Below are 72,089 nucleotides of genomic sequence, written 5' to 3'. Positions count from 1 at the left end.
AGCTCCGCCTCCGGGTGCATGACGCTGCATGCGTCATGCGTCCCCTATCTTTATCACTGAGGACGCAGGCCGTGCGCAGTATGCATTTGGCGGCGCATGTGTCTTTTTGACGGTGCGTCGAGCGCAACCAAATTGCAACAGGTTGCGTTTGGCGCTGGTCGGCACACCGTCAAAAGGACGCAGGCGCCGCCAAAACGCATACTACGCATGGCCTGCGTCCTCAGTGATAAAGATAGGGGACGCATGCAGCGTCATGCGCCCGGAGGCGGAGCTACCGGCGGAGGTGCGGCAGGGGGCGGGGCTTAGCGGCGGCCGTGCGCAGGCCAACAATGCGGCCTTTAACGCAAATGTGAAACCGACCTTAGACCGCTAAACAAATTCATTATAATCCACAAACGCCATGTTGGTTACACCCCTCCCCTGGCTGGAGTAACATTAATCATGGAGGTGCGCTTCAGCTATAAGATGCACTAAATTCATTAGGAGACATTCATGACGAATCGCATACAAGGTGTCAGTCGTAATGAAACGGGACCATAGACTTTAAAGGGGATTTCCATGTTAAATAGTTTTTAGCACATACAGTAGGTTTCATCTGTGTGAAATAATACACACAGTATCAGGGCTCATTCAGATATTCATTTTTTGCATACAAGTACTATCTGTGTTTTTGATGGATATTACCCGTATCTATATTAGTGAATAGGGCTGTTCACATGTCTGCTATTTTTCGGGGACCAAGTGGCCCATACAAGGTCACGGACAAACGACGGACCTTGATCTGACTGGTGCGATCAAAATCAGCAATGCAAGTGTACGGGTCCATGAAAAAAAAAATCAGACTGCACTCAGATGCCATCTGAGTGCTGTCCTTTTTTGTGACAAGTGCAGTTGACCACTGGGACCACTAAGCCCGGTAAACACCTGTGCACTTAAAAAAAGGTTAAAAGGGTATTCCCATCTCCAAGATCCTATCCCAATACATAGTACTGTAGGTGCAATAATAATATTAGCAAACACCTCCAATTAGAAATGTAGTATAGTTCTTCTGATTCGTTATGTCGCTTTTCCTATGCAGGGCATTACAGTAACTTAGGTATCCATATTTACGACCACTAAAAGCTAACTGTCACTATGTAAGTGTTCGTAACCCTGGATATCTAAGCTACTACAGTGCCCTGCACATGGGGTAAGCGACAAAGCGAATCAGAAGAACTATACATTTCCAATTACAGCCATTTGTTGATATTATTGCACCTACTACTTATTGGGATAGGATCTTGGAGATGGGAATGCCCCTTTAACTGTGAAAAAAATAATTCAAAGAAACAGAAAGCTGAAACATTTTTGGCAAAACAAAAATCCCATGAATAAATACCACAAAAAAACGTTGTTTGTTCATGATGACCATGAACACTGAGGATGAGACTATGTGACAATTTGGATTGTGACACATCGCATGTCCAAGTATCAGCTTATGTTGCAGCCTCATAATGCAAGTCAAGAAAGTCACTTTGTGACCCACAGGTTACAAGAAATGCAATTTTTTACACCTGTATCTGTTACAAGGGTTGTCTGTGAGCATGTAAAAGGAGTGGCAGAGGAGTGGAAGGATGACTCTGGGTTTGGTAAGTGTGGCCTACCAGTAATATGCCCAGTCAGGCAGATGGCCAGTCCACAGCTAAGTGTTTTAGAAGAGGTAAAGCTGCCTCATAGAATTGGGAGAGCGAAAAGGCTGGTCTAAGCCATCAATAAATAAGGAGACCCCTCCACCAATCAAGAAGTCTTTAGGTTTTGGAGCAGTGCACTCTTTAAAGGCAATCCGTCAGCAGGTTTTTGTTAATGTGAGAACAGCATAATATAACAAAAAGGAGCCGGATTCCAATGATGTGTCATTTACTAGACTGTGTAGTGTAGTTTCATTACAATCAGAGGTTTATCAGCAGGAAATTATCACTACAGAACTTGGTGTCATGTGCAGGTCAGTCAGTCTAATTTGTGTAACCCCACCCCCACCATTGTTTGGCAGCTTGCTGACAATGCACAGTGTACACAGGAAGTTGCCAATCAGTGGTGTGAGCAGTGTTATTTTCATGGGAATGACAGAGAGGGGCCAGAAGATTGCGGCATATGGTTACACGAACTCCTGCACTTATTAGAACTGCTTCACCAGTCTATAAAACAGTGCAGGTTTCCTTGCTGTCATGGCAAGGGTTAATCAGTTCAGTTGATCTCCTGGAGCTCTCCATACTGAAATGTCTCAGCTGTTCTGTGTTGGCTACTCCCCTCTGGTATATATGCTGGTTACTGGCACTTGGGAGTTGCGTTTTTCTACTTCCTGGTTTAGTGCTGAAGGAGAAGTTCAGTGTTTGTAGTAGGCAGTTGGAGAGCTTTTCAGGAGATTCCTGGGTGAAGTTGGTTTGCGTGTTAATCCTTATCCTATGAATTTGATTTCCCTTTCTGATACCTCCTGTTTCCCACTCTGTTTTGTTAGTGTATTTGCATGATTGTAGTTTTTTTATCCGTTTGTCTGGTTAGTGTTTTCCTACACACTTCGGCCCTTCACCTTCATTGGTGGGGTAGGGATCAAATGGGGGTTAAGTTAGGAGCATAGGTAAGTATGAGATCCAGATGTCTCCATCAATCAGGGTAATATGGAGGACAGGAATAGACTAAGGTGCCAGGTAGGTGCCCATAGTCCCCTGTCTGTACGTGACAGTTATGTGGGGCTTAGCAGTGTACAGGTACTGCAGTGCTCACCAGTGATACGATATATAGGAGCTCTGTATATAGTGTGCAGGTAATACAGTGATCACCAGTGACATTATACACAGGAGCTCTATAGATAGTATATAGTGTACAGGTAATACAGTGATCAGCGGTGACATTATACACAGGAGCTCTGTATATAGTGTACAGTGTACAGGTAATACAGTGATCACCAGTGACATTATACACAGGAGCTCTATAGATAGTATATAGTGTACAGGTAATACAGTGATCAGCGGTGACATTATACACAGGAGCTCTGTATATAGTGTACAGTGTACAGGTAATACAGTGATCACCAGTGACATTATACACAGGAGCTTTGTATAAAGTGTACAGGTGATACAGTGATCACCAGTGACATTATACACAGGAGCTGTGTAGATAGTATATAGAATGGGGAAAAAAAGTATTTAGCCAGCCACCAATTGTGCAAGTTCTCCCACTTAAAAAAATGAGAGAGGTGTGTAACTGACATCATAGGAAGACCACAACTATGAGAGTCAAAATGAGAAAACAAATCCAGATTTAATTTGCAAATTATGGTGGAAAATAAGTGGTCATTAACAAAAGTTAATCTCAATAATTTATTATCTATCCTTTGTTGGCAATGTCAGAGGTCAAATGTTTTCTGTAAGTCTTCACAAGGTTGGCACACACTGTTGGTGGTATGTTGGCCCATTCCTTTCCTCTAGAGCATGATGTCGCTTGGCAACATGGATTTTCAAATCCCTTCAAAGGATTTTTGTGGGGTCGAGATCTGGAGACTGGCTATGCCACTCCAGGACCTTCATATGCTTCTTACGAAGCCACTCCTTCATTGCTCTGGCTGTGTGCTTGGGATCATTATCATGCTGAAAAGACCCATCCACATTTCATCTTCAATGCCCCTGCTGATGGAAGGAGGTTTGCACGCAAAATCTCATGATACATGGCCTCATTCATTCTTTCATGTACAGTACACGGATCAGTCGTCCTGGTCCCTTTGCAAAGAAACAGCCCCAAAGCATGTTGTTGCCACCCCCATGCTTTACAGTAGGTATGGTGTTCTTTGGATGCAACTCAGCATTCTGTCTCCTCCAAACAAAATGAGTTTTGTTTCTACCGAACAGTTCTACTTTGGTTTCATTTGACCATATGACATTCTCCCAATACTGTTCTGGATAATCCAAATGCTCTCTAGCAAACTTCAGACGGGCCTGGACATGTACTGGATTTAGCAGGGGGACACGTCTGGCACGGCAGGATCTGAGTCCCTGGCGGCGTAGTGTATTACTGATGGTAGCCTTTGCTATGGTTGTCCCAGTTCTATGTAGGTCATTCACTAGGTCCCCCTGTGTGGTTCTGGGATATTTGCTTATCGTTCTTGTGATCATTTTGACCCCACAGGGTGAGATCTCGCATGGAGCCCCAGATGGAGGGAGATTATCAGTGGTCTTGTATGTCTTCCATTTTCTTTTTATTGCTCCCACAGTTGATTTCATCACACCAAGCTGCTTGCCTATTGCAGATTCAGTCTTGCCAGCCTGGTGCAGGGCTACAATTTTTTTTCCAGTGTCCTTCGACAGCTCTTTGGTCTTCACCATAGTGGAGTTTGGAGTGTGACTGTTTGAGGTTGTGGACAGGTGCCGTTTATATTTATAACAAGTTCAAACAGGTGCCATTACTACAGATGTGTCCACGTTATATGGTGTGTCCATGTTAATGGTAGCAATAAAGGCTCTGGAAAGTGATATTTTTACCCCCCAAAAGAATTCCAGTGAAATCTGTGTGCTCAAATCCAAGTGCCACCCTCCATCTTACCCCAGAGAGGAGTATAATTTCCATTATAGGCTCACTTGAGGTGCATTTCTTTTGTTCTGCCACTTGGGGGCTCTGGCAATGGAGCCTATAAACTCTTCTAGGAAAATCTGCACTCCAAAAGTCAAGCATTTCTCCGTCCCTCCTGAGCCCAATTGTGCGGCCACACAGTATTGCACAGCCACAAATGGGGTACTGCTACGATCAGCTGAAATTGTGTAACAAATTATGGGGCCATTTTTACGTACGTACCGTAATGGAAATGTAAAATCTTGGGCTAAACAACATTTTCATGGTAAAAATGTAATTGTGATCAGAATGCCCTCTGCACCCCTAGAGTATCTCATTGAGGGTTGGTTTGTAAAATGGGGTCACTTATGGGGAGTTTAGCTGTTCTGGCACCTCAGGGCTCTGCCTATGTAACATGGCACCCGCAAACCATTCCAGCAAAATCTCTTCTTCAATATGAAAGGACCAAAATCCCAAACCTGGCGCCTACAGGATAAGGCCTCTCTGCACAGCCAAGAAACTGAAATTGGGCACAGAGGTTAAATTCTCGTAAAAAGTGATCGTGCCGCCATTTCCAGAAACGGATTCCTTTTCCGGCGGGTGGAGCTGGGCGACGGCTTGTTTTGGGCGAACCTCAGAGAAGTCGCATTTTCCCGTCGTTTGTAACCGGCGACCTATAATCCAACTGATCTGTAGCATAAGAAATCAATGGGCGTCCAGACAAATCTGCAGTGTGGCCTCATCCATCCAGCAGGAACCATTTTTTAGGATTTTGGTACCCTATTTGGGCCCCTCCTAGGATCCTCACCAAGGGCGACATTAATCTTGTGCATCACAGGAAATGTGAAGGAATTAGTGGAAAGTCTCATGCTGGAAGGACGCAAGTGGCCAGACAGGAAGGGGTTAATCCTCTAGTGCGAGGAGACCCCGCATTGGCGGATCCCGCCTGATGCAATCCTCCGGCCGCTTGCTCTATGCTCTGCCAGGAACTGAAACAGATCGAGGCAGTTGCATCATTCTCACTACAGCGGCAGAAGGGCGGAGCTTGCGGAGAAAAAAAAAAACAGAACTATGACCAATCAGGTGACAGAAGATAAGAACGATAGGTGTGGTTTCTGTGACAGCGCATGACTATTGGTCGGAAATGCAGTCGAGCCCTCTGAGTGGGAGGAGCTGGGCTCCGGTGTGCGTATATATAGCCTGTGCGGCTTGCATCAGCACCACTTGTCAGTCCGATCTCCCCCAAAATGCCTGATCAGCCCATCACTGCCACGGGGGAGCCTCCCTCCCACGAGAAATCCCTCTGGATCTTCGGCTATGGCTCCCTGGTCTGGAGGCCGGACTTCACATTCACTTCCAGTAAAGTTGGATTTATCCCCGGATACAGCCGCAAGTTCTGGCAGGGAGACACTTTCCACAGAGGCAGCCCTGAAATGGTGAGCAGTGTGTGTCTAGTGTCATTACCTGATCCCTCTACATCGCATTTCTCTGGGATCTCACCATCACTTCTTTCTATTTCCAGCCTGGGCGAGTGGTGACTCTACAGGAAGATTATCAGGTGAGAAAGTCTCCATTGTATTGCCAAAAAGTGTACTTGTGCGGTGCTGATGCTAAAAGTATCCTAACAGCATGCTGGGAGTTGTAGTTTCCCAACACCTAGGGTGCCGCAGGTCCCGGCGCCTAAGTGCTGTAGGGCACACGTCCCGGCACCAAAGTGCTGCAGGGCGCAGATCTCAGCGATAAAGTGCTGCAGGGTGCATGTCCCGGCGCCTAAGTGCTGCAGGGTGCAGATCTCAGCGATAGAGTGCTGCAGGGCGCATGTCCCGGTGATAAAGTGCTGCAGGGCGCAGATCTCAGCGATAGAGTGCTGCAGGGCGCATGTCCCGGCGCCTAAGTGCTGCAGGGTGCACGTCCCGGTGATAAAGTGCTGCAGGGCGCAGATCTCAGCGATAGAGTGTTGCAGGGTGCACGTCCCGGTGATAAAGTGCTGCAGGGCGCAGATCTCAGCGATAGAGTGCTGCAGGGTGCACGTCCCGGTGATAAAGTGCTGCAGGGCGCAGATCTCAGCGATAGAGTGCTGCAGGGTGCACGTCCCGGTGATAAAGTGCTGCAGGGCGCAGATCTCAGCGATAGAGTGCTGCAGGGCGCATGTCCTGGCGATAAAGTGCTGCAGGGTGCATGTCCCGGTGCCTAAGTGCTGCAGGGTGCAGATCTCAGCGATAGAGTGCTGCAGGGTGCACGTCCCGGTGATAAAGTGCTGCAGGGCGCAGATCTCAGCGATAGAGTGCTGCAGGGCGCATGTCCCGGCGCCTAAGTGCTGCAGGGTGCACGTCCCGGTGATAAAGTGCTGCAGGGCGCAGATCTCAGCGATAGAGTGCTGTAGGGCGCATGTCCCGGCGCCTAAGTGCTGCAGGGTGCACGTCCCAGTGATAAAGTGCTGCAGGGCGCAGATCTCAGCGATAGAGTGCTGCAGGGTGCACGTCCCGGTGATAAAGTGCTGCAGGGCGCAGATCTCAGCGATAGAGTGCTGCAGGGTGCACGTCCCGGTGATAAAGTGCTGCAGGGCGCAGATCTCAGCGATAGAGTGCTGCAGGGTGCACGTCCCGGTGATAAAGTGCTGCAGGGCGCAGATCTCAGCGATAGAGTGCTGCAGGGCGCATGTCCTGGCGATAAAGTGCTGCATCAATGGTGTAGCAACCATTTGGGAAGGACGTGGGGTGGGGACTTCTGCCTAAGACTGATGCTGTTGATGTTTATCACAACTATATTGGGCAGTAATGTTTTTTGGGGAATTTATGGCCATTTTTACACTTAGTCGCCCCTGCTCTGCATACCCATATATTCAAAAGGGGCGCTATGGCAATGGTTTAAAGGGATTTTCCATTTTTGAAAAAAACGCACCAGGGCTGCAGTTTGCTTAAAAGAAACACTTTTTTTTTTTTTTTTTTACTCATCCTCCCTGGGTCCAGCACTGCAGACAATCACAGACCATACCAGTGGAGACTCAGTACTGGACCAGGGGAGGGTTAGCAAAGCATAGTTTGTTTGTTCTTGAATGCAGCCCCCTTAATTTTTTGCCCCTGATGTAGAAAATTCCGTAATATACTAACCCTAATGTGGCCGACAATCCTTCATCTATTTGTGAAGTAGGTGGAGTTCTAACTCTACGTCTCCCCTCTTCTTCCAGGAATGCACTTGGGGTGTTGCCTATGAAGTGCGAGGCGATCAGATTGAATCATCACTTCAGTATCTGAACATCCGGGAGTCTGTCCTCGGGGGCTACGTAACAAAGCTGGTCAAGTTTTACCCCCAAGATGAAGGAGAAGAGGGGGCATTGCTGGCCCTAGTGTATATTGCCACATCGCAGAATCCTGGCTACCTTGGGCCGGCCCCCGAAGAAGAGATCGCCGCCCAGATTGTAGTCTGCAGTGGTCGGGCCGGCCACAATATCGAGTATCTGCTGCGCCTGGCCAGCTTTATGCACACGCATTGCCCTGAGGCTGAGGACAAGCATCTGTTCTCCATAGAGGAGGCGCTGGTAGCCATCCTGCCCTGCTTCTACACTACAGACGACCCTGTGGCCGTGTCCTAACTGTGCCACAGGTAACGCTCCTTGTCACCAGAACATTTCTCCTTCATAGGTCATGGACCCCTCCGCCAGCCTAGTAGCCACTCTCCTTCACCGCTATCCGACGTTCTCCATCAGGTCTATGAATGTGAAGTGGATGCAGGACTAAGTGTTCACCACAAAGAATCATTGCACTAAGCGAGATCCTGGATCATCCACCGCACCGGCCTCGACAAACGAGTCAACTACCTCTCCATTAATTTAACCATTGCAAGTTGCACATCAGTTTGGGGTTCACATTCCTTCTTCTCTGTCAAATGACAATTTTTATATCTTTTAGATTATCAGCCCCATTTATTAATACATTTGCGCCTTGTTTTTTGTGGAGTTTTTTTTTTGCCTATTTTTGATTTGTGCCTTCTTTTAATTTGCGTCTTTTTTAAATTTTCCTTTTTTTTTTTAGCGCTTGCCTTTGGGGGCAGAGTTTGGGATTTCCAGAAGCCTTTGGCTGACTCAGAAATTATTATTTTTTTTTTTTTTTTTTATATTTTTAAAGTACCAAATGTTGACACCAATGTCCTTTAGTGCCGCCACCCTGGACTAATTTTTATAGATGCCTGGAATTTTTGCGACATACAGAATGTACTGTTTTAAAAGTTTAAAGTGAACGATCTTTCAATTTTTATTTCATAGATCAATAGCACATGTGAAAAAAAAAAACTTTGTCATGTAGCTTAAAAAAATGTGCTTCTTTCTCATCCTGGACTGATTTTTTACTCACAGTTCAGGTGTAAAATGTGTTTTCAGTGAAGATAGATCTTCACATTACTGAGATAGGAGGTGACAGTTGGTGCTTTTAAATTTCTACGGAGAAGGGAGGAGCTTGAGACAGTTCTCCATAGAACATTATAAGCACCAACTGTCATTTCTGATCTGGTTTTACAGTTACAGAGAAGACAGATTTTACCCTTTAATTGAGAATTCAATCACGAGGAGTTAAAAGAAACAGATTTCTCTAAGATATATTACAAAGTTTCTTTTTGATTTATGAAAAAAATGATGATTATTCTTTAAAGACAACAGAAAAAAAATCATTGACTGCACAAGATTCAAAATTAGAAAAATTTGGCCCCAAAACAGTCACGAAACGAAAAAAAAAATCCCACACATTATGAATTGTGGCCTAGCTATTGGAACATCTAGATATAAAACTGTAAACCTATATCAGGGGTAGGATCCCACCTCTCAGTTGGCACATAAAAAAACTAATTTCCACTATTTATTGTCACTAACAATCCATTTGGTGCTGATGCTGCTTTGTGGCTACATGGGGCACTCCCCCTGTATATACTAGTGGCATTGAAAGCTGGTATATTACTGTACTATTGACTTTCAGGGAATATCTGTTGTGTGATGGTACTGTATCTGGCATCATAGTACTGTACATTATCAATGAAGAAGACAAAGCATATTGTTACTAATCCTCATCTCCTGGTACATACCCCTGGGAGGGCTGCAATCTGCCGCACTGATCACATAAGATGGGAACTTCCGGGGTAAAGTTAACAGAAGAACTTTTTGCTGCTAAATGTCTTTCCTACTGAAATGAGTAGATGGACTTTAATGTATGTAATGGCCTGATCAGCCACTTTGCATTGTGTATGTATTTGCCAACATATTTAAAAACAACTTTTTATTACATTTATTTTTGCTATAAATTTTGGTTGTTGTGTCATCGCTGTCGCACGTCCACTCACCACTTTTCCATATGTTAAGTGTCGGCTTACATGTTAATAATTTGATTAAATTTATATTAAAGGAAGACCTGTCAGATCATAGGTGGCCAGTTTTTGTTCTTATTTTATTCCCGCTGTTTCCCTAAATATTCAGTTTTTTTATATTTAAAAATCCAACATATGGTTCCGTAGACATGGACTTTTCTCATCAGTGCTAATTTTGATGGTCTTTACCAAGGAGGAGGTGCTCACAATGTAAAGACACACCACTGTGGAAGCTGCGAGCCACGTCCCTTGAAAGAAGACTATAAATACAGCACCAAAAAAGGCCCTTATCGCTGGAACTATATGGTAGATTTAAAAAAAAATAAATAAATAATAAAAAAAACAGAATAATCATGGGTGGAGTAGGAATGTAAAAAAGAACAAATAATTGCTACTTTTTATCCTCTAAATATTAAGAGCAAATATTCTGGATCTTAAAAAGGTGTTTTATGTATGAGAGATTTAAATAGCAAAGAACCAATCCTAGTATATAATTGATGCATAAACTGTGAGGCTAGAGACAATATATATACCGTATGTATGCCTATACATGCAGTCTATGTTTATACATAGGTGTAGTGTAAATTAATCTTTGAAAATATAGCATAACAATAAATGTCAGCATGATGGCAACTCCTTCCCTTATGTCAGTGTTCCCCAATATTAGCCTTTGAGGACCGAACTGAAGACAATATGTATTAGGGTATTTAAACCATCCTTACAAGAGCATAAAATGCATTATAGATGTATGTTCTGGGTATTACGTATGACTGACACACTACTGCAATAAAATTAGTATATTATGACATAGCACTGCCGTTTATACCGTCAATAGGGTTATGTGCTTGACATTCTCCATCAGACTCCTAGACAAGAAAGAAAAATGCTGAAGAGTACACCCCTGGTCTTAAAAGATCACTGTAGGTAGCGCAATATGTTTTTTAGTGGGGATGAATGCTGTAGATCTAGGATACAGACCGTGGTATTCATATATACAACCAAGGAAACCATAATTGGTAAATGGATTTATTATTTTCAAACCTAACAATACATTTCAACCACAAACTGTAACTAACCTTCATCAGGTTTATAAAATCATCTATAAAAATGATTTTATAAAACAACCCTTACACAGGAAATGAATCAAACTAAAAGATCAATAACCAATAAATATGTGCATGAAGGGATAAAGACCTCACGTACATAATGAATCATCCCCCAGGATACCATCCTCTACAAACATGTACTCCCCTATTGTGAGAACACATGACAGCCTAGTGGTACTTCCAGATGTAAAAAATTGGGCTGCATTGGCTGCGTGTTTGTTTTGGCAATCTGACAGCCAGCAGGTCACATTAATCACTTCACGACAACCGTGACCATCCAGTACACACCACTCATGCCCACCACGAAAGAGAGCACCCTGATGTGGCGCACAATAAAGTGAATGAAAAATATGTATACATATTCACCAATTCACATGCGGCTATTTTGCTAAATCAGTATGCATGCCTAAAACCCCCCACAAAACCGGAAAAAAGGGAGTAAAGTTTATACTCACCCACAGTATCTTTGTTTATCAAGGCAGGATTCATCAACAGATGAGGGGGACAGCGATGGGGTCTCGGGTCACCCCTATTTTATGAGTAGATTTGAAACCCAATACTTCTCAGTCCACGCCTCTTAAGTAACATATTGTGCACTCCAAACATTGCTTTGATGACTTGTTCATCACCAAGAGATGGCTTTCAAATTCGTAGAATACAGTAACAATTGACAGGGCCATAATTGTCACTTGACACCAGAAGTCTGGTGCTACGGTGACTAATTACGGGAGAAGCACCAGTCTCCTCCCCATGCTTTGCAAAAAAAATAAATTAAATGGTGATCAAAGACTTGCATGCTTTCCAAATGGTACCAATAAAAACTACAGCTTGTTATGAAACAAACAGGCCCCCATCTAGCTCTATAAACAAAGGTATAGCTTACAGAACCTGATAAACAATAAAAAAAGTTGCAAATTGATTTTCTGCCGCAAAAGTGGTATAATATATATATATATATATATATATATATATATATATATATATATATAAACTGGTTGTCATTGTAATCGTATATAACAGCAGAATAAAGGTAACATGTTAATTATATTACAGAGTGAAAGCTGTAAACAATATAAATTGCTTTTCCAGATTTATTGTTTTTTTATTCATACTTGGAACAGAAAAAGGAATAAAAGGTGGTGAATAAGTTGTACACGAAAATAGTAACACTGGAAACTACAGTTTGTCCTGCAGAAAAAACAAATCCTAAAACAACTCCTCTACAGAAAAATTTAAAAAGTTATGGGTCTAAGAATATTGCAACCAGCAAAAAAAAAAAATTGTAAGATTTTTTAAAGTATTTTTTGTTGCAAAATAAGAAAAACATAAAAAATACATAATTTTAATGACCCGCAGAATAAAGATTATAGAATAGTGGACAGGGTATAAAAGAAATGCATACACCCTAATTTTTTGAACAGCAAGATGCACTTTTTAGCAAGAAAAAAATTGCCAAAAAAGTGCCTTCGTATTATATTCCAGAGGCACCATCATCAGCTGTGCCAGACCTTTCAGCTACTTTCTCAGTGATCTGGGAGGAGTGGTAAAGAATATTGCTCCTCCCCTGATCAGACATCTGAGTATAGCCATACATACAAGGCTGCACAATGCTTTCTCTCCCTGCTGCTGACTTTTCTGATCACATCTGACACTTAGCTCTGGAGCGGAGCTAATAAATACATATACTGTGCCCACATGCCCCTTCGTTATCCTCTCCTCATCCCCCTATGTCAGGGAAGCTCCAATGTCAGTGGAGCTGAAAGGCAAAGTTCACTGCAAAAGCAAAATGGAAGGGCTGCTACATACTGTAGACAGGGACACAGCTTGTGAGCTGTGCTAAATGAAACTGCCATTTAGGTGTTTACTTACATATATGTCGTTGGTCTGCTTTGTGTCAAAAGATGTAAATAGCATGGGCAAGCTTGGACTGGCCCACTAGGGAGCAGGTAAATTCTCTGGTGGGCCCCTTTGCTGGAGTAAGCCAACATGATCAATAATTGGCCCTATATATTTGATTCTTTATGTACAGACAAAATCAGCATCTCATCATGCAACTACCTAACAAATTATTATATATTGCATATTCCTGGCATGGGTATTATGGAGTCGATGGGCCCTGAAAGTTATTCTGGATGGCAAAGGATGTCCTGCGGCTGTGATCAACATGTTGGAAGTGACACTGCCATACTAGCAACACAAGGTTATGGCTAATCCCGGATGTGGAACAAACACCATTGATCTCTCCTATTTTTTTGACTCTCACCTGTTTCATTGGACATTTGTGTTATTGTTAATTATGAGGGGAGGGAGGGATTGGGAAGAAAGATTTGTTTCAGTAGGATTGGGGAATTGGTATCCTCTTTTTTCCTTTAGCATATTGTTATCCCGTTTAAGCAATTATTGGTTGTGTATATATATGTTGAATAACCGTTATCATTATACACGGGGATTAGTTGCACGTACAGTTGTGGCCAAAAGTATTGACACCCCTGCAATTCTGTCGGATAATACTCAGTTTCTTCCTGAAAATGATTGCAAACACAAATTCTTTGGTATTATTATCTTCATTTAATTTGTCTTAAATGAAAAAACACAAAAGAGAATGAAGCAAAAAGCAAAACATTGATCATTTCACACAACTTCAAAATTGGGCCAGACAAAAGTATTGGCACCCTCAGCCTAATACTTGGTTGCACAACCTTTAGCCAAAATAACTGCGACCAACAGCTTCCAGTAAACATTAATGAGTCTCTTACAATGCTCTGCTGGAATTTTAGACCATTCTTCTTTGGCAAACTGCTCCAGGTCCCTGATATTTGAAGGGTGCCTTCTCCAAACTGCCATTTTTAGATCTCTCCACAGGTGTTCTGTGGGATTCAGGTCTGGACTCATTGCTGGCCACCTTAGAAGTCTCCAGTGCTTTCTCTCAAACCATTTTCTAGTGCTTTTTGAAGTGTGTTTTGGGTCATTGTCCTGCTGGAAGACCCATGACCTCTGAGGGAGACCCAGTTTTCTCACACTGGGCCCTACATTATGCTGCAAAATTTGTTGGTAGTCTTCAGACTTCATAATGCCATGCACACGGTCAAGCAGTCCAGTGCCAGAGGCAGCAAAGCAACCCCAAAACATCAGGGAACCTCCGCCATATTTGATTGTAGGGACCGTGTTCTTTTCTTTGAATGCCTCTTTTTTTCTCTTGTAAACTCTATGTTGATGCCTTTGCCCAAAAAGCTCTACTTTTGTCTCATCTGACCAGGGAACATTCTTCCAAAACGTTTTAGGCTTTTTCAGGTAAGTTTTGGCAAACTCCAGCCTGGCTTTTTTTATGTCTCGGGGTAAGAAGTGGGGTCTTCCTGGGTGTCCTACCATACAGTCCCTTTTCATTCAGACGCCGGCGGATAGTACGGATTGACACTGTTGTACCCTCGGACTGCAGGGCAGCTTGAACTTGTTTGGATGTTAGTCGAGGTTCTTTATCCAACATCCGCACAATCTTGCATTGAAATCTCTTGTCAATTTTTCTTTTCCGTCCACATCTAGGGAGGTTAGCCACAGTGCCATGGGCTTTAAACTTCTTGATGACAATGTGCACGGTAGACACAGGAACATTCAGGTCTTTGGAGATGGACTTGTAGCCCTGAGATTGCTCATGCTTCCTCACAATTTGGTTTCTCAAGTCCTCAGACAGTTCTTTGGTCTTCTTTCTTTTCTCCATGCTCAATGTGGTACACACAAGGACACAGGACAGAGGTTGAGTCAACTTTAATCCATGTCAACTGGCTGCAAGTGTGATTTAGTTATTGCCAACACCTGTTAGGTGCCACAGGTAAGTTACAGGTGCTGTTAATTACACAAATTAGAGAAGCATCACATGATTTTTCGAACAGTGCCAATACTTTTGTCCACCCTCTTTTTTATGTTTGGTGTGGAATTATATCCAATTTGGCTTTAGGACAATTCTTTTTGTGTTTTTTCATTTAAGACAAATTAAATGAAGATAATAATACCAAAGAATTTGTGTTTGCAATAATTTTCAGGAAGAAACTGAGTATTATCTGACAGAATTGCAGGGGTGTCAATACTTTTGGCCACAACTGTATATGGAGGGCTTGAGTAGGTTTGTGTTAACCACTAGCCTTTTGTCATGGGATATTTCAATCGATACTCGGTTTCTACAAAGGGACCTGGTGCAAGGATTTGATGTGTTCTAGCAGTAATACTATTAATCATTGTTTGTGACCCAATATATAAACACCGGGGTTATTCATTATGTAAATATGGTAGTTTGATGATTGTCTGGGTGGCATTTAGGTATCGGCATAATAGTGGTTCCAAACTTGTTACTTTTAACCTCGCAATATGCTTTAAGCGCAAACCTTTTTGCAATTTGGATATCCAGTTTACAGGTACTAGCCGCAAGTTTTGCTTTCTTGTAGTAACAAGGCTAAGGACGAACTCCCGCGAGATTTGGGAACACGGCCCCATAGCCTAGAGTGACGTAGTGCGCCTGCGCAGACTTGTGCGCGCTCGTGCATCTGGGCAATGGCATTAGTTGCTGGCTCCATGCCTCTTTACCGCGTCATTGTTGGGGGGTGTGGTTAGCTACCATGGCCATGCCCTGATGGTCGCTTTATGACAGGAGCGTGGCTCCGTTGGCACATGCGCCGTGTGCGTTCACTCAGGTGACACTCATTTCTCATTATTGTGAAACATTCTTCCCTGCGTCAGGATAAGTTGAACGTACCCTCAGTGTAGACACGCTCCCCGAGGAAGCAGGCAGGGCGAAACGTGCGCGTCGGGGCTGAGTGGCACGGGCTCCTTTTCACTGGTCTTGATGCTGCAGGGATCCAGGTAATGTGTGCAGGACGGTCCATTATGACATGTAATATCTACACCTCATTCCGGTTGGGCACATTCTCCTCTGTGTTTACTTTACCATTGGTTAATACCCAATTGTGGATTGCACGGACAGGGAAGATGTGTAGTGGTTGTTAAAGGTCTTATTTTCACTGTGATTGCCCCTAGCTTGTATATGGTGCAGGTGTTATTGGACACAGCAATAAACAGGGGGAATGGTGTTTATTATAGGCAGTCCTAAAAACCTCCATACTAGTGGTTAAATCAGATAACTTAGCGGTTGTAATGGCGCCTTGTCTCTTACCAAGCAGCAGTTATTATTGTTTGTGGTGAGCTAACTGGTGTCATGTTTGTTTGTTCCTGTATTGTACCATTGAATTATGCAAATATTTTTAATAATTGTTAATCAATAAAGAATTTTTGATACTTTTTGATACATTGGTTTAAGCTCATTTTTGTGGGGGCCTGAAAGTAGCAATCACCTGGTTCATTCATACTCTCTATTTAGGAGCTCACATATTTTGTGATTTGGCAATTTAAAGGTTGACAAATTATTATATACCAGCAAATCTTGGCGCATCTAATACGTCTTTTACAATACGTCTTACAGTCCGAAAAATATAAATCAAAAATTGTGTTAGAATAATAATCGATATGATAACCTTAAAGTTAATTTAGGACTAAAAAATTGACGAATTAAGCAGTGATCCATTTAGTATGCTGCATAAAAAACCATATAGTAAACTCCAAGTGAGGTAACAATAGAGGTAGTTCCCAGGCAGTCCTGTAATTATAATTACCACGAACAGTCAGTCACCTAAGAGCGCACAGGAATCCTGAGCACTTTACTTTTTTCCACTACGGTTCATTAAGTTTTGGCTCTAATTATGTACTGACTTTATGATATTTAGACAGTACGCAGGTACTGGTCCTCTGGAGGGAGAATTCCCTGATATATAGATTATGTCATTATAAAGGGTTGGTTCTATTGTTGTTTGCACTAAACATCTTATGATTTCTCTCATGGATCAATAAACATTATTATTATTTCTACGGTGTCCACACTAAGCTTACCACAGATTGTTATGAGTGAAATTTATATATGCAGTCATGGCTGAAAGTGCTGGTGCCCTTGAAATTGCTTTAGAAAATTAAGCTAAGTACGTTTTACAGAAAATTTTTGCAATTGCACATGTTTTGTTATACACGTTTATTTCCTTTGTGTGTACTGGAACAAAACAAAAAAAAAAAGAGAGAAAACAGGCAAATTGGACATAATTTCGCCCAAAAACCCAAAAATGGGCAGGGCGAAATTGTTGGCATCTTTCCAAAATTATGAGTAAACAACTTTGTTTCAAACATTTGATGCACGCTCAAACTCACCTTTGGTAAGTAATAATAATAATAATAATCTTTATTTATATAGCGCCAACATTTTCCGCAGCGCTTTACAGTTTAACAGTTTCAAAACACAAGTCATAAGTAACAACGTTAACAATACAATAATGAAAGCAAAATAAGTCGCCCCTGCTCGTGAGAGCTTACAATCTACAATGAGGTGGGGGAGATACAAAGTACAGGTGTGTATTTACAGTGATATATTTACAATAATGGTCCAGCCATCTTGAGGGAGTGAGGGAAGGAAGGAGATATTGAATGGGCTACTCATGCACACTTACACATAGAATGATTTTGATTAGTGAACGTGATAGGCCGCTCTGAGCAAATGTGTCTTGAGTGAGCGCCTAAAACTATGCAAATTGTGGATAGTCCTAGTTTCTTGGGGTAGAGCATTCCAGAGGATTGGCGCAGCGCGGAAGTCTTGGAGTCAGGAGTGGAGGTACGGATTAGTGCAGAGGTTAGTCGAAAGTCGTTTGCAGAGCGCAGCGGTCGGTTAGGCCGATAGACAGAAATGAGGGAGGAGATGTAGGAGAGGGTTCTGCACTGTGGAGAGCTTTGTGGGTGAGAACAAGTACTTTGAATTGGATCCTATAGTGAATGGGCAGCCAATGTAAGGACTGGCGAAGAGCAGACGCGTCCAAGTACCGATTAGCCAGATAGATGACCTTGGCTGCTGCATTAAGTATGGACTGGAGAGGGGATAGTCGAGTAAAGGGGAGGCCAATTAATAGAGCGTTGCAGTTATCCAGGCGGGAGTGGATCAGTGCTGCAGTGAGGGTTTTTGTTGTTTCCATGGTGAGAAAATGGCGGATTCTAGAGATGTTCTTTAGGTGTAAGCGGCAAGAGTGGGCAAGAGATTGTATATGGGATGTGAAGGAGAGATTGGTGTCAAACATAACACCCAGACAGCGCGCCTGATGCCGGGGTGTTATTGTGGTGCCACCCACGGAGAGGGAAATTTCAGATTTAGGGAGGATAGTAGACGGCGGGAGCAGAAGAGGTTCAGTTTTGGAGAGGTTGAGTTTCAGATAGAGAGCGAACATGATGTTGGAGACTGTGGACAGACAGTCACTGGTGTTCTGTAGTACAGCGGGGGTAAGGTCGGGGAATGACGTATATAGTTGTGGGTCATCAGCATAAAGATGGTACTGAAAGCCAAATCTGTTGATAGACTGTCCAATTGGGGCCGTGTAGAGAGAGAAGAGAAGAGGGCCAAGGACTGAGCCCTGAGGTACCCCGACAGCGAGAGGAAGAGGAGATGACATGGAGCCAGAGAACAAAACACTGAAGGAGCAGTCAGAAAGATAAGAAGAGAACCAGGAGAGTGCAGTGTCCTTAATGCCTAGTGACTGGAGCCTAGAGAGAAGGAGATGGTGGTCAACAGTGTCGAAAGCTGCAGATAGGTCAAGAAGAATGAGCAGAGAGTGGTCACCGTTTTGCTGTCAGAAGGTCATTGGTCACTTTGATGAGGGCAGCTTCAGTCGAATGTAGGGGGTGGAAGCCGGACTGTGAAGGGTCTAGGAGGGAGTGAGTGGAGAGGTAATGGGTAAGGCGGGAGTAAACTAGGCGCTCCAAAAGTTTAGAGATGAAGGGGAGATTGGAGACTGGTCTGTAGTTGTTTATGCAGGATGGGTCGAGAATGGATTTCTTTAGTAATGGAGTAACGATGGCGTGTTTGATTGAGGATGGGAAAATGCCCGAGGAGAGGGAGAGATTAAAGATTGTATTTAGGTGAGATGTGACGACTGGAGAGAGAGACTGGAGGAGATGTGAGGGAATGGGGTCAGTAGTGCATGTGGTCGGACGAGAGGAGTCTGGAGACTTCTTCTGTGATGGGATCAAATGTCGAAATTGAGCCAGGGGAGATGCAGGAAGGGATGGGAGTCACAGCACTTGGGGGTTGGGAGCAGATTTCCTGACGGATATTATCTATTTTTTCTGTAAAGTGGGAGGCCAGGTCATCAGCACAAATGTCTGTGATAGCGGCTTGTGCTTTTGGCCTGAGGAGGAAATGAAAAGTGTCAAAGTTTTTTGGGGTTGTTGGCTAGTGAGATCAGGGTGGTGAAGTAGGTCTGTTTGGCAAGGTGAAGGGCAGCGTTATAGGTTCTTAATATGAATTTGAAGTGGATGATGTCTTCTGGTGTGCGGGTTTTTCTCCATAGGCGTTCAGCACTCCTAGAGCATCGCTGGAGAAGTTGAGTTTGCGGTGTGAGCCAGTGCTGTTTTATTCTGTGCTTGAGGTTCTGAGGGTGAGGGGAGCTACTAGGTCAAGGGTGCTTCTAAGAGTGTCGTTGTAGTGATGTACAGCCAGATCAGGACAGGAAAAAGAGGAGATTGGGGACAGTGATGAGTGTAGGGAGTCTGACAGTGTCTGAGGGTTAATGGCTTGTAGATTTCTGATTGTGTGGTAGGTAGGAGTGAGCTGGGGTGGGCGAGGATTTGTGAGCATGAAGGAGAGCATGTTGTGGTCAGAGAGTGGAAGCGGTGAGTTATTTAGGTGGGAGATTGAACAGAGCCGGACAAAGACCAGATCAAGGGTGTTACCGTCCTTGTGTGTCTCAGAGGCTGAGAGCTGCAAGAGGCCTAGAGAGGTGGTTAGTGATAGAAGCTGGGATGCAGATGTGGAAGTAGGGCTGTTAATGGGGATGTTGAAGTCTCCCAGGATAAGAGTTGGTAGTTCTAAGGACATGAAGTGCGGTAGTCAGGCAGAAAAGTGGTCAAGGAAGTGGGTGGGTGAGCCTGGGGGCCGGTATATGACCGCTACTCTGAGGGAGAGGGGACGGAAGAGCATGATGGTGTGGACCTCAAAAGAAGGGAATGAGAGTGATGGAACTGGGGGATGACCTGGAAAGTGCATTGTGGGGACAGAAGTATGCCGACTCCGCCACCATGTCTGTTTGTGTGTCTCGGGGAATGAGAGAATTGTAAGCCACCATAGAAAATGGCAGCAGGAGAGACAGTGTCAGAACAGATTAAGAGAGTTGTTCAGAAAGTAGTTGTGCAGGAAAGGAAGCTTGTTACAAACAGATCGTGGATTCCAGAGGGCACAATTAAAAGATGGAGATGAGGCAGTGCAAGTAATATTAATAAGATTATTATGGTTTCGATATGAGGTGGGGTTGAGGTTGGGGGATGGTGGACCAGGGTTGGGGAGAAGTCCCCTGCAATCAGTAGGAGTAAGAAGATAAAGAGCAAATAGTTGTTGGAATTGCAAGTAGTTTTTTTCTGCGATGTGTTTGGGCAAGATGGGCTGAGGTTTCTCAGGAAGGTGAGAAGTGCATGGGAGCTGTACATGGGAGAGGGAAGTATAGAGGGGCTGATGTGTATGAGTCGTGATGGAGGGGGGATAGGGTGGTGAATGTGGATGGCAAGGCAACACAGGAGGATAGAAATAAAGCAAATGGATAAAAGGGAATGCAAAGTGTGGGTTACCTGATTCCTGCCTTGATTAACTGTCATGGATAACTGTCGTTTTCTTGATGCTTTGCTTATGGGATGCCTGTGTGCACCCCACACTGCGTGCTTCCCCTTAGGAACTACTAAATATATAGGCCACACTACAAGGTCAGGAGAAAGGGATTGTGGGAGCTGGTTGGGTATAATTTGGCAGCTGGGGCCAGCACACCAGGGGGTGGTTAGATGATCAAAGGCAGGAGACTAGGCTGCATCTATATACTATAGCACCTTCCACCTGATAAGATCTAGAGAGGTCCCAGTCACAGATATAAAACAGTAAGTATTAAATACAGTACAACAAATGAATTATACCAAAGCTTTAGCAGGCACATTAAAATATGTAGCAAAATGGTAAAGCAGCAGAAGACAGGCAGCAATCTGAAGTATGGAGTTGTACCATTTGGATATATTGCAGCAGAAATGACAGTCAGCAGAGGTGAATGAAAAATGTTACATATCGTGACAAAAAATTGTCACAATATGTAGCGTTTTTAATTCATTAAATATTAAGAAGTTTTTTGCAAAAACGCCTATTACTGTTCCTCCAACACTCGCTGGAAAAACTCTCCTTGTTTGGATATAGGGGATATTAGTGCACAATTTATCAAATTTTTTGCTTCATTTTTTTTTCTAATTTCCTCCTCTAAAATCTAGGTGTGTCTTATGGTTCGGTAATAAAAACTTGGCACTCAAGGAAATGGAGGCTTAAATGTATTTTATCTTTAGGCAGGGGTCACACTTGCAAGTGCAATGCGAGAAACTTGCGCGACTCTCGCCTCAATACCCGACACTGCCGCTGGCACTTGGGACCGGAGTGTGCAGCTGCATGTCTTTCTATGCAGCTGAATGCTCGGGTCCGAACTGCCGGCGGCAGTGTCGGGTATTGAGGCGAGAGACTGGCGCAAGTTTCTCGCATTGCACTAGCAAGTGTGACCCCGGCCTTAACCCCTTCACCCCCAAGGGTGGTTTGCACGTTCATGACCGGGCCAATTTTTACAATTCTGACCACTGTACCTTTATGAGGTCATAACTCTGGAACGCTTCCATGGATCCCGGTGATTCTGACAATGTTTTCTCGTGACATATTGTACTTCATGTTAGTGGTAAAATTTCATTCAAATAACTTGCGTTTATTTGTGAGAAAAATGGAAATTTGGCGAAAATTTTGAAAATTTCGCAATTTTCCAACTTTGAATTTTTATGCCCTTAAATCACAGAGATACGGTACACAAAAAACTTGATAACTAACATTTCCCACATGTTTACTTTACATCAGCACAATTTTGGAACCAAAATTTTTTTTGTTAGGAAGTTATAAGGGTTAAAAGTTGACCAGCGATTTCTCATTTTTACAACACCAATTTATTTTTAGGACCACATCACATTTGAAGCCACTTTGAGGGGTCTATATGATAGAAAATACCCAAAAGTGACACCATTCTAAAAACTGCACCCCTTAAGGTGCTCAAAACCACATTCAAGAAGTTTATTAACCCTTTAGGTGCGTGACAGGAATTTTTTTGAATACTTAAAAAAAATGAACATATAACTTTTTTCACAAAACAAAAAATACTTCAGGTTCAATTTTTTTTATTTTACCAAGGGTAACAGGAGAAATTGGACTGCAAAAGTTATTGTGCAATTTGTCCTGAGTACGCTGATACCTGATATGTGGGGGGGAACGACTGTTTCGGCGGATGGCAGAGCTCAGAAGGGAAGGAGCGCCGTTTGACTTTTTCAATGTAAAATTGGCTGGAATTCAGATCGGATGCCATGTCACGTTTGGAGAGTCCCTGATGTACCTAAACAGTGGAAACCCCCTACAAGTGACCCCATTTTGGAAACTAGACCCCCTAAGGAACTTATCTAGATATGTGGTGAGAACTTTGAACCCACAAGGGCTTTACAGAAGTTTATAACGTACAGCGGTACAATTAAAAAATCATATTTTTTCCACAAAAATGATCTTTTCACCCTCAATTCTTATTTTTCCAAGGGTAACAGGACCCTAAAAGTTATTGTGCAATTTGTCCTGAGTACGCTGATACCCCACATGTGGGGGTAAACCACTATTCGGGTGCATGGCAGAGCTCAGAAGGGAAGCAGCGCCATTTGACGTTTTTGGCTGGAATTGAGATCGGACACCATGTCGCGATTGGAAAACCCCTTATGTACCAAAACAGTGGAAACCCCCCACAAATGACACCATTTTGGAAACTAGACCCCCTAAGGAACTTATCTAGATGTGTGGTGAGAACTTTGAACCCCCAAGGGCTTTACAGAAGTTTATAACATACAGCCGTACAATTAAAAAATCATATTTTTTCCACAAAAATGATCTTTTCACCCTCAATTCTTATTTTTCCAAGGGTAACGGGACCCTAAAAGTTATTTTGCAATTTGTCCTGAGTACGCTGATACCCCACATGTGGGGGTAAACCACTATTTGGGCGCATGGCAGAGCTCGGAAGGGAAGCAGCGCCATTTGACGTTTTTGGCTGGAATTGAGATCGGACACCATGTCGCGATTGGAAAACCCCTGATGTACCTAAACAGTGGAAACCCCCCACAAATGACACCATTTTGTAAACTAGACCCCCCAAGGAACTTTTCTAGATGTGTGGTGAGCACTTTGAACCCCCCAGTGCTTCACAGAAGTTTATAACGCCCGGGCGTGAAAATAAAAAATTTGTATTTTTTCCACAAACATGATCTTTTAGTCACCATTTTTTTTATTTTCCCAAGGGTAACAGGAGAAATTGGACCCCAAAAGTTGTTGTCCAATTTGTACTGAGTATGCTGATACCCCATATGTGGGAGAAAACTACTGTATGGACACACGTCGGGGCTCGGAAGGGAAGTAGTGACGTTTTGGAATGCAGACTTTGATGGAATGGTCTGCGGGTGTCATGTTGCCTTTGGAGAGCCCCTAATGTACCTAAACAGTGGAAACCCCCCACAAATGACCCCATTTTGGACACTAGACCCCCCACGGAACTTATCTAGATGTGTGGTGAGCACTTTGAACCCCCAAGTGCTTCACAGAAGTTTATAACGCTCGGACGTGAAAATAAAAAAATCATTTTTTTCCACAAAAATGATATTTTTGCCCCCAATTTTTTATTTTCCTAAGGGTGACAGGAGAAATTGGACCCCAAAAATTGTTTTGCAATTTGTCCTGAGTAGGCTGATACCCTACATGTGGGGGTAAAACACTGTTTGGGCGCATGGCAGAGCTTGGAAGGGAAGGAGCACCATTTGACTTTTTCAACTCAGAATTGGCTGGAATTGAGATCAGACGCCATGCTGCATTTGGAGAGCCCCTGATGTGCCCAATCAGTGGAAACCCCCAATTCTAACTCCAACCCGAACCCCAACACACCCCTAACCCTAATCTCAGCCCTAACCCTAGCCCTAACCCTAGCCCTAACCCTAACCCTAGCCCTAACCTAACCCTAACCCTAGCCCTAACCCTAATGGAAAAATGGAAATAAATACATTTTTTTATTTTATTATTTTTCCCTAACTAAAGGGGTGATAACGGGGGGTTTGATTTACTATTTATGGTGGTTTTTATATTTGGCAGCTGTCGCACGCTAAAAGACGCTTTTTATTGTAAAAATAGTTTTTGCATCACCACATATTGAGAGCTATAATTTTTCCGTATTTTGACCCACCGAGTCATGTGAGGTCTTATTTTTTGCGGGACGAGTTGACGTTTTTATTGGTACCATTTTCGGGCACGTTACATTTTTTGATCGCTTTTTATTCCGATTTTTGGGACGCAGAATGAACAAAAACCAGCGTTTCATGAATTTCTTTTGGGGGAGTGCGTTTACACCGTTCCGCGTGCGGTAAAATTGATAAAGCGGTTTTATTCTTCGGGTCAGTATGGTTACAGCGATACCTCATTTAGGTCTTTTTTTATGTTTTGTCGGTTTTATGCAATGAAAACTATTTTATATCAAAAATAATTATTTTTGCATCGCTTTATTCTGCGAGCTATAACTTTTTTACTTTTTTGCTGATGATGCTGTGTGGTGGCTTGTTTTTTGCGGGACAAGATGACGTTTTCAGCGGTACCATGGATATTTATATGCGTCTTTTTGACCGCGCGTTATTACACTTTTTGTTTGGCGGCATGATAATAAATCATTATTTTTTGCTTCGTTTTTTATTTTTATTTTTTAAGGGGTTCGCTAAAGGGGTTAACTAATGGGACAGTTTTATAGGGCGGGTCGTTACGGACGCGGCAATACCTAATATGTGTACTTTTATTGTTTTTTTTTTTATTTCCAAAAAATGGATTTATTTGGGGGAATATTTTTTTTTTTTCTAATTTATTTGGCGATTTTTTTAAAATTATTTTAACACTTTTTTTTATTTTTTTTTAAGTTTATTAAATAGTCCCAGGTGGGACATCACTGTCCTGTGACAGATCGCTGATCTGTCACATCACAGATCACTGTGACAGATCAGCGATCTGTCACAGGCAGTGCAGAAGGCTTCCTCATGCCTGCGCTTTGCAGGCACTGAGGAAGCCAGCTTCCTGCAGGCCCCCGAAGGCCCCCGTTGCCATCTTGGATTCGGGGGCCTGCAGGAAAGGAGCCCCCCGCAGCAGCGCTGCACATTGCGCTGCCGTGGGGGGCTCAGGGAAGCACGGAGGGAGCCCCCTCCCTGCCGATGCTTCCCTTTAACCCCCGGTACACTGCGATCATGTTTGATCGCGGTGTGCAAGGGGTTAACGTGTCGGGGGCGGTCCGTGACCGCCCCTGACACATTGTGCCGGGTGTCAGCTGTGATAATAAGCTGACACCCGGCCGCGATCAGCGGCGCTCACCACGTGGGCGCCGCTGATCGCGGTAGACGTACTATCCCGTCCATGGGCATAGGGGCCCGGGTCCCATGGACTGGATAGTACGTCGGATGTCAGGAAGGGGTTAAAGTGAACCTGTCGCAGGATTGTAGTAACCTACAGACTGTGTCAGGTCGGTGCCGTTATACTGATTACAATGATACCGCCTTGTGGTTGTTGTTTAATCTTTATTTTCAGTTTTGAGTTAATAATATGCGCATGCTCTGGGGCGGCCTGTGGGGGGGGGGGAGTCTTCATGTGGTGCTCTGATTAGCTATTCATCTGTATGGCTTCTGACAGGTCACTGATCCCTCACTGACCTGCCCCCAATTTGATATACTGAATATAATATGTATTGAAAAAAAATCACTTTCAGCAGGCAGGTAGCAGCGGCGCCTGCACTGCAGCATGATCGCATCTATAATGTGCACTAAATTGTTTTATTTAGTCATTTACATTTATTCTGATTTTTTTTAAAAAGTTCTTCAAATGGCGCCGGCCACACCTGCGCAGTAGCATCTATTGGATTTTAACAGTTTGTTTACACATAAAAGAAATGCGGATTTCTCTAGACAAAGTCATGAGATCAAAGATATCAATTTTTATTTATTCAGCTTCTTATGACTTGCATGCCCATATAAACAGCTTAGGAGGGTAGAAACTACTTACAGATGGAGAGCTCTCGTTTGATCACAGCACACATGCTTTATTGTTTTTATGTATGTGTGTAAATGTAGACCTACATGTAAACATGTGGCATTCCATGTATGATATGCTTGCTTCTTTTTCATCTTGAACTTTTAGGGAATATTGTGTGTGAAGCATACAATGTTCATAGTGTCTTCCTAAAACAGTTTTTTTTGTTTGTTTTGTTTTTTTTTACAATAACCATTTGACTTGCCTACGTGCGGTTTTGTACCTGATTCCTTGTGACGCTAGTTACTTCTGATGGACAAACCGGAGTGACTTTACTATACTGTATTTTTAGTATTTTTATTCTTTATTCATTAAATAGAGTCCTTTTCGAGTTACCTTTATTTTTTTGCAGTCTTTTTTTTTTAATGATGAATGAATATGTAACTGCCGCATCTCTGCCTGCAGAGATACCAGTGTACTCACCGCCGAGGCTCCCGTCCTGCTCTTTCCGGGTCTGCTGCTGCCCAGGGTGCATGTGTAAGGAGGGTACCATGTCTCTAACCCCCTTAAAGTTGTGTATTTAGTTATGCTGCTATGTATATAGTGTTTGTTACGTGTTACTGAGTAATATATATGTATACGCTTTTCTATATAGATATGAATGATAGAGAAAGCATAGTACTCATTTACGGTCACTAACTGGGGAATTATAGAGTACATAATATAAGCTAGGAGTTCAGTATAGTTAATGGTTAAATGTAGGAGGGGTTCACTGTGGGTAAGTTGGAAACACTTCCTGAAGTGACAGGAGTAGTACGAGGGCACCCATACAGCTCTGGTGGGTTTAGAACCCAGGCTATAAAGGGACAACACAGTGACACTGTAACGTTGAAGTACTGGAGACCAGCGATCCAGAGCCAGTGAGTCAGAACAGCAGCAAAGACAGCAGTGACAGCGGTAGTGGGAATTGGAACCGCAGGAGAAGTCACAACAGTTTAGACGGGCAGGTCGCTCATCATGTGGCAGATCATCGCTTGGGCTGATGCCCTCAGATCTGGGGCAAAACGGCTGAGGGAACCACCAAGCACAGAGATTCTGAACAGGGAGGATGCTGAGGCACCATATGATATGGTCTGACCCAGAAACATGTTGTATAACCAGGAGAGAAGTACAGGGAAAGAGTGTCACATTGCCATCGGATACAGTTATTGCTGTTCCTGCTTCGGCCACTAGGAGGCACCAGACTGGCACGTCGCCGTCAGACCCGAGCTCTGCTATTCCGGTCTTGGCCTCTGTTAGGTGCCGGACTGTCATGTCACTGTCAAACTCGAGGACGGCTGTTCTTGCCTTGGCCTCTGGGAGGTGCCGTGGTCCGCCCGTGTGTACTGCTAGCAGGGAGGAGGCTCCTCCACAGGTATCTGGCGGCCGCAGGCTGCGCTCCTCTGTCGGTCATGAAGAGGTTGGTGCATCACCATCTGGCCTGGTCCTGTGGGCGGTCCTAATGACGTCATCAGACCGTGAACTTGTGAGGGATGATCTGATCCCTCAAATACCTTGGGGCTGGTCTTGCTGGCCGCCAGATATAGTTTTGGTTTCCCCAGTGTGCTAGTTTGTTATTGCTATCTTTGATTCTGACCTTTGCCTGGATTTCTGACTCTGCTCCTGCCTGACGATTTTGTACCTGTGCCGCCCTCCTGGATTACGACTCTGACCTTGGCCTGGTTTTTGACGCTGCGACTGCCTAACGATTTTGTACCTCTGCCTCCCTCTCGGTTTATGACTCTGACCTTGGCCTGGATTTGACTCTGCTGCTTTCTGCCGTTTTTGTACCTCTGCTGCCCCCCTGGTTTAGCTTTGGATTCCGGACTACGCTTTTGATCCCATTTTTTAACCCCTTTCTGGCGACCTTCCTGCTATGGTCCGCTGCTCTTATTCATACAGCTACCTCCTGGGCTCTGCTGTAAATCCAGATCCCTGTATAAGGGTAAAGGGTATCGGGGTTGCTCGGGGTGCTGTCTTAGTGCAGCCCCGACACGCAGAGGAACGTCACAAAGAGGAGGAGATGCACTATACGAAATCTGATGTTGATGCTGTGATGAATATGGATGTGCTGTGTATGAAGACCAGTAAAGTTATGCGTTTAAAAGTTGAAATGGACTGTGTCTCAAATTGTGCAAAACCGGACAGAGGGAGCCTCCAGCAACGTAGAGGAGACCCCGATGGTGCAGAAAGTGAAGCCACAGGTATGCTGAGTAATGGACACTGTTTGTATGTGACGGGAAGCCAGGGCGTGCCTAAACCGTTAATCTCTGCCACAAATACGGCCCTGGCCCTACCTCCTAGTAGGTCTCTAGGCACTGTGCTTAGGGCACGCATACACACTTCCTCTTTCTTAAAAGGGCCGTGCGCTTTCCTCTAAAGTGTCCCCAGGTAATAGCTGAAGGTCACTTACTATTTAAAGCACCTCCTCCAACATGGAGGTGCCTTTGTAATGTTGTGAGTTTGTTCCTAACACTCTTGTCAGTTTTCAGGCTCCAGTGTTTGTATCTAGTCTGCTGCACCCGCCAGTGTACACCTCAATGGCAGCTGTGCCAGTTGCACCCATCAGTACACATCTCAACAGCAGCCAAGCCAGTTGCACTCGTCATTGCTCACCTCAACGGCAGCTGAGCCAGTTGCACCCATCAGTGCTCACCTCAATGGCAGCTGAGCCAGTTGCACCCACCAGTGCTCACCTCAATGGCATCAGAGCCAGTCGCATCCGCCAGTGCTCACCTCAACAGCAGCCAAGCCAGTTGCACCAGTCATTGCTCACCTCAACGGCAGCCGAACCAGCTGCACCTACCAGTGCACACCTCAACGGCAGCTGAACCAGTTTCACCTGCCAGTGCTCATCTCTCCATCAGCCTGCTCTGTCTGCACCTGCAGTTCCTGTCATCTTCTCTGCCTGTCTGCATCTGTTGGATGTTCCCTCGGACCATCCCAGCTACCCGTTCCAAGGGCTCAGTTGCCATCCACCCAAGGTCAGTCCTGGAGTAGCACCTGGACCACCTCCCTTGTCTCTCCTTGGATCTCAATGTTGTTAGCTGCTGTGTATCTGAGGTCAGATTGGGTGAGGCTCATAATCACGCCCCTCCAGGTCTTCCTTGGGCTTTGGCTCAGTAGTTCCACCACCCAGCCCGTTACAGAATATGATTACAATTGCCGACTTTGCAATAATCGCCTATTTGTCGAATATTCGCCGAACATCATTGAAATTAATGGGAGGCAAAAACAAACAAATACACAATACCTTAAAACAGACCCAAAAGCTGCCAAAACACATCAAATTTGGGGCAGACACCAGGAAAGTGGCCTCAATTCACCCACATTACAAATTGTAGAGTGGCATGACAGCAATAAGCCATGCATGAGGTATCGTGGTCTGGGCCAGCATTTACAGCTTTGAATTGAACTTCAAATTAAAACGAGGTGGATGAGGCAGCTGGGAGCCCTGATACAACATGCAGCAGCTCAACCTGCCTTGATGCTCAGTTGTATGACTGCGATCTCCAAGGCATATTAATTTTAACACTGCCTGATTGCGGTGAACCTTGGATGCACAGTACAGAGGTGGTGGGGATTCGCTCTGCACTGTTGGAATCGTGTCTCATAAGGCAGAGGTTGAGGGCTCGTGTGGAGGATCTAGAGGAAGTGGAGGAGGCAAAAGCAGTGGAGGAAGTGGAAATACAGAGGTTTGTCCTACAAGTCTTGGGGATTCCAAGACTTGTGGAGCAGCGCCTGTCCCCAAAGCCACCAGTCAACCAGTACTCAGTCAGCAAGATGTAACACCTTTGGCCATGCTTACTTGTCGAAGTGTCTGTGGTGAAATGCACCCTGGCAGACATAGATTTAGTCAAGGAATGGATGATGTTGTCTGCGACATGCTGGTGTAGCTCAGGCACAGCTTTCTTAGAATAGTAATGGCATCTGGGCAATTGATACTAGGGACTGCAACGGCTATCAGCTTTTGGAAACCATCTGTATATACCAGGCAGAAAGGCTGAATTTCCATGGCCAACATATGATGAGATGGTGTAGTTCAACCTCTTAGCTTTGTCATGTGTAGGAATAAACAATCTTTTATGTGACCATAACTGCCGGACCGTGGGCTAGCTGCAGTTCTGAGAAAGGGCGGAGTATGGTGAACCCGACAAATAGCTGGACTGTGAGGGAGGTGCAGATGGAGATGTTACGGTAGATTGAAAAAGTTATGGTGTGCTTTTTCACTGAGATCGGAAAAAAAACGGCAGGTATGTCCGCTTCTGTTACAGGTGATGGCGGGCTCTCAGTCAGCCTGACTGAAGCGAGTAAAAGTTCTGCGGTCAGAAACCTGCGTGACAATATTTGGCATGGTAACAGAGGTGGAGGAAGAAGCAGCAGATACGATTGATGGGGCGGCTGATGGTTGCTGAGGTCCGCTGGTCCCCATTTTAGTGCAATGGGATTCCCAGAGTAATGCATGTAGATTGCGCATGTGAAGGATCATGCATGTAGTAGTCAAATTATTTCACTTTTTTCCTCTCTACTCAGTTTTTTTTGCAAAGTTGGCAGATAACGTGAGTTGGGTCATCCTTTGTGGTGTCAAATAAGGCCCAGGCTAGGCAACCCTTGCCGCCCTCCTGCGAGCTGCAGACCCGCGAACGCTGCTGGCCACAGCCCCAGTTGTATCTGAGGATACATTGTTCGTTGTGGCTGCATCACTACGTGTCTGCGCTGTTAGCCACAACATAACCTCCTCTTCTCCCTCCTCTACCTCCTCAGATGACCTACTCAGCTGCATGCTTCTGTGTTCATGCCAACTGGGATCTATCACCTCATCATCATCCTCTGTGTTATAACATTCCTAGCCCTGAGAGTCACCCTCCTCGTCTTCCTGCCCTGACAGCACAGTACAGTACACAATAACAAGGTGAATTATGGCGTGCTGAATCGCATTAGTTAGAGAAGCAAGAATAGTTTCAGTGTGGATGAGGCCTGTATGACAAAAAAGATATCCTCCAAACAATTTCAAAATGAGATCTCCCCTATTGTAGAACATTAGTAACAGAAGAATTTTTTTTTGTGTAGATGAGGCCTGGGTATATGGGCTGAAAAAATGTTAATTTGGGGGGCCGCATTCTTTGATGGACATTTTCAGTGATACAATTTTTTTTTCTATACACCTTTTGAACATTTTTGCTGTGTTTTTTTTATTTTTTAGAGCTTGGTTCATTATGGATGTGGGAGTTATCCGCAGCCGCCAGCTCCTACCTCCTGTGACCTACTGCTCCCCCACTGCCGCTCCCCCACCATAGCAGGTACCTCATTTCAATTGAATGTCACCACACCACTAAATGACAAGGTGGGATATGGCATGCTGTATCACATTTAGGAACTTAAAAAATAAGATTTAGGCTGTGTGGACACATAGCTTTTTTTTTTGCGTTTTCGCTGAGTTTTTTTGCCGCGAAAACACACAAAAAAAGCATCCCATGCAATCCTATGGGATCCGCAATGCTGTGCTAATGCTGCCGATTTTTCCACAGCGGAATCTCATCACGGAAAAATAGGCAGCATGCTCATTCTTTTTACGGAATCACGGGAATTCTGTACACATAGGAATGCATTGTTCCGCTTACTTTCCGCATGTGGCTATGCCCACCATGCGCAAAGTAAGCGAAAAATGTGCGGCTGGTACCCATGGTCTGGAGGAGAGGAGATTCTCCTCCAGGCTCTGGGTACCATATCCCTGTTAAAAAAAAGAATAAAAAAAGAAAAAATCATGATAGTCTCACCTTCCGGCATCCCACGCAGCATGGTGAGACTATCACGATTTTTTTTTTTTATTATTATTTTTAACATTATATCTTTTTACTACTGAGGCCGCATAGGCAGCCTCAATAGTAAAAAGTTGGTCACACTAGTGAAACACTATGTTTGACGAGTGTGACCAACCTGTCAATCAGTTTTCCAAGCAATGCTACAGATCGCTTGGAAAACGCTAGTATTCTGCAAGCTAATTACGCTTACAAAATGCTATTTTTTCGTGGGAAATACGCGGGAACTAAAAATGTGGATTTCTCGCGTATTTCCAGCGGCATGGAATTGCGGAATTCCCGTGGAAATGTCAGCAGGAATTCCGGACGTGTGCACATAGCCTTAGAACTGTCCACTTGTGCGTGGATCACAATAGAAGCAGTGCACAACACACTTGTATGACATATGCCCTGTTGGCTTTGTTTGTGGACCTCAGTAATGGCACAACAACAAAAAAATCTGCTGGAAGGTCAATTTCACAGCCACACATGACAGTAGCTAGCTACACTATCTGACTGATATACAACCGCCTAGCTATTTAGATAAAATCTTGCTGCTAACAGTGCCAGTGTCAGGAGCAGCCGCTCTATTACATTGTCAAAAGGGCGCTAAAACAAGATGTCCGCACTTTACATAGGGAGGGACATGTGACTTCAGCAATGACACAAGCTGTTGTGTCAGGACATTGTGGATGTTTCCTGCGCCCTGATTGGTTAGCCGCAACATGGAGACATAAAGTTGGAAAAAAAAAGTTTACACCCACACCGGTCCTCTGAGCTCTCCACACCCCCTACCCTTATCATACACCAACACTATCCTAGCCAAAGTGCTCAAAATACTTTAGTGGCAACGCAAATGTTTTCCCGCACTTTTTACCAAATGTTGCCGTTTTTATAAAAACTTGCTCGGGTTTCCGATCACGAATTCAAATGTGCCATATTCATGCCAAAATTATGTTTGGCAATCAGTTTTCAAACATATTTGCTCATTTTCCTTTTTTTTTTTGTTCAGTATTACAGTAGTGATTTTCCTTATCCAGATGTTTTTTTTAGGCTGTGTACCCACGTTGCAGATTTTATGCGTTTTTTGCCGCATTTTTCACTGCAAAAGCGCTGCGAAAATGCTGCGAAAACACATACAGAATGCACCCCATGCATTCCTATGGCATTCCGCAATGCTGTGCTAATGCTGCTTTTTTTTCCGCGGTGGAATCGCATCGTGGAAAAAAACGCAGCATGCTCATTCTTTTTGTGGAATCGCGGCAATTCCGCCGCCATAGGAATGCATTGATCCACTTACTTTCCGTATGTGGCTATGCACACCATGCGCAAAGTGAGCGGATCATGTGCGGATGGTACCCAGAGTCTGTAGGAGAGGAGACTGTCCTCCAAGCCCTGGGTACCATATCCCTGTAAAAAAAAGAATAAAAATCGGGTTATACTCACCGCTACATCATCAAAGTTCTCGCAAGGCATTACTGGGAACGGGAGCATCGCGAGGATCGGGAACGCAGTGCGGTACGTCGGAAGGTGAGAATATCGCGACTTTTTACTTTTTTTTATTATTTTTAACATTCTATATTTTACTATTGATGCTGCATAGGCAGCCTCAATAGTAAAATGTTGGTCATACTAGTCAAACACTATGTTTGACAAGTGTGCCCAACCTGTCAATCACATTCCAAGCAATGCTTCAAATCGCTTGGAATGCACTTGAATTCCGCACGTGAAAATCGCGGGAAAAGCGCTTGTTTTCTGCTGGAAAACGCATGTGAATTCGCATGCGTTTTCCCGTGGCGGGAGTTGCAGAAATGGTGGGAAAATTTCCGCAGCATCTCTGCAACGTGGGTACATAGCCTTAAGACTCACCAGGTGAGGAGGATCCTCTCAGCCTTTTGGTTCAGGTGGCCACACAGACCCCAGGCATCGATGCAGGAAGGCATGTGGGCAGGGAGGACTGTAAATGCTCACCAGGAATCTCAGGGTCAGAAGGTAGAAGAATCAGAACCCAGTAGTGATGGAAGCAAAACCCAACAGAAACCACAAACAGCACAACAGTGGAGCACACCAAGCATAGGACTAGTCGTAATCCCAAGACACAGGTGTCTGTGTCAATGGGCCTTTGATAGGTTGAGATAGATGATGTAATAGATCCACAACAGGCAACCTGCAAAACTGATGTGGAGCACAACAGAGGACAGCAGACCTGGGGAAGGGAAAGTGGACTGGGATACCCGGAACGGGAGTGTAAGGCTATGTGCCCACGTTGCTTTTTTTGAAGCAGAATATTCCTGAGCGGAAACGCACACCCTCTTCCTGGGTAAACGCATGCATTTTATGAAGCGCTTTTGTAAGCGTTTTTGACGCTTTTGTTAAGCGTTTTAGCATGCGTTTTCCTAAGCGTTTTTGCAATACAATTGTATGTATGCGGAAACGTGCGTTTCCGCAATATTAGTGAACGTGCTGCGTTTTTTTCTGCTAAGCGTTTCCGCAGCGGAAAAAAATGCACCATTAGCACATGTGCGGATTACATGGGAAACTTTTCTTAAGTGTTTCTACGGCAGAAACGCGCGTCTAAAAGCGCTGCAGAAACGCTTAAAAAAGCAACGTGGGCACACAGCCTAAAACTTTTCACATAATTTATCATTTGTGACTTTTTTAAAAATGTCGCATAATTATGGCATAATTGTACCGTAGACATGTACAAAATTTGTCTGCTGTTAGTTCTGTGCAGTTGAAGACTAGCAAGCAAGATTTTAACAGATCGTGCAAATTTGTGACCCAAAAGAGGAAAAAAAGTCAAATGCAAATAAAAGCTTCTCTTATTTTGCACAAAACTATAACCTACATGTGCCATTTTGAAGAATTTACAGCACAAAAATGACAAAGAATACCACAAGACAAAAAAATAAATGTCTCTTAAAAAATGCAAATGATGAATCGAAGCAAAAAGTTTAAAGCCCCGATTCAACAAAACCGGCATTTTTTTCTCCAGTCTTGATGAACATCGCAGTCTGGTAAGGCGCACCAAATTCATTTACAGGCGTGCGACTCTGAATGAATCTGGCATTTATTTTAGTTGCTCTGAATTCCACCACAAGAAATTTATTCCAGACAAAAAAGTTGACAGATCAGGACACGACTGGTTAAAAAAAAAAAAAACACCAAAAATCACATTTTTTTCTGTCAAACTTTTATTGAACCAGGGTTTACGGGGCTGATATATCATATATCAGGTAGTTTTTGCTAGAATTCTGGCATTTTGTATGCTTCCCTTATTGATGGGAGTACTGGAGAAAGATGTGATAAATTTATTAAGAGGAGTGCATCCATCAATCGATTTGGCACGCTTTTCAAAAGTCATGCCAGTCGCCAAAAAAAGAATGCAAGGCAACGGCTGGCATACATTTCTAACGCAATTCATTATACATTTGTGGTGTAAATTATGGTGAATTTCTTCACAAGTTCCCAACTTGAAAGAGCCGTACGTTCTTCTGAAAGCTGTTTGGCCAAAACTGCTAGATGAATCAGTTCCTAAGTGTTTTAGGGGCAAAGTTGAATTTATGCGTGTTTTGTGTTGAAAAGAAAAATCACCATAAATGTATTATCACAACATTCACTGAGATTGTTTTCTAGGAATGTGTTGTGTATATCGATCAATAGTTTGGGCTTGTAAACTCCGTACACTCAGAAAAAAACATTTTTTGCATTCTTGCAGTTTTGACAACGTGAGCAAACATGTCTCTTGTAGTTATTTTTTAACCTCTTAAGGATATGGCCTGCTCTGTGACTTCTGCTCAAGTGAGTGCTTCAATAATAGGTTGCGATACTACTAAGCCTAATTTTGCTCACCAAAGTTGCAGGCACGGGTAGCGGCAAATTTTGGCACCGCCCTTTGCCACACCCCAATCCGCGACCATTACCATTTTTTTCTCCTCTGGCAGTAGGAGTTGTCAGAGGAGCGCTGGTAGAGAGGGAAATTCAGCAGAAGCCTGAGACTGCAGGGTGTAGACCCAAATGCAGGACTGTCTATTCTGGACTGGTGGGACTAGGGATGAGCGGATAAATTCCAGGGTCTCTGGTCCAGCTTCTGGGTCATTGATACCTGGCAGCTGGATGGGAAACCATGAATCTCCAACCTTCCGGCATGGCTTTTGATCATCCGATGTCATCTTTGCGTGGATTATTTTTTGTTCCTTCATTCACAGTTGGAGCAGCCAGAACTTTCTCAACTTTATGTAGTTTCACTATACGACATCCGGCTTTTTTGTGTCTCTAAGGCCGTGCTCCAACATTGCAGAAATACTGCTTTTTTGTTTGTTTGTTTTCTACAGAATCCACACCAAACTACATAATAACAATGTTTATCTGCCTTATTTAATGCATTTTTGGTGCAAACATGAAAACGCGTTTTTAATGTATTTTTTTTATAGTACAGAAAAGCATTGATTCTGCACTTATTAAAGTATCTGCAGTTTTTTACATGCTTTTTATAGGCTCCACATAGAAGACAAGACAGAAAGAAAATAACCAAAGCCGCACAGCTCAGCAACGTCCTAGTCGGCGCCTTTTTTCTTAAAGTAGTTTTTATTAAGCCCTAGCTGAAGAGCCCGCAGTTGCCAGGCTTAGTAGCTAACTGTGGTTAGTTATAACAAATTATAATGATTATATTGTAAATAAAAACATTTCACATCATATATTCAACACTACAGATTTGCAACACAAATTAGCTAAACGATTACCCAAGTATTGATAGTATTTTATTTTCAACTTATTTAAGAGCCTTTTGATAAACAACATTTTTGTTTTTTCCTTTCGGTGCAAACATGAACAGATTTTTGGCAGTTCCAACTCTTGAACAGGTCACGTAAAGATGACTATGAGAAAAGCATGGATATTGCATATCGATTCCTACTACTTTTAAGGACTGTCAGGCTCAGGCCTTGTTAATGGACATTGCAAGTGCCAGTCGAAGTGGAAACTGGAGGGGTTTGAACTCAAAAGGCAAATCAGATTGAATGAGTGGAATTCTTGGAATGAAAATGTCTTCTCCTTTGGCACATCCTGTTGCTGAGCTGTGTAACCCTATCCTGTGTGATACTGTCTGCTGAGCTGTGTATCTAATCCTGTCCTGTGTGATACTGTTTGCTGAGCTGTGTATCTAACCCTATTCTGTGGGATACTGTCTGCTGAGCCGTGTATCTAATCCTATCCTGTGTGATACAGTCTCCTGAGCTGTGTACCTAATCCTATCCTGTGTGATACTGTCTCTTGAGCCGTGTATCTTATCTTCTCCTGTGTGATACTATCTGCTGAGCTGTGTATTTAATTCTATCCTGTGTGATACTGACTGCTGAGCCGTGTATCTAATCCAATCCTATGTGATACTGTCTGCTGACCTGTGTATCTATTCCTATCTTGTGTGATACTGACTGCTGAGCTTTGTATCTCTTCCTATCCTGTGTGATACTGACTGCTGAGCTGTGTATCTAATCCTCTCCTGTGTGTTACTGACTGCTGAGCTGTGTATTTAATTCTATCCTGTGTGATACTGACTGCGGAGCCGTGTATCTAATCCAATCCTATGTGATACTGTCTGCTGAGCTGTGTATCTAATCCTATCCTGTGTAATACTGTGTGCTGAGCTGTGTATCTAATCCTATCCTGTGTGATACTGTCTGCTGAGCCGTGTATCTAATCCTATCTTGTGTGATACTATCTGCTGAGCCATGTATCTAATCCTCTCCTGTGTGATACTGGGCTCCCCCTGCTGTCTGTGTCAGAGGGTGATCTGTGTCGGCACGGTAATAATATTGTGTTATTTCCAGCTTTACAAAAGGACGATAACACCATAGAAATGATAAGAATAATAGGCCTCTGTAACCACAACTGTCTACGAGGAAAACTGTTACTCAAAGCAACCAATCACAGCTCAGCTTCTTTTAAACAGCTCTGGTGAAATGAAAGATGCTTAGTGATTGGTTGCTATGTGGAGTGAATGTGGCTGATACACTCACATACACACACACACATACATACACTCATTTTTATATATATAGAGTTTTTACATAAATGGGGTAAACAAAAAGGGGGAAGACATTATAACTATAAGGTAATATAGAAACAAACAAAAACAAAATAACAGTTTAAAAGCCAAATTTAAAGGGATGAAAGATATAGGCAAAATAAAGGGTCGAAAGGGCTAAGGATGAGAAGGGAGAAGGAAAAATATGGTTTATTAAGGGAAAGGGGAAAAAGGGAAAATGACAAAAAGTAAAAAGATAGAAGGAAAATGAAAAAGATTCTTATGTTCAGGATCGGAAAGGGAAAGGGTTAAGGTACACATATAAAATACCTTTTATATTAAACATTTAAGAGTTAGAATCGGAAGAAATGGAATGGGAAAGGCAAGGAAAGAAAAGAAAAGGTGAAAGGAAGAACAGCTGTAAACAGAAAAGACAACAAATAGAGAAATACTAACTTGTAAATAGTGTAAAATATTGTTTCTTAATTTCTAATAGCGGCGCAGTTTTCATGAAATTCACTTTGTTTGGCCAGTTAAACAGCAGAATTTTTATCCAAAAAAAAGCAGCAGGAAATACGTGGCATTTACACCACATGTGAACAAGGTCTAAATTTCTAAGCAAAGTGGACGTGATTCCATGAAATCTCTGCTCTGTGTGGTCTTAAGATGCTGCTGAATTATGCGGTTTTGATGCATTTTAACTCTTTAGGCTTCTTCCGGAAAAAAACGCGTGAAAAAAAACACTGTTGCATTTTTAAGCATAGAATCAAAGCATTTCTGTAGTATTAAAAAACGTTAAAAACTCTGCTTCATATCTGCCCCAAAAATGCATCAAATAACCTGGAAAATGCTTAAAAGAAATGCAGCAAACATGCAATAATCAGAAAAGAGTGTTACTGCATCGTCTGGTGCGGACACCTGCAGAAAAAAAGCAGCAGAAAGAAAGCAGCATTTACTCTACGTGCAAACACTGCCTCAGCATTAGAGTTTTATTAGAACTCTTTATGGGTTAATAGAGAAAAACTATCAATCACGCCATTTTTTGTGTCACTTACCGATCTCTGTAAATAATCTGATCACTGTGTTTTTGTTGGGCCTTACGATTACAAGGACACCAAATATGTCCACATTATGTGCTGATTTGTGATGTTTATTAATTTAAAAAAAACATTAAAAATTACATTATTTTTTTCATTAGCAAGTGTTTTCATTATTATTTTTAGTAATTTTATAGGATGAAAAAAATCTCTTAGGCTATGTGCACACGTAGTTGGAAGTGCTGCGGATTTTTCAGCGCGGATTTTGAAAAATCCGCAGGTCAAAATACCAGCAGTTTACCTGCGGATTAGCCCTGCGGTTTCACACCTCACAACAAAAAGTCTTCTTCTTAACCTCAGTATACTATACAGGTGTAAGCAAGTTACAGGATGCAGGGAAGGCAGAGCAAGGGTTAACAATAAAAGAATTTAATTATAGCAATAAGGGAACTCCTCGCAATGAGATAACAGTTAAATTGAGAACAGAAATTGCAATATAACAACAGTTCTGTTATTAAACTTATGTCTTTAGGTTCCTCAGCCGTAGGCAATCCACAGGGGGTGGTAGTACTAGCAACAGCAGGTATGGAGTCTTCTAGGTGGATCCCAACAGATCCCAGTCCGGCTTCTGGCGGCAACGGGCGGTCACCAATTCTGCCCACTGAGCCCCTAGTCCATAAATCTGTGCAGCTGAAGTGAGGATCACTGCAGTGGTCTCTGTCCAGCACGGGTGCTGCTGTGCGTCCATCAGCAATGGGGAACGCACCTCAGGGTCCTGCACTCGGCCCTTGCTCCTCCATGCGAGCGCTGCACTCTGCTTAGCTGGGCGCAGAGTGCTCTGCACACCCACTGACTTAATGGCACGTACGCGAGGGCTCTGACACTGCTCAGCTCTGCGCTGTTTCTCACGATGCGGAGCGCGCCGCACGCTTGCCTCTCCTCTCGCTGCCGGCGGGAAACTGAGGAGACTTTCCCCCACTTCCTGTTCATTACTTGGCTGAACCACGCCACCTCTCCCCAGGTCATGGGACCTGTCCGGTTCCCCATTCCTTCCCCCTGGGAACACTGGGCGCAGCCTCGACAGTGACAGTACAACGCAGGTACCCGCAGCCCGGTCTTCCTCCTTACACTGGCACGAGAAAAATACATTCTTATATACACAATGTATCTCTATGGGCTTGGATAAGCTGCTTCTGGATTCATTCCCTGCAATAGAGGTCAAGATAACCAAAATCTCCTATCTATAGCATAGATAGATGCAAGTTTGAGTCCTGGGCATACCCGAGCACAGGAAAAAGAAGAGGTGAGTAATACAATTTAATTTATCTTTCTTTATATAGCACTAACATATTACACAGCACTTTACAGTTTGCACACATCATCATCACTGTCCCCAATGGGGCTCACAATCTAAATTCCCTATCAGTATGTCTTTGGAATGTGGGAGGAAACTGGAGTACACCCACACAAACACAGGGAGAACTTACAAACTCATTGCAGATGTTGTCCTTGGTGGGACTCGAACCCAGGACGCCAGTGCTGCAAGGATATCCATTGAGCCACCGTGCTGCCCTTTAGCTACTGAGCAGACAGCCGGCCCACTCCCAAGAGAAGGAATTGTAGAGGTAAGTATAGAAGCCGGAAGAAAAGCTGTGACGTAACGGGATGCCTGACGCAACCCTCATATTGGGAAAGCCCTGCCAAATTCGGTAAGGCTGGGAGCTATGGTTTAGGGTTAACAAAAAAATATGCGGGAAAAATAATGGACAGCCCACTGTATTGGGTGTGTGGTGTGGTAGGATTTATAAAGCAGGGCAGAGGTGCCAAAGGTCTTTTGGCCATTTTACCTGGACCAGCAGTTGTTTTGTTGCAGCAGATGCAGGGTGACTCCTTGGCAGGAGATTTTGGGCAGAGACGTTTAGACATTTCCATTTAACTAGTGTAGTCGAAGGAGGGTTATGTGGCGCCCCTGAGGCTCAGTCGCCACAGAGGTACTGCACCTTCTCCTAAGGTGTAGTGCCCCACCATCCAGGTAAGGTGGGAACTCCTTTCCACGCTCCTACACTCGCACCCCACACAACAGGGTAGTTCTGCGCAAGCACATTGCGGCTCAGTGCTTAGAGAGTAGCAGAGCACCTCTGGTGGTTCCCTGCTTGGAACACTGAATGTGCTGGGAGGTGGGTGGAGTTGAGATATAAAAGAGTGGGAAAGTGTAGGATTAGGGGTTCAGTCTGACAGAAGGTCAGTGAGGAAGGAAGCCACTCGGGAGGAGTGGGGATCCCTAGAAGGAGGGATGGAGGAAGGAGTGCTGCAGCTGCCTCAGTGATCTGAGCCAGCTGGCACGGGAAAGGGAAAGAAGGAAAAAGACATAGAACTGCAACCTAAGCTTCCATAAGAGAGAGAAGGATCAGTGCGGAACAAAGGAGTAGGAGAACAGAGAGGAGACGTGGGTTGGAAGAGGAACCCTGCCTATAGGTTCTCAGCGCAAGGCCGGGGCTCGGTCCCCGAGGTTGTATGGACACTTATGGTTCTGCAGCAGACACCGGTGGAGTAGTTGGCTGTAAATGCACTACTCCCATCTAAGACTTGGGGCACAACAGCAACACGGATAGAGAGCCGGGACTCAGGAGAAGGGAGTCCCCGAAGTAGGCTACAGCTGTCTTCTGCCATATGAATAGAGTTCTTGGGAACATCTGACAGGAGGAACTCTAGAGTACCACGGTACTGGAGATCTTCACACTTTAAGGTGCAATAGAGGAGTCGTTCAGGAAAGGTACATGTTGGCGGAGTGTTGGAGAGGAGCTTTCCATCTGGCCTGGAGGTTGGCTGAGTCTCTGACCCGGAGGACACGGCCCGGAGACAGGCAACCTTGTGTACTGCAGACTGTGAGTAAAGCTTTGGAACTGGAAGCCTTGGTGTCCTCCATTCATTCTTGCGCCAACCCACTCAGCATCGCTACATCTGGGTACCATCTTTTACACTGCCTGCGCCTTTCCACAAACATTACAACTACACTGCCCTGGGACATCAGCCCTGCCTGTGGAGGGCTATACCATCACTGCTGCACCACACCATCTGTCCCAGAGGATCTGTCTCAGGCGTCGGCTTAACACCTCCCTTGCCGAACACCACAGGTGGCGTCACGAACTATTCCATTCCATTACCTACATTTCCCCCATTGCTTGGGTGCCCAGGGCCACGGACCAGGTCACCGCTGCTGTGACACACTCCCCTGACACCGGCCCAGTACTGAGTACCCCACAGCCCTGGGAGGGTGACCCAACTTGGCGTCACGAACAGGATGACGAGACCTGATACCATCGGGTTCTGTGTGCCTGAGATTTGTTGGACTTTATACTTTTGAAAATGTGCAGAAGACCTGATTTGATGGACTGTAAAATGGACATTAGAAATGGCCACTGGTGCTGAGAAGAAGGGCGTGAAGAGATAGGAGGTCCTAGGAAAAGACTGCAAAGAGTCTTGGGCCTCCCCTACCTGAATTACTATTTGACAGCAACATGGCCCACCCCCCGAGGGGTTCGTATACTGGCTTGGTATGGAGGCGCTGGAAGAAGACGCCGCCCCCAGAAGGAGGGGCAGAAGAAGCCAGTTTGTTATGAATGAGTCACCGTAGGAGGCAAAAACAGAAATACTAGCTAAGTCCAGAAAACCAGAGAAGTTGGCAGCTATCGGATTGCAGACCCCTGAACCTATCAACAACTAGCAGTAGCCGTGGGGGGTTCCTACGGTGCCCTAGACCCCTCGATCACAGGCGGAGAACTAAATAGCCTAAAGACAGAAAGGGAAATCTAAACTGCCCCAGAGCAGACCCCAAAGCAATAGGCAGCCCCCAACATATAATGACGGTGAAGCAAGATGAAAAAACACTCACACAGATAGAAAGATAGGCTGAGCAAATGATGGGGCCCAAGCTAACTAAATAGGAAAGGATAGAAAAGCTGCTGTCTGCAATCCGCCAAAACCCTATCAAAACAAGAGCCAACAGACTGATAGGGAAAAAAGCCCTGAAGACGCTAGGCTTCAAAAAGACTATATCAGTACTCAGGTATTTTCTGAAGACAGAGCAAAAAGGAATTCAGCTCACCCCAGCAGGGAATGGCAGAAATCCAGAAAAACAAGGCAAAACAAAACCAAAACACAAATGCAAAAAGCAGAGCAGAAAACTTAGCTTTTTAGGAGCAGGAATCAGACTGGTCTCCTAGAATCCCTCAGAGAGATCACGAGCAAGACAGAAGGGTGTTGGCTGCCTTATATCCAGTCAGCAATTCCAGTCACCCAGTCATCATCATCCTGCACAGGTGCTTGGTAATCAGCCACACTACCTTCCTTCACCAGAAGAGGGAGTTCATCAGACCTCAATGGTGAAGGGGAAAATGAACTCACAACACCAGTGGCAGGAAAGGGGCCGAGGCAGGAAGAAGAATGCCATGATGAAAAGAGAGGAGAAGTCAGAAGAGGAGGGGGAGGAGAGGCCACTCGCTGCCAGGCCGCCCCTGCGGAGGCTGCGACCGCTGATCCATCCTCTGCAGCGGCCACCACCACCTTACAACCGATGTTGCCATTGGGTGAGTCCCATCCGGAGGAGATATATGAGGGCTCTGTAGCAGAACGGAGGGCCGCGACAGCGCCCCCGCCTGGACCGGGAGCAGCTGTACCGACCCCCACTGACGACCCTGGCCGAGACCGGCCTGGCCCCGGCCCAGATCCAACTGCGGCCCATCCCACCAGTCACCCCGGGAGTTGCGGCTGCTGCCATCTACCACCCGGTACCAGAGCCGGAACCGCGGCTGGAAACGCCAGGTACGAATACTGCCCCGGGGTTGACCCTAGCTTTGGGAGTGGAACCCCTGGATAGGAATGGCCCAGTTGACCTCAGCCGACGATCCCCGACTGCAGCACCATTGACTGAAGTCCCAATGGACACTGAGGAGCTAGATTCAGAGGAATTAGTGACGGCGCCGGCAGAATCGCCAACAGCAGCAACAGTGCTGGCAGCGGATGCGCCATCACCGCAGGCAGTGGACGTTTCTATGGCCCTTTCGATTACCCCGACCAGTCCCTATCTCTCCCTGTGGGAAGCAGAATACATGCGTTTAGCCAGAAACCAGAATCAAGATGAAGATACCACATCTGGTAGCAGTTCCCCATCAGCTTCCAGAACCCCAGGAGGGGACCACAATTAGTCAATAAGAAAGTAACTCTCGTTACCCAGGAGGGTTTGTTGCATCAGTTGTGCCTTATTTTTGTTTATCATGCTTTTTCCAGTTGTTGCCTAGTTTTTGATTGGCAGCGTCCTCCCATTTGAACTACAGTGATCATGAACTTGGAGTGCATCACAAACTCTCTTGTAAATAGTTTGCGCCTCTTTAGGTGCCCTCTCTTGGTTTTACATAAAAGACACTTTGCGAAGATGTCAAGATTTTACATAAGGACACTTTGCGAAGATGATGTCTACCTCAAAGGACACTGCAAGAAATCCCGGCTGGGAGCAGTGTCCAGCACTTGCGAGAATCTTTGAATGTTTTACTGTAAAGTATTTGATAATGTGTTTTATAAGAATATTAGTAATTGAGAAATGGCTTTTACAAAGAATTAGGAATGTTTTGATAGAGAATTAAGAATAAAGAATTGAACATGACAGGTGACGAACCAGGTACTTGTGGTCAGCATCTTGCATCTAGAAGAGAGAAAAATGATAAAGAAATGTGTTACAGAGTACAGCACTTTTGAATTAAGGAAAATTTGCACTGTTTAATTTAGAATTTTAGATAGAATTGTTGGTAACGTTCAAGAATGAGTACCTCCTATACTGGGAAGTTTAGTTTAAGAAAAGTTTGTTCTGCATTGCAAAATTTTTGTATGTTTCTTTGCTGTCAACTTTGTTGTCTTGCAGCCCGCGGACGTGCTGTGTTTAACGGGGGGGTATGTGGCGCCCCTGGGGCTCAGTCGCCACAGAGGTACTGCACCTTCTCCTAAGGTGAAGTGCCCCACCATCCAGGTAAGGTGGGCACTCCTTTCCATGCTCCAACACTCGCACCCCACACAACAGGGTAGTTCTGCACAACCACATTGTGGCTCAGTGCTTAGAGAGTAGCAGAGCACCTCTGGTAGTTCCCTGCTTGGAACACTGGATGTGCTGGGAGGTGGGTGGAGTTGAGATATAAAAGAGTGGGAAAGTGTAGGATTAGGGGTTCAGTCTGACAGAAGGTCAGTGAGGAAGGAAGCCACTCGGGAGGAGTGGGGATCCCTAGAAGGAGGGATGGAGGAAGGAGTGCTGCAGCTGCCTCAGTGATCTGAGCCAGCTGGCACGGGAAAGGGAAAGAAGGAGAAAGACACCTCCCTTGCCGAACACCACAGGTGGCGTCACGAACTATTCCATTCCATTACCTACATTTCCCACATTGCTTGGGCGCCCAGGGCCACGGAGCGGGTTACAGCTGTTGTGACACACTACCCTGACACCGGCCCAGTACCAAGTACCCCACAGCCCTGGGAGGGCGACCCAGTTACAAGCAGGCACCCATAAAGAAAATACAATGGAAGTTAGAAGAGAAGTGTCTGTGGGACGGTGAACAGTAGATGGTCAGAACAGCTTGTTCTCTGGATATGGCATTGGCAGGGAACATACTGTATATTAACTCCAGCTGAATGTGGGTCCCGGGCCACATATGTAAGTGGGGCTGACTCGTCTGGCAAAAGGAAGGATAGACTTGTGATTGGTGAAGGTGGGTCTAGTTGCACTCACCATCCTGCTTGAATTTTGAAATTAGCTTCGCCTTAAGGTTTTTAATATTAAACAGTGTAGGACCTCCCCAATCAGAGTCACTTTGTCGATGGTGGGATGGCTTTCATACTTTTTTTTTTTCAAACACAGTATTACTAAGAACTCTGTACTATTTAAATGCACTTTTGCTTTTTAATTATTTAGTTACAGCAGGGTTTTTGCTCATTTTATCTCTTTTAAGTTTTGCACATACTACATATAGTGTACAGGTAATACAGTGATCACCAGTGACATTATACACAGGAGCTCTGTATATAGTGTCAGTGTACAGGTAATACAGTGATCACCAGTGAAATTATACACAGGAGCTCTGTATGTAGTGTCAGTGTACATGTGATACAGTGACTCATCAGGGACATTATACACAGGAGCTCTGTATATAGTGTCAGTGTACAGGTAATACAGTGATTCACCAGTGACATTATACACAGGAACTTTGCATTTAGTGTATAGTGTACAGATAATACAGTGACTCACCTGTGACATTATACACAGGAGCTCTGTATATAGTGTCAGTGTACAGGTAATACAGTGATTCACCAGTGACATTATACACAGGAGCTTTGCATTTAGTGTATAGTGTACAGATAATACAGTGACTCACCTGTGACATTATACACAGGAGCTCTGTATAAAGTGTCAGTGGACAGGTAATACAGTGATCACCACAGGAGCACTGTATGTAGTGTCAGTGTACAGGTAATCCAGTGATCACCAGTGACATTATACACAGGAGCTCTCTATATAGTGTCAGTGTACGGGTAATACCGTGTTCACAGGTTACATTATACACAGGAGCTCTGTATATAGTGTATAGTGTACAGGTAATACTGTATAGTGATCACCAGTGACATTATACACGAGAGCTCTGTATATAGTGTCAGTGTACGGGGAATACAGTGATCACCTGTGACATTATACACAGGAGCTCTTTATATACTACATATAGTGTACATGTAATACAGTGACTCACCAATGAAATTATACACAGGAGCTATGTATGTAGTGTCAGTGTACATGTGATACAGTGATAACAAGGGGACTTTATACACAGGAGCTCTGTTTATAGTTTGTGTACAAGTAATACAGTGCTCACCACTGACATTATACACAGAAGCTCTGTATATACTACATATAGTGTACAGGTAATAAATACAGTGATTACCAGTGACATTATCAACAGGAGTTCTGTATATAGTGTCAGTGTACGGGGAATACAGTGATCACAGGGGACATTATACACAGGAGCTCTGTATATACTATACAGTATATTGCGTAAGTATACAGGTAACACACTGACTCATCAGTGACGTCTGTTGTTGGGGTGATTCATCTTCTCTTTTTTTCTTCATGCAGTACAGAAAGCCATCACTTCTTCCAGCCAGGGGCTCGACTCGGCAGAAAATTAAACAGTCATCTATAGCTAATCACTTTCAGAGCACATTCCTCATTTTTACCAATAAATTGTACACTTTACCAGAAGGAAAAAAGCCACATAGTGCCACCCTGCCCATTAACAGGACCCATCCCAATTGGAAACAGCATCCTAAAAAATAAAGTACATCATAACAGTAATAATATCCTTTTTTTAGCCCCTACAGTTATAAATTCCCCTATGGTGGCTCTTTCCTAAAATAATGTCCCCCATCCTGGTCCAATAGGTACTCCATTCTGAACACCACATGTCTCTATCCTGGCCCCATATGTCTCCATCCTGGCCCCATAATATGTATCTTGGCACCATATGACTCTATCCTGGCCCCTTAATATGTCTCTTTTCTGGCCCCATATGTCTCAATTCTGGCGTCATTTGTTTCCATCCTAGCCTAACATGTCTCCATCCTGGCCCCATATATCTCTATCCTGGCCCCTTTTGTCTTCATCCTGGCCCCATATGTCTCCATCCTTCCTCAAATGTCTCCATCCTGGCCCTTAATGTCTCCATCCTGGCCCCACATGTCTCCATCCTGGCCCCATTTTTCTCTATACTGGCCCCATATGTCACTATCCTGACCCCATATGTCTCCATCCTGGCACCATTTGTCTCCATCCATTTCCATCCTGGTCCCATATGTCTTCACCCCTGTCCCCATATGTCTCCATTCTCCATTCTGGTCCCATATATCTCCATCCATTTCCATCCTGGCCCCAAATGTTTCCATCCTTGCCCTATTTGTCTCCATCCTGGAACCATTTCTCTCCGTCCTGGCCCCATATATCTCCATATATCTTCATCGTGGCCTCATATGCTTCCATTCTGGCCCTATGTCTCTATCCTGGCCCCATTTGTCTGTCTCTGTCCCCCATATTGCGGCTTTTCAGAAAAAAAACAAAAAACGCTTCTCCATACCTGGCCATGGGCCAGAGGCATCCTCTTCCTTCTTCATAGGCGGCGTGGATGGGGCAGCTCATGGCAGTGATATCATACGCCAGCGACGTATGCGCCAGCTGCTTGTCTCTCTCTGATTGGCTGGCAGCTGTTAACTATTGCAGTGCAGGAAGCTGTTGGCTTTCTATCTTGCAATATATTTCAACTGAATGTGCGTCCCAGGACCCACATTCAGTTGAAAACTGCGGGCTAGGGATCCGGAACGGGGCTCTGCTTCCTGTCAGCTCAGGGAACTGCCTGCTATTTTAACAAGCAGTTCCACCAATCCAGGTAGAACCCCCTGAATCCCACCACTGGATGCAACATTGGGGTTGCAGATTGGGTGTCGTCTGGATGGCGAGTGTCCCATGCTGCGGGCATAGTCCACACCACTTCACACACATAACACAAGCAGGGACCTGATTTTGGTGCTTAAAATCTTCCTATCAAGTTTAGAGCACGAACTTAGGTATATTAACCTACCGCTAACACCGGGTGGGAAGATTTTCTCCTCAGCCTGGGGTGAATACTGTTTCACAAGGTTTGGTTTTCAATAATTATTTTTTTTGCAGAGTAACTCCTTTGGGTTCTCCCCTTGGTGCTCAAACAAGGGAAAAGATTAGACGTAGCAAATACATCGACATTTGGTCCCTGGTTTTCACTGATGAGGTGAGTATCAAAAGGAGTGGTCTTTTGTAAGGAATAATAGAAAAACAAAAGTAGCTAAAACATTTGAAATTGGCTAAAAGGCTTTTCTAGTTTTAGCTCACAAGATATGTCATTTACAACCTGAAAAATGTCCTTTTCTCAGGCGTGGGTTGGGCAGCAAAAGCTCACAAAATAAATCCAGATCTTTTATCTTCCGGTTCGAAGCTGAAATGGGTGTGTCGTGGGTGTGTCCAGGGCCGGCCCGAATGTATAGGCGAACTAGGCGGCCGCCTAGGGCGCCGACCCAAAGGGGGCGCCAGAGAAAAATAGAAAAAATTATAAAAAATCTTTTCAAAATGCAAAAAGTTTTAGGGATGGAAAGAAAAGTGTACATATTTAAGGGCAAATATGACGCAAGAGAGGTTGGTTGGGTTGGCAACAATTTCGATAGAATCTGAAGTTGCTAAACAAATTAATCTCGGTGACTTAGTGTCATCCTTTTAAAAAAAAAAGGCAAGGAAACAAAAAGTCTTAGTTACTCACCGGTTAACGGTATTTTTCGGAGTCCATGACAGCACCACCTGAGAGAGGGGATCCGCCCTTTAGGAACAGGAAACCTACAGATACAAAAAGGGTGGCACCTCTCCCACGCATCAGTTGGATTACAGAGCACAAGAGGACTTCCAAGGTTAATGCATGATTTATGTACAGTATTCTTTACAATTATAAGTTTTATCACCAGTGAGCATATACAAGAAAAAAGACGTGCACACCCCAATTAAACTATAAGGGAGGGAATATACGGGTGCTGTCATGGACTCCGAAAAATACCGTTAACCGGTGAGTAACTAAGACTTTATTCGGTCGTCCATGACAGCACCACCTGAGAGATTTACAGAGAGTAATATCAGCTTTAGGGAGGGACTACAGCCTGCAGCACCCTTATACCAAAAGAGAGGTCTGTGGAAGCACCCAGGTCTAGCCTATAATGACTATAAAAGGTGCTCGGAGAGGACCAAGTGGCCGCCTTACATATCTGGTCGATGGAGACTTCTGATCTTTTGGCCCATGAGGTTGCCATTGCCCTGGTGGAATGCGCCCTCAGCTTTCCGGGTGGCGACCTGCCCTTTGATGTGTATGCTATTGCAATCGCCTCTCTAATCCATCTGGCTAGTGTATTTTTTGATGCTCTACAACCTTTTCTGGGGCCTTGATGAGAGATAAATAGGGCATTATCTTTCTTCCAGGGATCGGTGACTGACAGATATTCTATGAGGCCTCTCCTGAGATCCAGGGTGTGTAGTTTCCTTTCTTTTTCGTTAGTTGGATTAGGGAGGAAGGATGGCAGAACTACAGTATCTCCTGTGTCCTATGGAAACTAGAAACTACCTTTGGCAAGTACGCTGGATCAGGTCTAAGTATTACCCTATCCTCTTTAAACTGTAAATAAGGAGGACACCTAGATAAGGCCTGAATATCGCTTATTCTGCGAGCTGATGTTAGAGCTACCAGGAAGGCTACCTTGAGGGACAGGTTTTTTAGGGAAGCCGACGAGATAGGTTCGAATGGAGTCTCTGTCATAGCAGTGAGGACTAGGTTCAAGTCCCACGGCATAAACCTATCCTTCAATATTGGCCTGGATCTACCTGCTGCCTTAATGAATCTGCTTATCCAATAATTACCAGCAATGTTACAGCTAAACAGAGCCCCCAAGGCTGACACTTGTACTTTAAGGGTACTGGTAGAGAGTCCCATGTCTAGACCTTTTTGTAGGAACTCTAATATCTGCATTATAGGTGCTGAATCCCCAGCGATTACTTCTGAGTTTTGAAGGAATTTTTTCCAAATTCTAACGTAAATTTTTGTGGTAATGATTTTTCTACTCTTAAGTAGGGTGTTAATTAGGTCTGCGGAGAAACCCTTCTCTTCTAATAATGACCGTTCAAACTCCACGCCTTCAGATGAAGGCCAGCCACCTGAGGATGGAAGACTGGGCCCTGGGACAGGAGATCCAGGATGTCCGGCAGAACCCAAGGATCGGACACCGACATGGTCCTGAGGCATGAGAACCATGCTCTCCTGGGCCAAAATGGAGCGATGACTATAACCCTCGCTCTGTCTTTCCTGATTTTCCTCATCACCAGGGGTAGAAGAGATAGGGGAGGGAAGGCGTAGGCTAGTTTGAAGTCCCAGTTTATCAGGAAGGCATCTACCGCCAGAGGATTTTCTCTGGGATTCAGGGAGCAGAATTGTTTCAATTGCGTGTTGTCTCTGGTGGCGAATAGGTCTACCTCTGGATATCCCCACTTTTGAACAATCAGATTGAATATGGAGGTGTTTAAAGACCATTCCCCTTGCTTTAGCCGATTGCGGCTTAAAAAGTCTGCCGTGATGTTGTCTTTTCCTTTTATATGCAATGCTGTTAAAGATAGGAAGTATTGTTCTGCTAGCTGGAACAACCGCTCTGCTACAAACATCAGGGGTCTGGAACGGGTCCCACCTTGGTGATTGATGTATGCCACGGTGACCCGATTGTCGGAGAACACTCGCACGTGATGGCCCTGTAGGTACACAAGGAGCTTTTTAGCCGCCTGTTCTACCGCTGTCAATTCTTTTAGGTTAGATGACATTCTTAACTGATGATGTTGCCATTGGTCCTGGACTAAAATTTCACCCATATGAGCTCCCCAACCGTAAGGACTAGCATCCGTGGTGACTATGCGGGTTACGTTATACTCCCAGGGCACCCCTTTTGATAAGTTATCTTTGTCTAACCACCACTCTAGGGACTCCCTTGTGTTACGGGATAAGGTTAGCTGACCCTCCAAGTAACCTCCAAGGACTTTTTGATGTAATAAGACCTCGCTCTGTAGTTTCCTTGCCTGAAACTGGGCCCACTGGACTGCCGGGATACAGGCTGAAAGAGAACCTAGAAGGGACATGGCTTTTCTGAGGGACATAGTGGGGTTATTGGAGGCGTTCAGGATCTGATAATGGAGGCGAACAAGCTTGTCCGGAGGCAGACGGCATTCCTGTTTTTCAGAATCCAGGGTTAGGCCCAAAAATTGTTGGACTTTCATTGGCTGCAACTGGGACTTTTTGACGTTCAGCAACCATCCTAACCGTTCTAGGGCAGACATTGCCTTTTGTAGCTGTTGTAAACAATGGTTCGCCGTTTTACCTACAATAAGAAAATCGTCCAGGTAGGGAATCACCAGAATGTTCGATTCACGTAGATGGGCCATGACCTCCGCTATCACCTTAGTAAACACTCGGGGAGCGACTGCCACTCCAAAAGGGAGGGCCGCATATTGGAAATGTCGAATTGACCCATCCAACTGAACCGCCACTCTGAGGAACCGCTGATGGCCTGCATGGATGGGTATATGGTAGTATGCGTCTTTTAGATCTAACACCACCATGAAGCAGTTTTGGAACAGCAATTTTATTGCAGACTTAATCGTTTCCATTTTAAAGGGACGTATGACCAAAAACTTGTTGAGGGCCTTAAGGTTAATTATTGTCCTAAAGGAGCTGTCCGGTTTGCGGACCAGGAACAGAGGGGAGTAGAATCCCTTCCCCCATTCTTCCTCTGGAACCTCTATCAGGACTTTCTTAGCGCACAGGTTATGAACCTCGGCTTCCAGGGCAGCTTATTCTGCAGCAGACGACCTGAGTGGGGTGATTTTAAATTGATCAAGGGGAACCCTAGAAAACTCTAGTCGTAGTCCCGCGGCTATTATCCCCAATATCCAGCTGCTATTGGAGATCAGAGACCAGGATGGGTAGAAGGCAGCTAGTCTCCCTCCTACTGGGGCAACTAGTCATTGGGGCGGCTTTTTCGTATCCCGAGCTGGACCTTCCTGGCGCCCTCCCCCAAACATGAATCCTGTACCTTTCCTTTTTTTGTCATCCCATCTGCCCTGATCTCTGGACGGCCTTCTCCGGAAAAACCCTTTCCTGGCAAAGGGACGTCTGTAAGAGGGGTTTGGGAGACTGGGAAATTTCTTTTTGTCATCTCCAGCTTTCTCCAACAATTCGTCCAAGACGGGGCCGAATAGGTACTCCCCCTCGCAGGGAATGGAACAGAGACGGGACCGGGCTTGAATATCTCCTGGCCAGCATTTTAACCAGAGCGCTCTTCGCGCTGCATTAGACAGACCTGCGGCTTTAGCCGCCATTCTTGCAGAGTCTGCAGAAGCATCGGCTAAAAACGCCGCGGCATTTTGAATGATGGGCAAATTTTTCCGAATAGATGATCTTGAAGCTCCATCTCTTAGTTCGGAATCTAGCTGATCTAGCCAGACCATCATAGATCTGGCTGTACAGGTGGCAGCTACCGCTGGTCTTAACGCGCCTGCTGACATCTCCCATGTCCCTTTAAGGAAAGAATCCGCTTTTTTATCTAACGGATCTTTCAGGGAGGCCATATCGTCAAACGGTATGGCGGATTTTTTAGATGCTTTGGCTACTGCTACATCTAGTTTCGGGGCTTTATCCCATCTGTTTACTACCGGGTTATCAAAGGGGTATCTCCGCTTAAAGGCTGGTGGCATGGAGCCCCTTTTCTCCGGTCTCTTCCATTCTCTATCAATTAGGCTCTGAACCTTTTCGTTCAATGGAAAAGCTTTACGTTTTTTGGGGTCCAAACCCCCGAACATTATGTCCTGTGCTGAGAGTTCCCGTTTTTTTTCCGCTACCCCCATGGTGGACCGTATAGCTTTCACTAATCTGTCCATCTGGTCTAAGGGGAAGCAGAACCAGCTAGAGTCTTCATCCGAGGAAGACGACGAGGAGGCCGAGGAGTCCGAGGAATTGTCCCCCTTCCCAGGGGCGACTGAGGCCTCCGAGCCTGAACCACTAGCCTCTCTTCTCCTAGAAGGTTCTCTTTGAGGTAAAGCTTTCATTTCTGCCCTGATCATGTCTCTCAGGTTTGAAGTGAAGTCAGGTGTCTCTTCCGCTACCTGCATAAACGGGGGAGAGTATAAGGGCCTGACAATCTACCCCTGGACTCCCTGTCCTTAATAACTCCTACCGTCTGCCGTATGCATGGCTGGCATAACTTTTTAGGGTGGCCATCTGGTAGGGGGGAACTACAGAGGGCACATTCCCTGTGTTTCTGTTTTCCCGTAACCTTCTTCCCCTGAAAAAGAACATAAGGGAACACTGCATCAGGGTACATTCACGAAGATCTCTTACCCATGCAGATGAGGCAGGTACCGGATCACGGAGGGAGGCAGGGGGGTCCTTTCTGGAGGAACTTTCGCGGCTCTGGTCGCTAGTTCGTCTCTGTTTCTTCTGCTGGCTACTCGTATTGGCCTGTTTCTGCGGCCGCTCCTGCGCCTCGTCCTGCTGGACTAAGGGGGCTTCCGACGTATCCATTGCTGGGGCCTTCAGAAGCACCTCAGCGGCGTCCCCATCTGCCTTATATGGCCTCCTGTCCGGGTCAGCAGGCAACCTGCCATAGCACCACCCACCCGGCTTTGCGTTCCCTCCCCCATGCTCTGGCCCCCCTTGCGCCGGGTCGCCGCACGACCCCCGGACCGGCATGCACCCGCGGCGCGCGCCGGAGGTCGGCCGGCACCCGACTTCCGGTATCGGCGCTATCGCTCCGCCCCTTCCGCCGCCTCACTTCCGCCGCTCACAGAGCCCTGCGGGAGCGCGCGCGAAGGAGCCGCGCAGCCCTGCCCGGAGTGCCAGCCCCCCCCGCGCCCGCCGCCATGAGCCCGGCCAGGGGACAGCACCGACCGGAAGGACCGGGCCTGGGGAAGCGCACCGGGGCATACATACCAGGTGCTGGCTTTGGAGACGGCATCCACCGGACCCCTGCTCCACCTGCTTCGTCCACTGCCGTGGTGACCTACCCGGCCCCACCGTGGCGCTTCCAGGGACCCCGCACTGACCGAGGTAGGAGACCCCCTCGCTACCTGGGTCGGTCAGCCGGCCTGGGTATTCAATGAAGATTCCATGACGGACGATCTGTAGAGAGTCCTGTCCTCTAGGAACAGGAAACCAACTGATGCGTGGGAGAGGTGCCACCCTTTTTGTATCTGTAGGTTTCCTGTTCCTAAAGGGCGGATCCCCTCTCTCAGGTGGTGCTGTCATGGACGACCGAATAAATTTTAATTATCTATGGTCGTTTTTGTTTTGTGTTATTGATTACTTTGTATATATTTGTCCTATACAACTTCTCAGAAGATTAAAGAGTTAGGAGAGAGTTAATTAATCATTGTTGTTGTGGTTTATTTTGCTCCTAAATTTATATCCCAAGTTTTCATCTACTGCCAAGAATAGTAGGGGCGCAACAAAATAGTTTTGCCTAGGGCGCCGTAATCTCTCGGGCCGGCCCTGGGTGTGTCAGTGTCTTTGCTTTCGCTGGCTCTGGCCTGTGTTCAGACTCACACAGACCATTCCTACACAGAGCTCCGGCTCTGATGCTTGCACAACAAAGACTGACACACCGAAACCTTAACTAAAAGTTTAATTGGGAATCATGAACATGGACCATTCCCAAGAACCAGAGTGGAGGGAAAGATCCATCCCACTACCATAGATCTGTCCCACTACCATCTTACAGATCTCACCAAAAATAAAGCTCATGTCTGGTTTTCTTAGATCTGATTTGGTGAAATGGTTTCACTAAATCCACTTTCTCTTTTATTTTGCATTGTAACCACAGCTGTGGCTGTAATTAGAATGTTTTCCAGTAGGTTCAGTATGCACATCTTGGAGGACGCAGAATGGCCCTCGTATATGATTCCTCTCACTGCCTCACAGTGCATGTGAAATATCGGACTGCACTCGGATGTCATCCCAGTGCAGTACAATATACGCCAAGACAGGCAACGCAAGTGATGGAGAAATTACTTTCTCCGTCTCCTCCAAACCTGTTTTCTTATGCAAGAGAATCGGAGCACAGTTCACTGACACTTGGCTCACCCTTGCAGCAGATCAGGAGCCGAGTGTCATTAGCATATTACATCTGATGCAATGCTGCAAGCTAGTGTAATTTCAGCCTTAGAGTTAGTTCCAAAGATATATATGCCAATATATTTTTAATGTTTACATATATTAGCTTGTCAGTTGCAGGATGGATATTTTGTGAACATGTGGCTGCCAATACGGTGCACCATCTCTTGTTTTTATTTTTAAATGTTTAGTTGTTTATGAGAATGGATGCTGAGATGTGAGATGGACATATCCTCGTAAACACATTACCTGGACAATTTTTTGCTTGTAGGCCCCAGTGACTCAAATATTTGCCAGTATTTATTGTATACGTTTTGTAAGTTGATGGAGGAGTTGGGTGTTCTTTCGTAGGAGGAAATTACGGAGGACCCATCTAGATGGTTGACTCTTTAGGGCATAGAAATTGATATAGAACATTCTATATGTAATGTTTTGGTCACTATTATGGACCTTCTTCAGACATGTGGAGCTGTGAAAAGGCCGCAAGTGATAAAAAAAAGCTCTGTCAGGTATGCGCTGTCACGCTCAGAAGAAGAGCGCAAGCCCAGGGGTTAGTAATAGAGAGGCTTGATGTCAGCTGACATTACATGGGTTGAACTAGATGGACTTGGAGTCTTCCTTCAACCTTAATAACCATGTTACTATGTTACAAAGCTGACGTCAACCCCAATACTTTTACCCTACTTGCCACCGGACCAGGGCAAGTGGGAAGAGTCAAAGCTAAGCACTAGAATTGGTGCATCTAATGGATGCATCACATCTGGAGCGGATGAGGACTGATATTTATCAGGTTTAAGGTTTTAGTTGTTTTTACTTGTAAGATATACCATATTTTTTGGACTATAAGACGCATCGGGCATAAGACACACCCCAAATTTTGGGGTGAAAAATAGGAAAAAAAAAAAGATTTTTATCATATGGGGGTCCGTCTTATAGTCTAAATTTAAGGTATCTTACCAGGGGGCCAACAGCGGTGGAGCATGAGGCATAGTCTGTTACTCAAGAAGCCAGCAGCAGCAGAAGTGGGTCGATGCTGCAAGAACTGGGTTTGTGGATCAGGTATCCAAGTGATGTGATGCTGCAGGCCCGGTGTCGGCAGTGAGGCAGAGCAGAGTGCATTACGTGGCACAGGGTCCCTTCCTCAGGAAGTCAGCGGTGACAGAAATGTGTCGATGCTGTGGGCCGGGTGTCAGCGCAAAGTTTATCATTGGCTTCACGGCGACCATTTTCTTGAAGCTGTGAGCCGCTGGAGGTGGCGCATGCGCAAATTGGGATCTCAGTACAGCTGAGATCTCAATCTAAGCACACACGGCCTCTTGTGGCCATTTCCCTGAAGCCCACAACCTCAGAAAAACGCCACCTTTTCCGGCAGCAATTTTCTTGAAGTCGTGAGCCACTGGAAAGCCAATGATGTGCTCTGCTCTGCTCACCGCCGACAGCGACCCTGCAGCATCACCAGACTTCTGCCGTCGACAGCTTCCTGAGAAACGGACCCTCCTCCACCACCGCCGCAACCAACGGTAAGCCTGCATTTAAAAATTTGGGAGGAAAAAAGTGCATCTTATAGTCCGAAAAATACAGTACTATGACTGCGTTGTTTTCTCAGGTTTTAACCATCCCCGTTTCTTCTTTCAGGGCACGGTTGGCCGTGTGGTTTTCTTGGTCTAAAAGGAATACTATAAAGTAATGAAGAAACGGTCATGGACAGAGATTTTTTTGGCAATGTATTCTCCTTAAATACTTTTTAAATGAAAAAAATGGCCTGATGGGTTTTCCGTTAAACACCTGTCACTTCAATTAATTTTAGTTACATTCCTTGTAAAGGTCCCTGAACTCTGCTGATTCTGCCAAACTTTTCCATTTTGCACTATGTCACTTCATTGCAGAGATATCCACATTTGTTTCATTTATAGCACAGTATGTGAAATCTCTGCTTGCAGTTCAACTGGACGTTTCTTCAGAGTCTTCTCTGGGGTGTGCGCTGTCACCCCATCTTCTCCAATGCTGCCAATCCTAGTTCAGCATCATATGAGACTGTTAATCTATTAGATTAGCTGCTGAACTGATTGTGAGGAAGATTTTGAAGAAACACCCAGTTGGACTGCAAGCAAAATTTCACATACTGTACTGCAAAGGAAACAAATGTAAATATCTCTGCAACAGAGCGACTTAGAGTAAAATAAAAAAAAAAGTGGAAGACACAGGGGAGCTCAGGGATTCACAGAATCATAGAATTTTAGCATTAGAAGGGACCTCCTGGGTCATCTGGTCCAACCACCTGCTCAAAGCAGGATTCACTAAATCATCCCAGACAGATGTCTGTCCAGCCTCTGTTGGAAGACTTCCATGGAAGGAGAACTTACCACTTCTCATGGCAGCCTGTTCCACTTATTGATCACTCTGTCAAAAAGTTTTTTCTAATATCTAATCTGTGTCTCCTCCCATTCAGTTTCATCCCATTGCTTCTAGTCTTTCCTTGTGCAAAGGAGAATAAAGATGATCCTTCTTCAATGTGACAGCCCTTGAGATATGTGTAGACAGCTATTATGTCTCCTCTCAGTCTTCTTTTTTGCAAGCTAAACATTCCCAAATCCTGTAACTGTTCCTCATAGGACATGATTTGCAGGCTGATTTAAAAAACTGACCGTCTCATCCGAGCATAAGCATAGTGTGAACAGGTGCTTAACCTAGAGTCACCAACTCATATACATTCAAAGAAAAAAGGAAGCACACTGTAGCGCCATAACATGCAAACATGAAATATGAAAAATGAATTGCATTACTGCATTAGAAGTATGAAAAATTGAGAAAGTTTAGCGCATAAAATGGCCAATTTTATGTGTACCTGGAAGCCACGGTTAGGCATTTCTCGTTTTCCAGGACCCTATCTATGCCAATCCTCTCTTAGACTGAAGTCCTCTTCTGAATGGGAACCTATACAAATCCTCTGTTTAGACTGAAGTCTATATCTCTGTGGAGGGGTAGTGGCCCTGCTTTAATTAAAAACACCTTCTGACTGAGCACTCCACTTGTTAGCCGCAGGCGTTTTTAATTAAAGCACGGCCACTACCCCTCCACAGAGATATAGACTTCAGTCTAAACAGAGGAATTGTAAAGCTAAGTTTTTCTGCTAATGTTCACACTTGATTTTGTTGGTCTATTCAGTTTTTTGTGTGGTCTGCCAGCCTCGGCTGGGGGCTGAGTTGAATTTCCACTCTTATCTATCAGTATTTTGCCAATTGGCTTTTTGTCCCTTATTAGATTGGCCTCTTTTTGCTCTGTCTCAGAATATTTCAGAGTACTGATATAGTGGCAGAAGTCTAGTGACTTCAGGGTTAATTTTGCTATCAGAAGTGTTGGACATGATTTTTGTAGGGTTTTTTGCAGGTTGCAGACAGTGTCTTCCCTTTCCTTTCCTGTCTAGTTAGTTTGGGCCCCATCATTTGCTCAGCCTATTTTCCTGCCTGGGTTTGTGTTTTCGTCTTGTTTCACCGTCAATACATGTGTGGGGGCTATCTATTCCTTTGGGGTCTGCTCTGGGGCAGTTAGTTTTTCCTTTTCTTGCTTTAGGCTTATGTAGTCCTCCGGCCGTGATGAGGCGTCTAGGTTCATTGTAGGCACGCTCCACGGCTACTGCTAGGTGTGTGCTAAGATCAGGGATCTGCAATCTGCATAGTTACCAACCTCTCTGGTTTTCTGTGACTTAGCTTGTTTTGCTTTTTTCTCCTCTGTGACCCATTCATAACAGTCTACACTTGGGTACCATCAATCATATTTTTTATATTACTGTTTTTTTTTTCTTTTATGATAGTCTTTTGGGCATCCAAAGACATCATGAACTCTGTGCCACTAGTATGTCTGCAACTCCGCTAGCTACACCCCTTTCTTTACTTCAGAGCCCAACAAAATCTAATTTCTTTGTTCTAGCTGCTACTCTTGTCTTCTGAAGGACAGCTCAGCTACAGGTGAATGACAGCTTATGACCTCACATAAATACATGGCCAACAAAGGGAAGAAGAAGCAAAAGGAAAAGGTACAGTATAGTTTACTGCTACACCTCAGTTTTCTTAGTACTATCTATGGAAATATGTTTATGCCCAATAAGAGAAAAGTATTCAAAGGGTGATACTTTTAAAATACTTATCTTTTGGGGCATAAAATTATTGACATAGATTTTTCTGGCTAGCAAATGACCAAAATATATTATTTTTTTTAAATTATCACTTATACTATCAAAAAAAATAATAGTTTTCAATATTTTTTTCTATTTTTGGAAGAGAGAATTGCTTTTGGTGAATTTCTTATTTTTGTCACTGCATTTTGAGAGCCATATATTTTTCAATCATTATTAGTTTTTTATTTATTCTTTTTGCTGTTACTGTTATTGTATGCGTAGCAGACATGGATAGCCAATTTGTATGTTTTATACAATAATGATGGATTCTCATGAAAAAAAAATATTTTTATGTGTCTGCCTTCCAAAAGCGATTACTTCTTTTTATTTTTCAGTCGATGCAGATGTATTTTTTTTTAGCACTTTCGGGTAAATATAAAATTGTTACTATTTATTTTGGAGGAAGGTAATGTTAAAAAATAAATGTCATATTTTTTTTCCTTTTGCGCTTCTTTTTTTTCAACTGTTTAAATGACATTTCAACTTCAATATATGAAGTGTTTCAATCGAGGTAATGTCATTTACATGTTTGCTGTTTTTTAACCCCTTAAGGACCAAGGGTATTTCCGCTTTTGCATTTCCATTTTTGCTCCCCTTCTTCCCAGAGCCATAACTTTTTTATTTTTCTGACAATTTTGCAATGTGAGGGCTTGCTTTTTGCGGGACGAGTTGTACTTTTGAATGGCATCATATCTTGTACAGAAAAACGGGACAAAAACTCTAAGTGCAGTGAAATTGCAAAAAAAAGTGCAATTCCACAATTGTTTTTTGACTTTTTTTTAACCATGTTCACTAAATGCTATAACTCGCCTGCTATTATGGTTCTCCAGGTCATTATGAGTTCATAGACACCAAATATGTCTAGGTTCTCTTTTATTTTTTGGGAACCTGTCAGTAGTTTTGGCCACTGTAAAGGCCCTTTTACATTTAGCGATGCACCAGCGATCCGACCTGGTCAGGATCGCTGGTGCATCGCTAAATGATCACTAGTGAGCTTTCACACAGAAAGATCTCACAGCGATGCAGCAGCGATACAGCGGACGATACTCACCTTCCACGCGTCGCTCGTCGTCACAGCATGAAGCCCCAGCAGGAAGCTGACGACGAGAAATGGAGCCGGACATTCTCGCGCGATCAGCGATAACCAGCGGGGGAGCCAGTTGGAGGTAAGTATCACACATAGCGATATCGCTAGCGATATCGCTATAACGTCACAAAATCGTTGACGTTATAGCGATATCGTTAGTGATATCGCTATGTGTAAAACTCCCTTAAGATACTTCCACCTCTTTTCAGGGCTTATCTACAGCATTCTTATCTACACCATTATCCAAAAATGGAAGCAGTATGGCAGGCACAACAGCAAACCTATGGATACATGGCCTTCACCTAAACTGACATCCCAAGCAAGAAAAAGCAGTCAAGATACCCATGGTCACTCTGAAGGAGCTGCATAGATTCACAGCGTTTTGGGCTAAATGCAAAATGCTATGTGTGACAGAAAACAAACACTGCACATCACACTGAAAACACCATTCCCAAGATCAAACATGGTGGTGGCAGATCATACTGTGAGGATGCTTTTCTTCAGCAGGGACAGGGAAGCTGGTAAGAGTAGATAGAAATATGGATGGACCTAAATACAGGACAATCCTGGAGGAAAACCTGCTAGAGGCTGAAAAAGACATGATACTGGGGTGTAGGTTCACCTATTGGAAGGACAATGACCCTACATATACTGCCGGAGCTACAATGTAATGGTTTAGATCAGTGGTTCCCAAACTCCAGTCCTCCCGGACCCCAACAGGTCATGTTTTCAGGATTTCCTTAGTATTTCACAGGTGATGGAAGTATCATCAAGGCATCAGGAATTCTCTCACATGTGTAACACTCTGGAAATTCTGAAAACATAACCTGTTGGGGTCCGCGAGGACTGGAGTTTGGGAACCACTGGTTTAGATCAAAGCATATTCTTGTGTGTGAATGGTGCAATCAAGACTTAAATCTCATTGAGAATTTCTGACAAGATATGAAAATTGCTTTTCACAGACACTTCTATCCATTCTCACTGAGCTAGAGCGAGTGTGCAAAGAAAAATGGGCAAAAATGTCAGCCTCTAGATGTGCAAAACTGGTAGAAACATACCCCTAAAGACTTGTAGCAGTAATTAGAGTGGAAGGTGGTCCTACAAAGTATTAACCTAGGGAGGGCTTCAGATTTGTCTATGACATAGAATCCAAATAAAATACATTTTGCTATGCTGGATCTTTCCTGTGCCTATTGCTGTGTAGTAACAGCAGTGGTTACGGATCTCAGTCACTAACATTACCCGGTGCCAGGTCAAGGGGCATAAATCTAAGACCTATTGGGTAGATATTCTGCTTTGCTAATCTTTAAGAAATCACTGTCTATTTTAATCTTTGCACAACCTTTGCTGTATCCGGGTTGTCCTTGGTCTGTTTTCTGCACTTTTACTGTTTACCTTAGTGCAGTGACTATTACATAGTGTGCTCAGAATCATTAACAAGCTTGTGAAAATTCCTCCTCTTGCAGAAAAGAGACATTGATTCCGGTCTTGCTACACTTCGGCTCTGCTTGTCCTGAGAGGGCATATTATATTACCAGACAGCCAGAGTCAGCAGATTTTCTTCATACTCAAGTTGCTTTTTCATGAGTCTGAAGTAATTTTGTAACCATTGGTTAATTTAGCCTGTGGCTGCCCTTGGAGCAAAAGCCACAGCAAACGACTGGGGTGGGCATTATGCAGCACGCACGATATGCCATGCAGGGTATTTTTGCACTGTCTTATTGTTGATTCTTATATTCCTAGGAGTAAACCTCCGAGATTCAACGTGCCAGCCTCCGAGATTCAACGTGCCAGCCTCCGATGTTCAGAGTGCCAGCCTCCGATGTTCAGAGTGCCAGCCTCCGATGTTCAGAGTGCCAGCCTCCGATGTTCAGAGTGCCAGCCTCCGATGTTCAGAGTGCCAGTCTCCGATGTTTAGAGTGCCAGCCTCCGATGTTCAGAGTGCCAGCCTCCAAGGTTTAGTGTGCCAGCCTCCGAGGTTCAGTGTGTCAGCCGCAGAGGTTCAGCGTGCCAGGCCCCTATATTATGTGCTGACCCTACCTTTTTAGCAGCATGTATCAACCAGAGATGCCCAATAATAGCATGATGGAGCCACTGGTGCCCCCATATCTGTGCTACCATCCGCAGACAAACATCAGCCACATGTCAACAACCCAATTTTCTCTTAAATGGGTATTTTAAAATTTAAAAGTTATCCCCTATCCACTTTCTGATCGCTAGTGGTCCCCAGGAATCCTGAGAGCCGGGTGTCTGAAGAGATACTGCTGATCCATTCACTCATAAAAGATGCACCTGAGATTGCGAAGCGCTGCAATTAGTTGACATTTGGCGCTCCCATTAGGCTGAATGGTGCTGCATTGCGCACAACCAACCTCCTCTCCATCCACACCGTCTTTTAAAAAGGTAATTCCAGCACATGCTATAGAGAGCATCTGAGTCTGGCACTCTGAACCTCGGAGGGTGAGAATATACCATCAAATCCTCTTACTGACCTAAGCTTCCAAGAAAGAAAATGCTGAGTATTTGCATGTTAACATTCTGATGTGTTTTACAGCCCCGGGATAGTGCAGAAAATGTTAAGAAACATCATGTACGCAATGCAAAAGCAGGAACTTCCAAGAGCCGGGAGGGTGGGTGGGTTGAGGTCCGCAACACATAAAAAATGCTGAAACCTGCGGCTCCGCTGCACCTCATCGTGTAATGATATCGAGAGTAGGAAATATCACTGCAGGTCCACAGCTGCCATGACATGTAAGTGGTACAAGGCATTCAAAATGTGGTAGATCAATGGCAAATATATATTTTTAATAATTGGGAGTTACTTGTATCAAGTCACAAGTAACTATATGATGAACTTGTGAACAAGATATACAGTATGTGTCAACGCCCCAATACTTAAAGGAAACCTGTCACCAGAAAAAAACGCTATTAACCAGCAGCTATGGGGTTACTGGGGCGGCACTGGCACTAGTTCAGTCACCGCTGGGAGTATACAGAGTGGCGACTGTAACCGCACCACCGGCCCCAACTGACCTACAGTAGCTCTGCAGTTGGGACCGGCTGTCAGTCAGCTCTGGGGGTGGTGTTACAACAGAGTGACTGAACCAGCGCCGCCCCCATGACTGATACCGGAATGCTGCTGGGGGAATAAAGTTAATTTTCTCCCCTCAGCGTTCGGGTAATTGCCAGTGCCAGGCAGATTAATAACGCTAATAAGCTGCAGATTAACCCCATATCTGCTGGTTAATAGCGTTTTTCTGGTAGCAGGTTCCCTTTATAAGCCACTGTAATTTTTGTTCCTTTTTTGTGCCATAAATAAATGGTAAATAAGAAACTTTATAATTATAATATATTTTATTAAAGAAATTTTCTTTCTCCTCCTGAACTAATCTTAATAATCCATTTACAGGTCCCTTTTGGGCACTTGCCAGTTTTTCCAAATTCCTAACTTCGTTCTCCAGAAATGGCCAGAAATGCCATTGAACTTACATCTGAGCAAGAGTGGTTACTGCTGTGATCAGAAATTGACTGAGAAAATATTACTGGTGTGCGAAAAATGGACTAGGAAGCAGCGACAGGTCACGACCAGATGAGTCAGAACAGGATCCGTGAGGGGAATTGGTTTGGGTGTTATTGTTTATATTATATTATTTTTAATGGTTTGAGCTTATTCTCCAGATCATTCCTTTACTATAAAAATTGAAAGCAACTATTTCCCCAAGGGGAGAGTGATTTATACCCTCACTCCATTACGGACTAAATCAGAAATACTCACCTTTCCTTCGTTCTTCTGTGATTTTTTTCAAACTTTCAGCATAGAAGAAAGGGAAATGGTGGTCTGAAGTATAGGTGCCATGTGCCATTATGGCTGCCCCAATGACTGCTAGGGGCGTAGCTAAAATACGTGCAAGATTTGCAGTCACAATTGAGCTTAGGGGGAGGGTAAAAATAAGACTTTGGATCATATAAGAATATCAGTACTATTAAAGACCACTGAATGTGGGGGCCCTGCTGGAAATGTTGTAATGGGGCCCATCAGCTTCACGTTACGGCACTGGCAGCTAACATCTTGCCCCACTTCCGAGGAAAAGAATATCTGGTGACGGTCACACTGGACACTTTTTTTTTATTTTATGCTTTATTACCTAATGGTAGGGATCAGTAATCAGCAGAAGTCCAGCTTTTGTGAAACTGCAGCAACCTGAGGTGATACTCTTCCTTTGGCTTTCAGGCAATGCTGGGAGTTGTAGTTCCGCAACATCTGGAGTGGAGTTCCAATGGTTTCAAGAATAAGCCATGCAGTCCTGTTATAACAGAATTTGGAAACTTCTTGCACCCCCTACTAACTTTTGGCCGGAGCTCCTTTTTGTGCCAAGTCTTCTATCATCTTCTGATGTCTTGTTTTTGTAAACACACAAAGTTCCATCTGTTTCTTGTCGTCATCCGCACTCTCCAGGACGCGCGTTCTTGGCAGGGAACAGTATTTATGATTTGCACTTTAGGCTCCTGAACTTGTTCTTGTAGTCTTCTAGGAATCTTAGGGTAGAACTAGATTAAAGGTTAAAGCAAACATGATCAGCGCAGCAGTACATGGCGATACCTATTGATTCATTGCGGGTTCTTATTCACTTCTCTTACACAACCAATAATAATAATATTATTACAGTTGCTTCTTTGTTGACTCATCACTTCTGCAATCCTGGCTCTGCCAACAGGTATCAGATATTCCAAGGTTTACACCAATTTATGGACATTTGCCAATTTCGAACTACAAAAGATGCCATTGTGTTATTATATCCATAGCAAATCACTACAAATCACTGTGTGTTATAGACAAGCTTTAGGCTCTGTTCACACTTGGGTCTGGATTGTTATTTCTAATAGCTCAGTAGGAGCGGGTATAGGTCGTGCACCTCACAGGGGGATTTGTCCATGCTAAGGAATCAAGTCACCAGAGATTTTAAGGTGGAACAGCTTTTCTCAATATTTGGATGTGTTTTGGGGGTTGTCTACCTTTGGACAAATGTTTTATTTCTTACTTAAATACATGTATTTTGTCCCAAAAATCATTTTTGTGTTTTAGTTTAATGAAAAATTTTGCACCATTTCCTCAGCTCGGCAATGTCTATTGCTAGCTGCAGAAAGAGTTAACTGAGCACTCGTCAGTGAGCTCCTTCCAACAGGCTCTTTCAACTCATCCCATTTTCCTGAACTTTCTTTCAGAGCTGATTTTTCACCACAGACCACCTCAAAGTTGAATGTGTAGGGAAACAAAGAACCTGTAAAAGCTAAATGGTGCAAGATTTTTAATGATACCCATATTCAAAAAAACATTGCCTGAAATACATGCATTAATGTAATAAAAAATAATAAATATATGTGAGTATGCGTGCGTGTGTTTGTGTGTCCAACTATGAAAAACCAGGATTTGCCTACCTTTTTGGACCTTTTTTTCCCCTATTTATATGCATGTATTTTGGGGTAAAAATCAGTTTTGCAATTGGGTTTTATTCAAAATGTTGCAAATTTTGCCTTCTATAGCCTATGTGTTGCCTATTACTAACTGCAGAGTGAGTAAACTGTGAATCTGTCAGTGAGCTTATTCTATTGGTCCAATGGGAGAGTGTGTCGAACAATTGTCTTAATGAAGACGCCGCTGGAGCACAGTGATTTGGGCTGCTTAATGGCGCTGCTCTTGTGGTTTCTAAATGAAGACCCAAAGCTGGAACAGAGCAATCGAGGCTGGAATTAAAGTCTGTTCTCTTCAATGATGAGTCCCACTTTTGTCTTGGACACAATAATAGCTGGAGATCAGTCTGGAGAAGACAACATGGGCAACGTCATGAAGAGGCCTATCTGAGGGAACGTCATACCAGTCCTACTCCAGGTACAGCATAAACTGGTAGTCAGACCCTTGCTGTCTTCATTCCAGGTGCTAACAGCTCAGTGTTACATTGATTTGGTGGTTAAACCTGGTGTAAGGCCATTTTTCCATAAAGTCCCAAGAGCCTTTTTTCAACATAACAACACCAGGCCGCATGTTGCTTGTGCTACGGTGAGCTGTTGCTTTTTTTTTTTTTTTTTTTTGGGGGGGGTTATACTGTTGGAAGTTCCCCCACTTACGGGTCTAAAATAGGTTCTTGCTACTGTGAGCATCCTACGTGGCCTAAATATGCTAGCATGGCCTGTAGGGTCTATGTACTCATCTTCCATCAAGCAACGAGAGCTGCCAGCAGTGGATCTTGATCATTTTCATGCCTAAATGGCAGAACATTCCTCAGACAGCCATTAATAGCCTCATTAAAAGCACCCAAGGCTGAAACTGTGGGAATTTCTGTGCTCTAATTAATTTGTTTCATAATTTGCATATCAGTACCATGTCTAGCAATTCTGTGATTTCCATAACTCCACAACTTTTCCTTAATACACATATCTACAGTCATGGGCAAAAGTGTTGGCACTCTTGAAATTGTTCCAGGAAATGAATTATTTTTTTGTTATACACATGTTTATTTCCTTTGTGTGTTTTGAAACAAACAAAAAAAACAGAGAAAAAACAGCAAATTGAACAAAATTTCACACAAAACCCCAAAAATGGACCAGAAAAATTTGGCCTAAACTCCACAGAGCTAGAAGCTGCAGGGAAACTCCTAGAAAAGTAACTACGGGACAATCTACCAAGGGGCACGAGCACGAGATAGCAGGACAGTACCAAAGTGTTCACCAGAGCGGATAGTCAGGACGTAGCAATAGATCAGAAAACCAGAACGGACAATAGACGGTATGTAGCGCCCCCAGGAGTATGGCCGCCAGAGTGGCTTTGCTTTCCTCCAGGGGAGGGTAATGCCAGGCTTGGAGGCAATGATGGGTCTCTCTCGCAGTCAATCCATATATGCAACGCAGTTCCACTCCAGGCCAGCAGGGGAACTCTGAACCAGGATTAAGAGGAGGGGTGCCCTCTGAGGGCCAAGAGGAAGGAGTGGTCAGTTAGTCTGCGGAGGGTGAAGAGAAGCTGGAGGTTGAGCTAGGATGAAGAGCTCCATCAGCTTGAGAGCGCACGAACTGGAGCCTGGTCTCCACAGCGGTACGGATACTAACGGTCCTACAGCAGATACCAGAGGAGTAGGAGGCTGTAAATGCCCTACTCCCATCTAAGACTTGAGGCACAACAGCAGCTTGGATAGAGAGCCAGGACTCAGAGAAGGGAGTCCCCGAGAGAGGCTACAGCTGTCTGCCATGCAAGTAAGGTTCTTGGGAACATCTAACAGGAGGAACTTCAGAGTAACTTAGTACTGGAGTGCTTCATTCAAACAAGTGTTAGGAAGGAGACTGCACAGCCCGTCTGCTGAGAGAGAATCCCTGAGTTGCTTCCAGGCTAGCCTGCTCCAATACCATCTGTAATCAAGACCCTAGACTGCAGTTATCAAGTAAAGGTACAGAAATTGCACCCCGCTGTGTCTTGTCTGTTTCCTACCTTTCCGGCACTGCTACATCCCCGTGCCAACCACATCTACACTGCCCTGGGACTATAGCTTCACCTGTGGGGAGCTACTACATCTTTGCTGCACCATACCATCAGTCCCAGTGGATCTGTCTGCAGCGTCGGCTTAACATCTCCCTTGCCGAACACCACAGGTGGCGTCACAAACTATTCCATTACACCATTACATTTCCCTATTACTTGGGCGCCCAGGGCCACGGACCGGGTCACCGCTGCTGTTACACATCCCCCTGACACCGGCCCGGTACCGAGTACCCCACAGCCCTGGGAGGGTGACCCAATTTTGGCGTCACGAACAGGATTACGGAGCCCGGTATCCCCGGGTCCTGTGTGCCATAGACTGTATTTGTGCCAAAAGACTGTGTGTATAATTGGCGCCAATAGCCGCCATTATCGCGCTGCTTGGCGCGCGCGGGAAGAAAAAGGCAGGCCTTCGTGGGCGGAGCCTGCCGCAGAGCGCGAAGAAGCGAAGTGCCGCGCGGGAAGAGGAGGAGCTGAGGCCTACAGCCCGGAGCGTCGGGCCTGTGAAGCGGCCGCCGGTGAGCTCACACAACCCCCCGGCCCTGGCTAACATTAACTAAGGGGGGGAGAAGATGCCCGCGCCAAACGGCGATGCAGCGGCAGGCGCCGTTGCTAACCCCGCGGTACCGCCAGGAGGAGCGCCCGCCGCAGCGGTCCCCATAATGCCGCTATCCATGCCCTACATCCCGTGAGCGGACTGGCTACCGCAGTACTCGGGTGAGTCACATACCCTGAGTTAATTTAAAGAGAGACTGTGCAGTATGTTTAAAGTATACCCTCTGTCTGAAAGCCAGAAAGTGAATATCCTGATTGGACAGCTAATGGGTGCAGCACAGAGAGAGGTGAAAGCCTGGCTGGACAATGATAGAGACTGTTGCAAAGATCCTGGCCAAGCTGAGGAGCATCTTTGACACCCGCACTGCAGCTGAGATCAAGATGAGGTTCTTTGGCTGTAAACAGAAGGCGCAGGACAGTATCAGGGATTATGCTCTCAACCTGCAGGAGGCGCTGCGAGCAGTTAAGCAAGTTGATCCTGACAGTGTAAAGGAAGAAGATAAACTGTTAAAGGAGCAGTTCATTGAAGGACTCCTATCCAGTACCCACAGGGGACAGTTGCGAATTATAACCCTGCAAAACCCTGATCTGAACTTTGCTGATTTTAAGGACAGGGCTATTCGGGTACTGCAGGAATCCACTGACAGCCGTCCAGCGCCCCCTAGGCGCCTAGCGATCACCTACCATCAGGAAGCAACATCTTTTCCTTCCATCCCTGTGGAGGCTGATGCACAGACTCTGGATAAAGATCCAACTGAGGAGCTGCGTCTTCAAGTCCAGGAGCTGACCGAGGGGATGGCTGCACTTACCAAAACCGTGCAGTCCCTACAAGTGTCCTCCAAAGAAAAGATCCAGCTTGCTTCCAGTCCAGAGGATGTCCCGTGGCTCCAGAGGAGGAGAACCCCGCCACTTCGAGGAAGGAACAGCGATCGCTATTACCAGGACGGACGTCCCATCTGTCGTCGCTGCTACAAGGCAGGTCATCTTTCCAGGTACTGTCCTTTAAATGAGCAACCCCTGGGGCAAAGGGTCAACCCTCAGGAGTAGGATCCCCAGGCCCAAAGAACTGGAGAGCCAAGTATGTGGGAGGGAGACCAATCCTTCCTGTGGTGATTGACGGCATCCCCATGAACGCTTTGCTGGACACTGGCTCCCAGGTGACCACTATGCCGTACATTCTGTACAAGAGATATTGGGCTGACTCAGAGCTTACCCGTGGCCCAACTGATGAACTGACAGTAGTTGCTAGTAATGGTCAGTCTTTACCGCAGATAGGATGTAAAGAAATTACTGTCAAAGTGGGGCGGGTAGAGCTAAAATCTCAAGGTTTAATAGTTGTTGATATTGACCGACGTGAATGTAATCCCATGATGACTCTTGGTACAAATGTAATTGAAAACTGTCTGTCCGAGGTTATTGTCTTGTTGCAACAGGTGGCTGAGACTGCTGGTTCCGGAGAACAACGAGTCCTGCAGAAGGAGATCCGAGCCCTGATGCAAAGGCAACAGGTAGAACTCTCTGGCAGAGAGATTGGCAACGTCAGAGTGAGTGATGCTTTACCCATTGCAATACCTCCCAGATGTGAAATGTTGGTTTGGTGTCGGGCAGCTATAGGTCTTAGAGCTTAGAGGGAGAGATTACCAGGCGTTGGTAGAACCAGTATACTCCAAGAGCAGGCCAACTGTCCTGACAGCCAGAGGAGTGGTTGATGTATGGAAGGGGAGAGTACCTGTACGCCTTTTGAATTGTGGGAAAGAGTAAGCCACAATACCTCAGTACGCCACAGTTGCTAAGGTGCTCACCGTTAATAACAACTCTTTGCAGGCAGCAGAACCCTTGGCCTCATCCGATCAGGTGGAGGACAATGGCTCTGTGAAGCAGCCAGATGAGTGGTGTCAGCAACTGCAGGTGGGAACTGACTCTACACCTTCATACCAGAAAAACGGGATTTACAGAGTGACACAAGAGTATGAGCGGGTATTCAGCAAACACCCACTAGATTTTGGGCAGGCAAAAAGGGTTCAACATCATATCCCCACTGGGGACCATCCATCCATAAAGGAGAGGTACAGACCCATACCCCCAACACAATACCAGTGTGCTAAGAGTATGTTGAGGGAGATGAAGGAGGCAGAGGTCATCAGAGGCAGTTGTAGCCCCTGGGCAGCTCCAATAGTGTTTGTAAAGAAAAAGGATGGTACCATGAGAATGTGTGTTGATTACAGGAAAATTAACAGAATTACACATAAAGATGCCTACCCATTACCTAGAATTGAGGAATCATTGGCTGCACTTAAAACTGCTAATTACTTTTCCACCTTGGATCTCACTAGTGGGTATTGGCAGGTTCCCGTGGCAGAGGCAGACAAGGAGAAAACAGCATTTACCACTCCAATGGGTCTCTGTGAGTTCAATTATATGCCATTTGGGCTCTGCACTGCTCCAGGAACATTTCAACGGCTGATGGAGTGCTGCCTGGGACACATGAACTTTGAGACGGTCCTGTTGTATCTGGATGATGTCATTGTTTTCTCCAAAACCTATGAAGATCATCTGGAGCACCTGGCTGAAGTGTTTGAAGCCTTATCCAATTTTGGCCTGAAGGTGAAGCCCTTCAAGTGCCACCTCCTGAAGCCCAAGGTGCAGTACCTTGGTCATGTGGTCAGTGCAGAAGGTGTGGCACCAGATCCTGATAAAGTCACAGTCATCCGGGACTGGCCGAAGCCCAGCAACCTTTATGACGTACGACAATTCCATGGACTGGTAGGCTACTACCGAAGATTCATCAAGGGCTTTACTGAAATAGCCACCCCTATGCAAAACC

At 44.8% G+C, this 72,089-nt stretch overlaps 1 protein-coding gene and 1 long non-coding RNA gene across 3 annotated transcripts; both read left to right on the top strand.

Annotated features, from left to right (window-relative positions):
* The first annotated feature begins 5,814 nt into the window (after positions 1-5,814).
* Positions 5,815-9,984, top strand: CHAC1 (ChaC glutathione specific gamma-glutamylcyclotransferase 1). The gene is made up of 3 exons (XM_073566673.1): positions 5,815-6,014; positions 6,101-6,136; positions 7,766-9,984. The coding sequence occupies exons 1-3, from the start codon at positions 5,826-5,828 to the stop codon at positions 8,168-8,170; spliced, it is 630 nt and encodes a 209-aa protein (XP_073422774.1). The 5' UTR covers positions 5,815-5,825; the 3' UTR covers positions 8,171-9,984.
* Positions 9,985-15,681: 5,697 nt separating this feature from the next.
* Positions 15,682-66,566, top strand: LOC141082756 (uncharacterized). Of its 2 annotated transcripts, XR_012230579.1 has the most exons (4): positions 15,682-15,884; positions 59,855-59,960; positions 62,932-63,939; positions 64,598-66,566. It is a non-coding gene; the product is annotated as an uncharacterized lncRNA (long non-coding RNA). The 2 variants fall into 2 exon arrangements; XR_012230578.1 differs by lacking the exon at positions 15,682-15,884 and having other exon boundaries at positions 59,050-59,960.
* The last annotated feature ends 5,523 nt before the right edge of the window (positions 66,567-72,089 follow it).

The sequence above is a fragment of the Dendrobates tinctorius genome, unplaced genomic scaffold, assembly GCF_039654945.1.
Source record: "Dendrobates tinctorius isolate UK_male_01 unplaced genomic scaffold, ASM3965494v1 ptg000019l, whole genome shotgun sequence".
Lineage (NCBI taxonomy): Eukaryota > Metazoa > Chordata > Amphibia > Anura > Dendrobatidae > Dendrobates > Dendrobates tinctorius.
Note: the sequence above shows the minus strand (reverse complement) of the source record. Positions and strands in the feature narration are given on the sequence as shown.

Coding starts and splice junctions, on each gene's coding strand:
- CHAC1 (XM_073566673.1), top strand. CDS start 5,826: ATGCCTGATCAGCCCATCACTGCCACGGGGGAGCCTCCCTCCCACGAG. Junction 6,015..6,100: donor ACAGAGGCAGCCCTGAAATG/GTGAGCAGTGTG, acceptor TTCTATTTCCAG/CCTGGGCGAGTGGTGACTCT. Junction 6,137..7,765: donor CTCTACAGGAAGATTATCAG/GTGAGAAAGTCT, acceptor CTCTTCTTCCAG/GAATGCACTTGGGGTGTTGC.